Source organism: Hyperoodon ampullatus, assembly GCF_949752795.1.
Source record: "Hyperoodon ampullatus genome assembly, chromosome: 4".
In the NCBI taxonomy this organism is placed as follows: Eukaryota; Metazoa; Chordata; class Mammalia; order Artiodactyla; family Ziphiidae; genus Hyperoodon; species Hyperoodon ampullatus.
The window spans coordinates 3,849,385-3,921,473 of NC_136917.1; the positions used below are offsets into that span (position 1 = coordinate 3,849,385).

Consider the following 72,089-nt stretch of genomic DNA (forward strand, 5'->3'; position numbering starts at 1 on the left):
GTTGTTACCTGTGCTTCTGAGCAACTGGCTATAAATCAGAAGTTCCCATGACCCCCTCCTCAGGTTAGATTAATTTGTTAGAGTGACTCATAGAACACGGAAAAACATTTTACTTACTAGACCACCTGTATATTTTAAAAGGATATAACTCAGGAACAGCCAGGTGAAAGAGGTGCATAGGGCAAGCATGTTGGAAGGGCATTCTCCCTGTATCTCTATGTGTTCACTGACACGGAAGCTCTCCCAACCCTGTCCTTTTGGGGTTTTCTGGAGGCTTCTTTCACAGATATGATTGACTGATTACATCATTGTCTATTGGCTATTGATTCAACCTCTATCCCCTCTCCCCTCCCCAGAAGTCTAAAGGTTAGACTGAAAATTCCAACCCTCTAATCACGTGGTTGTCCGTTGGCAACAGTGCTTTAGGTGCTTTCCAAACTCACCTTGTTAATATAACAAAAGACATCTTTATCACTCTCAACACTTAGGAAATTCCAACGGTTTGGGAGCTGTGAGCCAGGGACTTTGGATGAAGACCAACATATGTGAGAAATATATGTTTGGTCATCTGAATGACCAAACATATATTTCTTACAAGTCACAATATCACAGCTCCTAAATCCAGAAATCTACTCACCATTTTTACTTGTATGCCACCAGGTATCATTAAAAATCAGAAGTCAAAATTTGTGGATCTAATGGGAGGATTTCCGCGGGATTGTGTGATCTCTTCTTCCCTCCTGTGTGCACACAGGTGGTCCAGCCAGGTGCAAATCCAGATGCGGAAGGAAATGAAGGCATTTCTCCTGGTCTTGGCCCATCCCTCTATAAATGAAAGGGACCATGATATTTGTGCAGAGGAGCATATGGCAATGACAGTAAAATGCAGCTCTCCTGAGGAAAGACTGAGAGGGACCATGATGGTGGTCTGGGTTTCTCAATGGCTGCAAGCTCTGGTGAAACTTCTAAACCCACAGGGGTCACTAGTACATACACTGAGGTGTGCTGTAGGTATATATCACAGCAAACTCTATAATCTCCCATAGGGTCCAGACAGAAAATGAGACCCATGAAAATTTGTCCCTTGATATGGAAAGAATTTATTACTTCATGGAAGTGAAATCAGGGACTCAATCCATTTTTGTTCTATAAACATAAATACTGATGGATCGTTTGCTTCCTTCCTCTGTTCCCAAGAATTATTATGTAACTAAAAAACAACTGAGGTATAATCAGTCCCATCCCACTTGGAAAGAAGCACTTTTTTCCCCTTAGACCTACTGAAAATGGTGCAGAAGTATTCAGACATTGTTTTATTAAGAATTTTATGTATGAAAAAGAAAGAACCCATTGTCCTAGATAGTTGAAAAATTGTTTAGGTGCATTGATCAATTGAAAGTTTATTACTAATTTAAGAAACTGACAGGGAGAACAATTTTGCTTTATTTAGTTAGTTAGGATTTATACTTTCGTTTCAAAACCTAACTAGGGGGAAATTGAGCAAGTATCATGAACTCCTAATTTATTAGACTGTGTATATATGACTGTGTTTTTAATGCTCTTACAGAGTCATGCCAAGGCTGAAACAAAACTAATAATAATAGATAAATGAATACAAATTGAGTCCCTGCAATCAGCCATGCAATATCAGAGAAAAACAGGCTAGCTTGAATCAATTGGCTAAGAGATTTATCAAAATAATTATTGGGTTCTTTGGAATACACACAGTTACAGAGTCAAGGAGTAAAGGAGTAAAAATTTACCATATAGGTAAATGTTTAGAACTTGTAGATTTGTGGAATATGTTTTTTATACAGACATATATACATATATGTGTTTATATGCCAACCACCTCCAACCTTCCCTGTTATAATAAAAGAGTAAATCCACAGAAGACCCCAGAAGCACACAGAAAACATGCATGGAGGGGTCGGTTCTCGGAAAGCAGACAGATTTAATAAATTCCAGTGTTCCCAATATCTCTGCCCTTTGGGACAATAAGTGTCAAATCACCACTGTAAATTAGCTCAGTTCCTTCTGCCTGCTGATGAAGCTATTTTACTTCCTGTTCCCAGCCAGCCCCACATATCACCCTCCTCCTAGTCCCCTTCCTTCAGGGCCTTTCCATCATGCTAGGATAGCTAGTTTAGTTAGTTAATTCACTTGACAAATCAGTCACATGATTGGGTGGTGGGGAAAATGATCAAATTAGTTATTTGAATCAATCAGCCAGTCTTTTGGTAAACTATAAACATAGCTCTGGAGAGTTACAGCTTCGGAAAAACTAATGTTTGAGAATGACTTTTTAATCATTCTTTATGATTTTGGTCCTTCTTTATAATTATTTGTGCCAGAAAAAAGTCCAGCTGTAACAGAGGGATGCCTGGAAGAAGGGGAGTGATGGTGGGGAGAGCAGACCAAAGACATCCTGTAGGTAGAAGAGGTAGCTCTACCTTGCAGTTAAGATGAAGAGGGGCTCATAAAGCATAAAAGAGTCAATTTCTATAAAACGTTTATTCCATAGAGTTTTATATAACGTTCCCCACGTTCTTAGTGAGTATGAGAATTTGCATATGGAGTGCATACAAGGCAATGCATGAGTCAAAGCTGTCGTATTGTCATAGGGAATCAAAGTTACAGGAGGCTTAGTGGAACCGTGCCTGGGCACAGCAATTCATCATGTCATGAGAATCATTACCTCTATTCAAATTTCCTCTATTCAAATGTAGCCTTCTATTCAAATGTAGCCTTCTATTCAAATTTCCTCTACACTTAAGCATTGATTTTACTCATTTAGAACTTGACATTAAGCTTTATGTCAGTGGTTGTCTAGTTATAAATGAATAATAATAATACCACTATATTACATTTCACAAAATATTTTCAGACCCAGAATTTAATTCAGTCCACCAAGAGTTAATCATTTATTTATTGAACAAATATGCATTGAGTGATAACCACATACAAACCAGTACTTGAGGTGTTTGAGATATGTCAGATATATCATTATCAATAGACAATGATCCCTCCCCTCAGGATGCTTACATTCTATCCAGAAAAGGCAAAAGCAAAAATAAATAAATAAAAATAAATAAACCCAATAAATATATTAAACAATTAAATATATTAGAAGCTGATAAGTATTATATTGAAGAAAAGAGCCTCCATTGGGCCCAGTGAAGGGGAGTGGGAAGGTAAGCTCTGGGTGGGTTTGGGGGTAGGTCAGGTTGTATGGTTCTCACTGAGAAGCTGGATTTGAGCAGGCTTAAAGAAAGAAAAGGAATGAATTAAAGAGGCATCTGGGAAAAGGAAATTGCAGGTAGAAGGCACAGCTGGGAGAAAGGCCCAATAGTAGGAAGTGCCTGGTGGTAAACCCAGCCAGGAGGCCAGAACAGATGGAGAAGAATAAAAGGGGAAGTAAGGGGAGGGAGTCAGAATCAGAGTAGGAACCTGTGCTCAGATCTTCTAGGGTCTGAGGGTTTGTTGTAAAGATTTTGGCTATAACTATAAGTTGGACGGAAGGTAACTGCAATGGTACTACAATCTTGGGTGCTAAAAGGATCAGCCTGGCTGCCGCATTGAGAAAGGACACAGAAGTGGCCGAGGTAAAGCCAGGATTATTGTTAGGAAACTAATGAAATAACCCAGAGGGAGAGAATGGATGTTAAGACGATGGTTATAGCAGCAGAGTGGTTAGGTTAGCTCTGGCTGAACTCTAGATATATGCTGAAGGTAGAGCCAACAGGGCTTACTGATGGACTAGATATAAGAAAGTAAAATCAAGAAAGGAGTTAGCCAGATTGTTGGCCTGAGCAACTGGAAAAATGGAGTCTTTATCCACTGGAAAAGATTCTGTGTATTGTGTATGAGTGAGTGTGTGTGTGTGTGTGTGTGTGTGTGAGTGAGTGTGTGTATATGTGTGTGTGTGTGTGTATGGAATTGGGAAGGGAAGGAGTAGGGATTATAATAGGAGATGCACAAAGCTTTGTGAAACTTGGAATACAAGGGATGAAGATTTAAGTTGGTTTAGTAACTAACATATATCATGATAAGATGCACATTGAGATAATAGGATTAAAGGGTGACAGTGGAGACTAGGATGTTAGCTTTCTTGGTAGGGAGGAGGCATTCTTGGGATTCCCTTTTCACCCCTTGAAGAGGGTAGCAGGCCTGAGGCCATGAGGCTTCCTTGTCCTGGTGGATGGGTGGAGCCCCCAGGGGTGACATGATCTTAGACCAGTGACCCTGTCCCTCTTGATCCCTATGGGGAAGGGGCTCTACTGCTCTGAGTGTATGTTCTCTGTCATGACTCCTGTCATAATTGCTGGCCCTATAGTGACATGAACACTCAGGTGTTACAATAAGTTGCCATGCCTCATTAAAGCCCTGATGATGGGGAAGCATGAACTGAGACCCACTGCATGAGCCAGTTTCTACTTAGTTCATGAATAGAAAAGGCCTAGAGAATTCATGGTATATAAAATATCAACAAGAGGGGTGTAAGGGTACATCATTATTACCTCTTTTTCCAAAAGAGACAAAGAGGGGAATTGTTTGTTCATGATCAAACATACATGTATCAAATATGAATATACAGAAATCTTTGTTTAATACAAGGTCCCCTCAATAAAATATGTAGAGCCATCTGGAAATACAGTTTGATAAAATTTTGCTATTTCTAAAATTATTATACTCCATAATGTTCCTCCAAATGTAAAAAGTCTGAAAAGTAATATATTAAAAAATATAGAAAGAAAACTATATTAGTAATGTTATTGCAAAGTATGTGAAAGATTTTAGTCAAAGAAATCTCTCTAGATGAGAAAAGCTCCTTAAAAGTCAAGGTAGAGTTAAAGTAGAGACTTAAAGTCTTGGTGGATTATTATCAGGATAAACTTATCTAAATTTTCTATTAATTAATAATTATTTAACATTTTAACATTTGGTTAGCAATTATTTATTAGACATAGATATAGAGAAAGATGGTAGCAGAGTTAGCTTTCAATAATTTTTAAGAATTTTGTTGGAAATGTACAGAATATATTTTTAAAATAAGTCAAATATTATTATCATTTCATCATTCTCGTCATTTTTACATTGTACTTAAGTAGTAAAGTTGAATTTAAACCAATCATGTAAATCACAACCTTACTTATTTCCCAAAACATTGGGAGGTCAATATCATTGTTCCATGTACGGGAATCATACTAAGTAACTGAGACTGAGAGAGAGATGTTACTTGTTTGAAGTCTTACAACTAGTAAATAACTAGGTCAAATAACTAGTTGAACCAGCATTCTGAGAAATTTCTACTCTAAAAAATGTATCGATGCTGTACACCTGAAACTAACACAGTATTGTAAATCAACTATGCTTCAATTTAAAAAAAATTATCCAAAGATAAAGGAAAAAGTTGTAAGGGATAAGGCATGGGGCTCAGTAATATGAGAATCAGAGGAATGAATTTCATCATTCTCAAAAATTGACCCCTGAGTGAAGAGGATTTAAAGAGTAATTGAATGACTATTCAATTAGGAATCATGAATATATAAAGGGATGGTTCTGAATATATTAATCTAGAAGGAAAACGAAGGTTAAAACAATAAGAGGTATAAAGCAAGAAAAGAAGAAAGAAGCTATAAAGAGCAAAAGTGAGAGAGACAGAGACAGAAAGATGCAGAGGCAGAGAGACAGAGAAAGAGGAGAGAATAAGAGAAGGAAAATAAGGAGGAGGAAAAAGATGCTAGAACAATATTGGACTGTTCTGAACCAATTTAAGAATTGCCATTTCTAATTCTTAATATACGGAAGATTGGAATGAAGAGATATTAAAAGGAATGAGACATTAAAATAAATGTATAGATATCTTTGCTTAATACGAGGTCCATTCATTTGAAGAAAACACAGCAAGAAAGTATGTGGAGGGGCTTCCCTGGTGGCGCAGTTGTTGAGAGTCCACCTGCCGATGCAGGGGACACGGGTTCGTGCCCCGGGCCAGGAGGATCCCACATGCCGCGGAGCGGCTGGGCCCGTGAGCCATGGCCACTGGGCCTGCGCCTCCGGAGCCTGTGCTCCGCAGTGGAAGAGGCCACAGCAGTGAGAGGTCCGCTTACCACAAAAAAAAAAAAAAAGAGAGAGAGAAAGTATGTGGAGCCATTTGGGAAAAGAGTGGTAAGACTGCTCCATTTCTAAAATTACTATTCTATACAATCCTTGTCCAAACACAAATATTTTATATTTTCTCTTTTGCCCCTATGGGAAAATGTCCATAGTGACAAGGAATGAAGTGCTGACCTAAATGGGGACATCTGTTGAGCCTTCACATATGTATACACTCCATTCTACTCCAGGAAACTTTGCTAGGTTTGGGGTGTATCTTAGCAACAGAATTTTAGGAAGGATCGTCTCTAATGTTAGAAGCAGGGTGAAAATGACCCCTGGATGCCCAATTTTCTAACTCCACTTCTGTCATAGGTGGTAAGATAAGAGGAGTCGTGTCACAAATGAAAAAATAAGGTCGAAGAAAACCAGAGAAAAGGTGATTGAACGTGTAAATATAAGACCCATTTGTGATGTTGTAAAAGGAGATTTCACCTGCTTCATAGTCCAAGAAAATCCCAATGCAGCGAGGCCATTCCAGGTGGAGGAGAGGAACTGATGGAGAGGCAAGGACCATGTACTCACTCCCTTTCAGTAGCCACATGGCCCAGACCCCATTCTCAGGAGATGGTGTGGTCTCCCCCTTTCTTGACACTGTGTCTTGACAGACACCTAACCCCCATTCTGCTCTTTCTCCCACCATGACTTCCCAGTAATGCCTCCCTGATGAGAAGTTCTGCAAACCCAGGATACAAGGCCATGTGTCAAATCGCTCAGGGTTGTTGGGGACATCCCTCCATAGTTCTCCATCCTGCACACTGCGCAGGTCAGCAGTCAAGAGGAGGCTAGGATGTGCTGTGGCGGGATCCAGTTTTATGTCAACTGCAGAAAGAATTTTGTGGAACATGTAAAAGAACAGAAAAGACTGGTGAAAATTTAGGAAGCCATGATATTGAGAACTGTCACTCCATTCCTCATTCTCCCTCTAATAACTCCTGGAGATAACAAAATATGTATTTCACCTTGCAGGTCGATGAGTGTATGCTTTATTGCTTTTGAGTGTATTCCACTGCTATGTCTGCATAATCCAGGACTCATTGCTGCCCCAATTCAAACATAACCATTGATGATAAGACAAACCATGTGCATAACCATTTAGATTCCTTTTATCTCTATCTAGAGCACTTTGGAAGATCTGCATTTAAAATAAAATTTACAGCTCCCTTGGGATTTTTTTTCTCCTCAAAGCCTATAGGAAAAATTCATTGGTATAAAATCCACCACTTTCAAAGCTATGTTACTATGGTAGGAAGAATTCTAAGATGACCTTCAGACCCTGGTGGTACTCTCATGATTCTGTTATATTATGTAACAAGAGGGAGATTATCTGAATGGGTCTAATAAAATCAGCTTTTAAAATCAGAGAGGTTTCTTTGGCTATCAGGCTGCCAGCAGAAGTGAAAATCAGAGAGATTGGATTTGATGTGTCATTGCTGCCTTTGAAGATGGAGTGGGCCACCTGAGGAGAAGGGTGAGTGATCTCCAACTGATAACCTGCAAGGAGATAGAAATCTCAGTCCCACAACTGCAAGGAACTGCTTTACGTCAACAAACTGAATAAGCTTCCAAGTGGACTCTTCCCTGGACCCTTTAGAGAAGCCCAGCCTGGTCAACACCTTGATTTTTGATCTTATGAAATCTTAAGCAGAGATGCCAGCTGATCCCATGTGGTTATCTGACCTGAAGAACTGTGAGCCAATAAATGGATGTGGTTTTGGGTAGTTAAGTTTGTGGTAATTTGCTATGCAGCAATAGAAAACTACTACTAATACTGTGAAGTCCCAGTGAGATTGACATGAAATTTTATTTGTACGTATAATTAATAAATACATCTACAAATGAAATGACCTCAGTGAAGAGGGGAGGATATAAAATATTCAGTGTCTTTTTTTTGGTAAACATTAAAAAATAGTAGATTTCATTAATCATATTTTAATTTTTTATATACGAATAACAAATACTAATATGCTGACTGTTTTTCTTATTTGCCTCTAAACCACTTCTAGCTATCTTTTATTGATACTCAAACCTGAATGGGTCACATAAATAGTACATCATCTATACTATCCCATGGAACCACTAATAACTCCTGGAGATAACAAAAGGGTGCCACTATCATCCTCATATTGTAGATGAGGAGACTCAGAGTCCAGGAGATTATGTGATTTTCCCAAATTATATGATTTTCCTGTCATAAATAATGGGAATTGAAAAGTGGGTCTCCGTGGAATTGTGTTAGGCCTATTTAACAGATGTCATGTCATCATGCATCATTCCCACTCCAGCACGCTTATTTGCTCCATTTATAAGAAAATAAATCTGTGAAATAGTTGTTAATACAACTATCTCCAGTTCCTCTCCCTACCTCTTCTTTCTTAAACTCAGTTGCTCACCAAGATAGAATAATATCTTAAGCAAACGACTCCTTCTTCCCAGTGCCCCAGGCATTGATAAATGATCAGTCCTTAAAGTTCACCTTAAATGACTTTTCTGTAGCACTCAACACTGTTGAGAATCCTTTTGTCCTGGGAAACTTCACTTCTCTTTCCCAAAGACACCAGTCATCATGCTTTCCCTCCCTCTCCACTGGCCTCCCCTTCTTGGTCTCCTTTGCTGTTTTCTCCTCTTCTCCTCCATCACTGCTATTTAAGAAGCCAATGGTCTCAGGATTGGGACCTCTTGCCTCTTTCTCAGATCACTTCTGATGTGTTCTGGGGCTGGCAGGCACATTGCATTAATTAAATTCCATTCATACACTTACTAATTCTAAATATATATATCTAGCCTAGACTTCTCCTGGAACTCCATATTTGTAAATTCATCTGTGTACCTGACATCAACATTTGGATATTTAACATTCATCACAGCATTGATGTGTCTGAAACCCATTTCCATTTTTCTGCCTCTCCTGCAGTTTACCTGTCAATGTAAACAGCAATTTCATTACCCAATTCTGGAGACTTAAACCTTGGAATCATTCACGACTTTTCTCCTTCCCTGACACCTCATATCTAGTCCAACAGCAGATCTTGCCAGCTTTGCCTTCAAAATACCAAGATTCTGTCCATTTCTCTGCACCTCCAGTACTACTACCTTGTCCAATGGACAATTGTCTCTGATTGAATTATTACAAAGGATCCTAACTGGCTTTCCCACATCAAGACTTTCCCCTCTGTAATTTATTCTCAATAAAGCACACAGAGTGATCGCCACAAAACATTAATCCAATCATCCTATTCCTCAATTTACAACTTTTAACTGATGTTCTATTTCACTTGGAGGTAAAGCATTGCTCACAGTGGCCTGCCTGATGGGTCCTGTGCTCCTTGGACTTTTCTTGGCCTCCCCAGCTCTCCCCTCACTCACTCCACCACAGCCGCACAGAACTCCTCATAGCTCCTGGAATGCATCTTCCATATTTCCATCTCAGGCCTTGTCACTCATTTCTGATGCCTGGAATGCTTTCCTCCAGATCAGATATTTGCTGAGTTATCCCCTACTGAGTGACGTCTTCCTTGATGATCAAATTCCAAATTAGATGCCCTAACCCCAGAACTTCTGGCCACTCTTAATTTATTCTTTTTTTCAATATTCTGTATCATCTCCTAACATTCTGTGTATTTTGCATAATTTAAGCAAATATATGCAACGTGAAGCTGTAGATTTGTAAGTTGATGTTATTGTTCAATTTTATATTCTAATGTTTAGAAGAGTAGCTGTCATAAAATACACGATATTCGTGGAATTGATTAGTTAATTCAGTAAAAATAAGTGGGAATATGGAGACACTGATTATGAGAGTGTAGTAACTTGCAACATTTCATGCAGTTAGTACATATTACTCTGCCCATCAGAACATTGATTAAATCATTGAACAGGACTGATAAGATAGGCTTTCTCATCATGGGACAAAGTGGTTTCCCTGTAAGTAATAAAGCCACTATTTAGCCACTGTCTGTTTTCATTACTTGGTATAAATTGAATATAAAAAAGAAATTAAAAGTATTGAACCGTTACTGTTTTAAAAAACAACATAATAGGACCAAACAAACTAATTGTAACACCACAGAGCCTACAGAGAGTACTTAAATATAACTGACTGAATATTTTTGGCTTTATTAACTATCTAATTTAAGAAATTCATCAAATTGCCAGATAATAAAATAATCCAAACCTTATATTATTTGATACACTGCAATGCTTTCATATATTGATGATTTTTTGTTTTCAAATATGTTTCATTTTGTCCTCCAAACAATACAATTTTTTAGCATTTTATAAACAAGGAAATGGAGATTGATTACAACTAATGTTACTTATATCACAGCTAATATCACTTTCAAGCCCACCATTCTAACCAAATGTAGCTTATATGGGTATCAGTGACTCTGATATTCTTTCAGACTATTCAGAAGTATCCCAACATTCTTTTTTTTTTTTTTTTTTTTTTGTGGAGCACGGTGTTCTCTCCCTTCCTCCCTTATAGTTTGGCATAAACGTGTGACTCACTTCTATCAATAAAATCTTCAGGAAAGCCATGTGTGCCACTTCGGAGTAGTGCATGATTCATCATGATCTTGCCCTTTTCCATGGCTACCAGCAACAGGAAGGAGGTGGGGCTCTGTCTGCACGGGTTCCCAGAGTGAGACTATGTGAAATTAAAGCCTCCACAATCTAGTAATCAACCTAAAACATGATCTTGAAATAAAACCTTTCTGATTTTAGCCACTAAACTTTGGGTTCTGTTTGTTACTATAGCCTGACTGGTACAGTAACAAATTGCAATAAGAGCCAAATTCCAGGTGTCATAGTTCCTCGAGCTCTAAAATGCAGCCTACCTTGGAACTTTCTCAACATTTCCCTCATCCCAGGGATGCGACACATTGTCTTCAGCTCCATGGGGATGGTCTCCAGATCCAGTCGTGTGACACTCTTACTTCTGAGAAGAGCGCAGAACCCACAGTTCTCAGTAGGGTTATCCACCAACCTCCCCAGCCTCTCCCAACCCATTTTTTGATTCAGAAAGTAAACATACCGGCTCAAGACTCCTCCTGCACCCTGAAAGTGAAAGAGAAACACAGGTAGGTGTGAGTTAGACCTCTGAACTGCTTTTGACAGACTGGGGACACACCATGAACATCTCTTTAGGAATTATTGGAAATCATTAACTATTAAGGTAAAACTATAAGAAACATGACTCTCTCTTAATAAAAGCTAAAAACAGGGCTTCCCTGGTGGCGCAGTGGTTGAGAGTCTGCCTGCCGATGCAGGGGACACGGGTTCGTGCCCCGGTCCGTGAAAATCCCACACGCTGCAGAGCGGCTGGGCCCGTGAGCCATGGCCGCTGAGCCTGTGCATCCGGAGCCTGTGCTCCGCAACAGCAGAGGCCGCGAGAGTGAGAGGCCCGCGTACAGCAAAAAAAAAAAAAAAAAAAAAAGCTAAAAACAGGCTGTTGTTGAGTTTTCTCATGAATTTAAAATAATATAATCAGTTTGCCTCTATTAAAATAAAATCAGACCACACAAAGTTTAGGTCAATTCCTATAATATCTATTGGTTTAACTATTTTCTGAATTGATAATTCTGACATTTGGATATTTTAGTAAAGAGTTACATTCTGTGAATGCAATTAGGGTAAAAACAGATTCTAAGTATCTGCAGAATTTATTTGAGTAACAGTGAAAGGTTAGACATAAAATGTTACTCTCAATGTCCTTTTAAGAAAACCCTAAATTCCTCATTCTTTGAACCAACATACCATGTCTAAATTACCTAAGTGGATAAAAATAGAAGTCATTAATATCTAGCAACATTTTATCTCAAAGTAGATTATTAAATAAATCACCTGCATTGCATTTCCCCTCTCCCTCTAAAAAATAGCCACCTGTCAGATTAATTTTGACAGGGCATAAAAACAGGGAAATGATTAGCTTTACTTTTCATCGGAATGACAGGCCTTGTTTTTGGCCATTGCAGGTGAAATATAGCTTACTGGTACTGAGAAAGAAAGGGAGAAGAGGGTATAAAAATGAAACTAAATTATTTGAGAAGATATTCTCCCTAAGATTTATATTATAAGACATTTTAACATTTCTTCAGTGCTAATAAATGATAACTTTATATACATTGTGTTTTGAGATATGGTAAGATGAGACAATGAATATTATTGAAAATGCCAGAGTTCTTGTGTTTATTTACTATCTGAAATTTAGAAAATTTATTCCTTTCTGACAGTTTGCTCACTAGGAAGTGGGCATAGCAATACTAATAAAAATAATAACAGTACTAATAACAACAAGTTTTACTGATATATAGATATATTGAAGACAAAATGGGACAAATTAAATAAAAATGTTTTGTAAATGCATTCATTTAATGACCCCCCCACTCTGTAACCAGTGCTATTTATCACAGTACTTGTATGAGGATAGGAATGACTTAGTTCAGAAATCCCTAAATGAGGCACTGGGGATGAGATACAATGAAGCATGCCTGGAAAATTTCTACTGCAACGAGTTCTATCATGATAGCATGCATCCAGCAACAACGATGACTTTCTCAATTCACTTGGGATTTAATGCCTTCAAGGAGGATTAAAAGAAAATATTTCCTTTTCCCTGTTATTTGTCTCTTTGCTCTATAATCTCAAATATAGCGTGGGCAAGCAGCATGCAGTCCAGGTAATCTCTCCCTACCACACCTGGAATAGTCATGCAATATGGGCTAGAAAATTAGCATTTGTCTTAAAAATTAACATGCAAATTTCAAGGTGGACAATTTAAAATATTACTCATACTTTTGGCTATTGACATTTAAATGGGTTAACAAGACTTTTTGGGTTGGCCTGAAATACAGCAATATCATCATTGACCAATTTTGAGGTTATAGATTGGCCTTTTTCTGTTTAGTCATATGTAAATCATTAAACTGATTTTAGTTTTTAAAATATTTAAGTTTTATCTTAAGTATGAACTATTTTATATGATTCTCTAGGATCCCTTCAGATTCTGATGCTAGGATTAAGAATTAAGATGCTTTCCAAGTAAATTCTAGGGTGCCCTTTTCCTAAAGATCATAAAGGCTTAAGCTGTTTGTCTCTGAAAGCTGCTATTTGTCCCCTTGTTCTCAGGTCTGCCCATCCCTCCCCTCCCAGGCACCCAGCCCCACCTCCAGCAGACCCAGGGCTGGGCGCTGGCACCTCTCCTCCAGCTCCTCTGCCAGATCCTTCAAGGCCCTGCTCTGCTGAACCAGCCGGTTCTTGCTCTCCCGCAGTCTCTGCAGGGTGGCTCGCTCCTCCTCCTCCAGTCTTCTAAGCTGCAGTTGCTCCTCCAGGGCTAGTAAGCCACGATACTTTTCAAACTCCAACCTGAAGCGTTGCCTCTGCGTTGCCACTTTCTCCTGGAGTGACACAGTGCATCAAATGATCAGCAGTAGGGGCAGAGCATTTGGCTTCCACCTTCACGGATGGGATGACGAAGCTGGAGAAGGCAATGTCTGGAGTGATCTCATCTTCATAACTCCATGAACGGACCCACTGCATTTTAACAACATGCAGAAGCCACAGACTACTCATGAGAAGTGGCCTGCTAGAGTTTTCAAACTTAGAGTTTGAGAAATACTGTTGGATTTGGGATCCCATTTCCATGGACTTGAGGACAAGGCACTTTCATATTCACGTTTCAGTACCATATATAAAATGGGGGAGGGCTTCCCTGGTGGCACAGTGGTTGGGAGTCCGCCTGCCGATGCAGGGGACATGGGTTCGTGCCCCGGTCCGGGAAGATCCCACATGCCGCGGAGCGGCTGGGCCCGTGAGCCATGGCCGCTGAGCCTGCGCATCCGGAGCCTGTGCTCCGCAACAGGAGAGGCCACAACAGTGAGAGGTCTGCGTACCGCAAAAAAAAAAAAAAAGGCGGGGGGGGAAAGAAGGGTCTGGGAATTAGAATTAAATATCAAACTGTTGAGCACAGTGACTAACACAGAGTAGTTGCTCAATAGAAGTTAAAATTTACTATTAGTCACTGGAATGAGTGGAAATAACTGAATTATGAAGAGAGATTAGAGAGACCTGGATTTGTAAATGTGAATAAGAAAATGTTTATAGAGATTAAAAAATATTCCTCAATAATGTGGTAATCATGAAACTATAAAGCTAACATTCTCTGCAGAGTCAAGAAAGAAATAAGTTATTCTCAGGTCACTTATTGCAAAGGTTCAGGGAATTCATCTTGATTTCTACCCAAATCTCACCTCTATAATTTTTTAATAGACCTAAGGAACACATTTTGATACAGCATTAATATATCTAAATGTTATTCTCTGGAGACTGGTGTGTGGAAATGTAGCTTTAAACTAAGAATAAGAGGCAAATTGCCCTCCCATAGTCTCTCCACATGTTGAATCCTCTGGTCCATTATTAAACATTATACCATTTTGGTTCAATTTAAGAACACAAGCTAGTGCCTTTAAAAGAATTCTAATAATGATTTTCCTCAAATTTCATAAGACAAAACTCTTTCCTCCAACTTCCCACTTCTACCACCTTCTGCCACTTTCTAAACAACGAGATTCATATAATTCTGACCTCTTTAAAGTCAACCAACTGTGAATTCCATATTCTGATCTGAAAGGTACAACTCATTGAATTTCTCCCCCATTCTCCATGTTGGAGGCTGTGCTATTGAGGAGTGGTGCTAATAACTCAGTCATTGAAAAAAAGTGGAATTATATTTGGGTCATGAGAGATAACATGGTCCTGAAGGGTTTTAGTTGCAATTCACTGTTCTCTCATATCATCCTTCTGAGTACTACAATTATATCTATAGATACAGAAAGGCTAAGGGTTTTCACAGAATTTAGCATTTATTTTATTAAGCCTATACTAGTTGCTTTTGGCTCACATAGATACATTCTCAAAGGTAAAAATCATGCTAGTTTATTTGGCCTAGGACAGGGATCTTAGAATTATCTCTACTTTAGAATAATCAGCGGAGGGTTCAAAAAATGAAGGAACCCATATCTCAGATATGGAATTTCTGATTTTGTAAATTTGTGGTCAGGTCAGGATTAAAAACAATTGACTTGGGCTCCCCTGGTGGTGCAGTGGTTGAGAGTCGGCCTGCCGATGCAGGGGACGTGGGTTCGTGCCCCAGTCTGGGAAGATCCCACATGCCACGGAGCGGCTGGGCCCGTGAGCCATGGTCGCTGAGCCTGCGCGTCCAGAGCCTGTGCTCCGCAAAGGTAGAGGGCACAACAGTGAGAGGCCGCGTACCACACACACACACAAAAAAAAAACAATTGACTTGGATTGTTAGCATGAAAAGAATAAAAATTATCAATAAACATCACTATCAATGAACTTTACATATAATATACATAACTATGGGAAAAGATAAGACTTATCACAGAAGAAAAATATAGCAAAAATAATCCTTATGAAAATATTGTCAGAAAACAGAGCACAAGACAAAATTTTTGAGAAAAGAAGAAAGAATTATAAAAATAAAAGGGTTCCTTGGAGAAGGAGAGAGAAGAGAAATATTTTATAAAATAGATTCTATATATATTATAAAACATATTATATAAATAAAAACACCTATGTAATTTCTATATACAGCTTCTCAATATTGACCCTATTGACATTAGACCAGGTGATTCTTTGCTGTGATTTTTTTGGGGGAAAGGTGACTGTCTTGTGCATTATAGGGTGTCTAGCAGCATTTCTGGCCTCTACACATGAGCACCCACCCTCTCCTAGTTGTGACAACCAAAAACATCTACAGATATTACAAAATATCTCTTGGACGGCAACACTGCACCAGGTTCAGAATCACTCTGTGTATGTTTGTGTGTGTGTATGTATAAATAGGTAAGAGAAAAAAAGAGCTCATGAGGGGCTTCCCTGGTGATGCAGTGGTTAAGAATCCACCTGCCAATGCAGGAGACATGGGTTTAAGCCCTGGTCCGGGAAGATCTCACATGCCGTGGAGCAATAAGCCCATGCGCCTCAACTACTGAGCCTGTGCTCTAGAGCCCGCGAGCCACAACTACTGAGCCCGTGTGCCACAGCTACTGAGGCCTGCATGCCTAGAGCCCATGCTCCACAACAAGAGAAGCCACCGCAATGAGAAGCCTGCACACTGCAACAAAGAGTAGTCCCCACTCGCCACAACTAGAGAAAGCCCGTGCACAGCAACGAAGACCCAACACAACCATAAATAAATAAATAAATAAATAAATAAATAAATAAATAAATAAATAAATAAATAAGAGAGCTGATGAGGTATGATAAAGAGAAAAAATATTTATGGATGACTGAAAAAGACTGAAAATTCAGACTGTCTTTCTATATGTAAGATGATGACTATTAACCTGTATTTCATATGTATAAGTGATGTGAAATATTTACTATTTCATTCATCTAACAAATACATATTTTTTAAACTAGTACTGACAGTACAAAACTCTGTTCTAGGTGATGCAGTGAGTTAAGATGAGTAAAATCAAGTGAGTGAGTAAGATCAAGATCAGTAAAGTTTATTTACAATTTGGATTGGGGTAATATTAACAGAGATAAAAAGAACACAACTGTACAATATAATTTGAGGGGATGAGGTGATCCAGGGTGAAACTGAGGTTTTTTTCTTGAGTAGCTATGTAGATGGAACAAAAGTGCTGGAGTGCTGGTGGAAGAATGATTTAGTGACCCAAATTTGGATCCTTCAAATAGGCTAGCCTCCTGAACCCCAATATTCTCTCACCTTCCAAATGACAGTTTTCTTTCCCACACTGGCCTCCTGAGTCAAGGCTTCCTCCATCTCTTTCCTCACATGTTCCTGGGCCATCTGGAGCTTTACCTGTTTGGAAAGATATGCTGCAGCCATTAGAGATACCCTCATTCAGTTCTTAATATTGACTGGGTATGGGGGAAATACAAAGATCAGCTAAAACAGGCCCTAGAAAACATATAAAAATGTTCGACCTCATTAATAACTGTTAAACATAAATATGTTTTTAAATGTTGATGCCAGATGAAATCAAAGATGTATCTAAAAGTGTGTTCATTATATTTTAAATAGTAAAACTGTAATTAACCAAAGTGTTAAAAATACGGGAGTGAGAAAATTTTATTTTCACAGGATGGAATTAAAATAAGGCGTTGCAGAATATTTAATGACAACAAATACAAGTATAAAGAAAATTAAAATAAGTATACTTCATGCAACTTTGCACCAAGTTTGAAAAATAAAAATGCTTACGATGAATATATAAAAACTAGGCAGAGACCAATGAAAATATATTCAATAAACAAAATCTCATATACTAATTCTTGGTTGAAAAGTGATGCTATTCCTTATATCTATTTATTTCAACAGCTTAAAGTTATTTATGACTTTCTAATCAGAAGTGTATTTATTATATTTGGCAGAAGAAAACTTGTAAGTTAATATTTACTAAATGAAAAAGAAATACAGAATGTCATAAATCTTACAAGGGGTAGAAAAATAATTTAATGAAAAGTAAATCTCTTTCAACCCTAGGACCCTGCTAGAGGTAAACACATGTATTTTATTTACAGAGAACACACACAAAGATAGACACATACACACATTTTAAAACTCTTCCCAAAGTCATTCAATAAGTCTCAGAAAAAACAAAACAAAAACAAAAACTAGCAAACAAAAAATGAAATTCTTCCCAATGTCACTGAACAAGTCCTACACATCAATGTTGTTCTTTTTTAAAGATAATATTCTAAGGTAGAGCACATAAAATAGCAGTAGAATCCATGGAGGCATTTAAAAAGATGAAGAAACTAACAATTTTTTTAGTGTTTGGAAGGAATAGAATACTTCAACACTTATGGACAAAAGAAATTGTAAGCAAAAGCAAGGAGGTAAAAACCTGTGGCATGTTTGGGGACAAGAGTGATTGGCTAGTTTTGCTGGATCGAATGATTGGTTTAGACAAGAGCTATAGTAAGAAAACTTAGGGCCTTAGAATGTCTTGATTGATAGGCTAAGGAGTTTAGAAGATATTTATTTGGTATTTAGTTGAAGAGCTACTGAAATAGAGAAAACTTCCTTAGAAATATGACATTAACCATGCAATATATAGTACCTTATGGATTAAAGGAAAAAAAAGGCAAAAATATATTTCAAAAGTCTAGCTAGAAAGTAGCTAGCAACTGAATTTTGCAGAAGACAGACAAAATCAAGAAGAAACACTTAGGAAGATATTTCTTGGTAGGTCCAGAGGGAAGTTGAGGGGGAAAAAAATCACAAACCTTGATTTAGAGCAATCAAAGTTAAAATAATAATAATTATTATTATTACTAATTATTTTATTATAAATTATAATACATAATATAAATATACAAAATATTATAAATTATATATTATTAATAATAATTTGTTAATTAAATGAATTATTATTTTAGAAAGTTGATATTTGCACTTTATTTCATTGTGATAGTACTTCAGGTAAAGGTCGGTAGATTAAAGATGACTTTAACCCCCTTTGTGCTAGCAGCCGTTTCAGATATTGAGAATTTAAATGTGTTCAGAATATGTCTAAAAACTTTTGATGAGCACCAGCAGGGAGAATCTTATTCATAGGGTTTCACAGATGCCACTTTTGTGGGCCAGGTACTCCAATATGAGTCACCTTTTCATTGAGGATGCTCACATCATAAGTCCACAAATATGTGTTGACTAGATAAGGGCCTGTGTGCTTAGCTACTGGATTTCTACTTCAGAGTAACATGCATTGGCAGGCTTTAAAGGTGATCAGAGCCCTGTGCCCATCCAGACACTATTCTTAGCAAATGTTCAAACATGAAGGTTGCTTTATGCACCCCAATGTTCACTGCAGCACTTTTACAATAGCCAAGACATGGAAACAACCTAAATGTCCATTGACAGATGAATGGATAAAGAAGATGTGGTACATATATACAATGGGATATTACTCAGCCATAAAAAAGAATGAAACAATGCCATTTACAGCAACATGGATGGACCTAGAGATTATCATACTAAGTGAAGTAAGTCAGACAGAGAAAGACAAATATCATATGATATCACTTATATGTGGAATCTAAAAAATGATACAAATGAACATATTTACAAAACAGAAATAGGCTCACAGACTTCAAAAACAAATTTATGGTTACCAAAGTGGAAAAGTTGGGGGGAGGGATAAATTAGGAGTTTGGGATTAACATATACACACTACTACATATAAAATAGATAATCAACAAGGATCTACTGCATAGCACAGGGAACTCTACTCAATATTCTGTAATAACCTATATTGGAAAAGAATCTGAAAAAGAATGGATATATGTATATATATATAACTGAATCACTTTGCTGTACACCTGAAACTAACACAACATTGTAAATCAACCATACTCCAGTAAAAAATAAAAAAACTTTTTAAATGAAGGTTGTTTTGATGACAATATTAACATAGAGATAAACACTATGCAAAAGCAAGACATTATACAAATGATAGTTATTCGGAAGTGTTTCCAATAACTACATGCACCTGTAACTAAGAGCCCATTGGACAACACAGCCCTCTACACCAGAGCTTTAGCTGTGGAACCCAGATTATCAACATCAGGAAAATTAAGACGAGCGTGAAATTAAATGTCCAGGGAGAATTTCATGGGAGAGGAGGGCAACCTAAAATAATGGTATGTCTGAGCTCCTGAACAGGGGTCCCAAAAGGCGGGGTGTGCACGGAGCAAAGGCATGGAGACCTCAAGGTGAATGTGAGCCAGGAGGGTGGTTGGTGCGGAGGGCACAGGTCATTCAGATCAGGTGGTAGCATTTGCCTCTGTCCCTAGCAAGGCACTCTTCACACCTCTGACTCAGTCGGCTCCTCTGTTACACATCAGCATTTCCAGACCCAGGAATCGTGGCCCTCCACGTGCCGTGGTAACACCTCTCACCTGGTAGCACCTGGCGGCCTCCTGCAGCGGTGTTGTGCGGTGGCTCCTGTGCTCTGGGGTGGTGTCACAGACCCAGCACAGAACCTCCTGGTCCTCCTCACAGAAGCGGCTCAGCTCCTCGCCGTGCTTCACACACAGGCGTGCCCCCGAGGGCCCCGTGCCGAGCCCCAGCTGCCGCACGCTGTCCACCAGGCTGGCCAGCTGCCTGTTGGGGCGGAAGCTCTCCAGCCTGAAGGGACCCCGGCACTGTGGACAGGCATAGAGGCCACTCTGTGCACTGTCGGACTTCTCGCAGAACTCGGAGATGCATCTGAGGCAGAAGCTGTGGCCGCAGTCCACACTGACCGGTTTCTGCAGGAAATCCAGGCACACTGGGCACCTGGCCTCCTCGCACAGCCGCTCCCCGGGCCCCCCCGAGGCCATGGCCGGCTGGGCCTCGCCTGGCCCTGATGATAGCAGAGCTGCCTTCCCCAGCTGCCTACGCTATCTCCCCTGGTGGTCTGGCACAGAAGGGAGGAACCCCACAGCCTCATGAGAAACAGACCCAAGATGGGTTTTATCCGCTGGCCAGAGTCCAGATGAGCTACTCCCAGGGAAAAGTTATAACTCAGGCACCCTCAACCACAGGATACAATTAACATTCTAGTTACCCTAGCCTCCTAGGAAACTGATCATTTCTAACGGAATCCCTCATAGTATACCTTACTGGAACCCGAATTCTCATGTTTTCACTGTCAGTAAATTTGGAGAATTGCTTAGCTCCTTCCATTATTTTCTGAACTACCCCATGACCTTCTTATCCTTATACAGCATAATGATTTCTTAAAGTTTTTTTTCCAAACTTTATTGTTTCTACTGCCTGTTAATTAGCCCATGATAAAAAATTTGGGTAGATGGGTTGATAGGGAGATCCAAAAAAAATGTGTGTATAATAATGATGGGTCTATAGCCCAACAACAATGCAAAGCATTTAAATAAATACCTGGCCCAGTTCAGTGAGTCCTATAATGACTGCACACATGTTATGATTGTTGCAAAGCATATCTTGGAGGTGGCAAAGCTGTAGGTTAAGGCATTGGTTATAAGAAATAATTCAAGCATATGTGGCACCTGTGAGGTGGTGAAGGCCGAGAAAGATATAGAAGAAGAGAGATAATTTCACAGAAAGGATGTGATCCCTACTTGGGATGAATATGGTGAGATCATTATGTCAGCCAGAAAGTAGACAAATGTGGAAAGTGTCTGTCATCTGCACAAAATGTAATTTTCATTTTGTTGAGTTTGAAGCAATGATGGGCATGGCATGCCTGTAGCAAATCCTTCAATCCTTCAATATATGATCCTCAGCACAAACTGCAAGTCTCGGACACAAGGGTAAGAAAGAGACAAATGACCCAGCTCTCAAGGGAACCTTAAGATGCATCAGGAGAACTCATACAAGTATAAACTAATACCTGGGAGAAAGGACACTCACCAGTGCTGCAAGAATATAACAGGGCTTTGAACTAGCCTGTGGGGTTGGAGTTGGGCCCTTGGGAGTCTCTGAGTTAATAACTGAAGGGTGACTACAGGCTGATCATAGGAAGGGGACTCTATCAAGCAGAACAGTCAGAGGTCACAGGGTACACAAGATGAACTGCTGCTGGAGGGAGCAGGTTTGCCCCAGGACATGAGGCAGCCAAGCAGGCTGGTATGTGTGCGAGGTGAGGATGAGCGGCAGAAGATAAGGTCCCAGTGGGAGGCAGGGACAGATGACTCAGGTCCTTGCAGCTCCTGTGTGGTTTGTGGGTCCTTATTCTAAGGCCCAGGGCTTGGCCTGGAGCTTTGGTGGAGGGCAGGGTCTAAAGAGTTTTGAAGTTGCCTACCTAAAGGTTAGGTGGATAATTAAAACAGAGAGATTCTTTGAGAACAAGAAGAGACAGTTATGAGCAGAACATCAAAGATGTGAATTTAGAAAAGAAAGGAAAAGGGCAAAAGTCTCAACAATAGAAAAGCAGACCCTGGTCCCAGGCTGAAGACTGTGCCACTTGCTAGATAAGGGGCTTTAGACAAGTTTCTGTACCAAACTTCCTTTAAAATATGAGGACATTGTTAATGCCACTCCTACAGGGCTGTTCAGAGGATTGAATAAGCTAATAGATGTCACACATTTGATACAGGTTCTGGCATGTAGTATTTATATGTAATTAAAGAAAAAGAGAAGAAATAGCAAAATAAATGGATAATTAGAATGTAAGCAGGAGACATTTTTTTTCTATTTTCTTCAATATTATATCCCTAGTAACTTGAAGAGTAACTGACACAAAAGACACCCAATGAATACTTGTTGAATAAGTGAGTGTGGGAATGAATGAACAGAATCAGTACAGTTTATCCTAGAGGCTAATGGGGGATAACATTTCAGTGACTATATTATGTCAAATGTGAGATCCATATTTTTCTACATTTTACATATATGACTTTGACTTATATTGCTGTGACTCTCGAAGATGCTAGAACACATTTCTATGTTATTTGGAGACATAATAAAGCATCCTATTGCTCAAATGTATGGAGGAATTAATAGCTCAGCTCACTTGAATGCAGATTTCCTAGTGCCTAGAAGGCTAAGGGAAGGTCACTGACCTTGGATGTGGGGGTCAAAGTGGTTTTCAGGAGGGTGAGATGGAGTGGATGAGCTGACATCAGATGGCACTTCTTCCCTGACTGGTTCTAGGGTCACTGAATTTAAGCTCGGCTTTGTCTCTAGCACTGGGGGGCTAGGAATGACCTCTGTACCATTGTTCTTAAAAAAACAAATTTTCCTTACAGTGCATTTGTGCAGGTAAGTGGTGGACTGGATTATAAGTAGATGTCACTGTATTTACAAATGCTATGTGAAATGCCTTCCTGAACACTTTCTTACTTAATAAGATTGGTCTAAATTAAATTTGTGTTTTCTCATGATCATTCTTCTGGGGTGAATAAAACACATCTTAACCACATTTTGGTGCACCCACTGCTGGATCCTTACCCTGACTCCTTTCTCTGATTCATTTGCAGATCGCATAGTTCTAAATCTTTTAGTTAATATCCTCAGCCCTTGCCATCATCCTTCTCTAGTACACCACTTCACGTGTGTTCTGCCTTCTCTGACACTACAGGATTCTCCTCCTCTGACCATTCCTCCCTGCTCACCTTTCCTAACTACTTTGACTTCGTGGCTTTGGGCTCCTGAACCATCTCTCCAGGACATCCTTATTTTCTTTCCTAGCCTGAATCTTTTTCAACAAGGTTCTCAGATCTCTTGACCACACCTTTGCCTCAGCTTCGGGAATGTATAATCTCCTAGCCCCAAGTTCAGCCCACTCTGTAATGAAAACAACAAAAAAACAGCCAGCACAAACCTCAAAAGCAACTGACACAGCACTTTCCTTCCTGCTTGTGGTTTTTAAAAAGATCTCTATTGGTTGTTGTTTTTTTTCCTCCATTTTTCCTCTTTTTTATTGTTTTTTAATTGAAGTATGGTTGATTTACAGTGCTGTGTTAGTTTCTGGTGTACAGCAAAGTGATTCAGTTATACATACATATGTGTGTCTATATATGTATATGTATATACATATGTATTCTTTTTTATATTATTTTCCATTATGGTTTATTACAGGATATTGAATATAGTTCCCTGTGCTGTACAGTAAGACATTGTTTATCTATTTTATATATAGTAGTTTGTATCTGCCAACCTCAAACTCCTAAGTTTTTCCATCTTACCCCTTAGATAACCATAAGTTTATCTATGTCTGTGAGTCTATCTCTGTTTTGTAAATAAGTTCATTTGTATATACTTTAGATTCTATGTATAAGTGATATCATATGGTATTTGTTTTTCTCTGTCTGACTTACTTAGCCTGATAATTTCCAGGTCCATCCATGTTGCTGTAAATGGCATTATTTCATTCTTTTTTATGGCTGAGTAGTATTCCATTATCTGTTGGTTTCCATTTCAGCAGTTGTATCCTGCATTTTTATTGTTCCTGTTCCCCTGAGTCTATATTGATAATTCACTGAGCTTAAGGTTGTCCTCTGTAGACACAGCTTCAGCTTTCACTGGCTATGTAAGGGGTGCTTCTATGGAGGGGATTCAGAGAAAGTTTGGGGCAGAGAAGGCTCCTTGTGACTGTGAGTGATAACTGAAAGTCTCTAAGACACTGATCAGTGCAGTGGGAAAAATGCTGGCCCTTGGCCTGTTTCCCATGCATATGAGCTCCAATCAGCACATGTACATGTTAATAAAAGTAGATTTATTCAGTAATGTTATATTCAAAATTAATTTATGTTAAGAATTTTTTTAAGTGATCTGATGGGTTCAAGGACAAGAATGTTATCTTATTCAAATTTTACTCCAAAGTACCTTCACTCTGGGCCTGCATAGAGTAAGGGGCCACTATAGCTTCTGGAATAAATTAATACATGCAAGGTCCTGTGTGAGATTTGTAACACTCTCTGAAGGAGGTGTTGTAAACCACATCCATATATTAAATGTGAGAAATTCGAGATGTGAGCAAATGCAGGTTTGTAGAAATGGGCCCTGTCTTACCTCTAGTTCTAAGTCTTGTGTTCGATGATGCTTCTGGTGTGCTCTGCAGGCCCTATCAGAACTCTCATATTCTTTCTGCAAACATGTAGGAATTACAAGATCTGGATTTAGGATCAGATATAAAAACCCTACCCCAAAGAGTGGACTATCATGCAGTCCATAAATGGTATTTAATTATTTTTCCAAAATTCAAGAGCACAAGAAAAGACCTATGATGCAAATTAGCTGTAAAATTATCTGAAACAAAAGGGCAAGATACAGGCTAAAAAAATTACCTGCACATATGCCAAGATATAGGCTATAAGTAGTAATGCAGTTATATTACCCCACATGTGGGACACACACAAAAAAGCTTGGAAGGTAAGATATGAGACGTTTAATGCTGGGAGACAGTACAATAGACATTTTAAAAGATATATTTTTGTCTGTATTTTCTTCTCCAAGTTTTCTAAAATATATATATATGAATCATATTATTTTGAAATCGTATTATTTTGAATATATTTTTAATTATGTTAATTAAATCAAACATCAGTAAATAAGGAATTATGCCAGCCTACCTCATCAGGCTATAGTGTTTGTGTGATTCACTGGTGAATCCCAATGCATGGATGATCCCCAAGCACATAGTAGGTGCTAAATGCATATTTGCTGACTAAATGGATCATCAAAAACTATCCAAAATAAATGCAATTTTAATTTGTTTAATTTGCTCAATCGTTTAATATTTTATTTTAAATTAAAAGACAAATTTCATTTAACTAGAAATATTAATAAATTTGGTCTTCTTAATTAGACAGACTTCCATACACTTGAATTTTTTTTTTAATCCTGCTATATTATGGATGGGTTAAGAACTTTTTCTTTTCCAATTCATCTCCTAATTCTCAAATTGCATTTTTGTGTTAGATCGACAGATTAACACTCAGAATGAGCTTGGGTACAGATTGCTTTAATTGAATGTATGAATGAATTTGCAGTCATGATTTTTTAAAATTTAGTCTCACCTGTAATTAAAGCTTGTTGGAGAAATACCATTCAACAAAAAACAGCTGTCATACATTCAGTCCTCAGGGTAGCCACTCACACTAATTACATGCTTGCTAGATTTTAAAAAGATACTTTTTAATTTGATTTAATTTTTAGTTAAATATCATTGGGAGTGACCTTAAGCTAAATTTTAAAATTATACTTCCAAAAGAATGTAAGAATTGCATCTATCCCGAGTGTTACCGACACCTAAGCCTCAGTGGGAAGAGTTGAATCTCAGAAGGTTGGTTCCATTGTTTACTAATTTGATTGGCAAATTACAGAAGAATGTCTGGGGGACAGGATTCTTGGAAGAGCCAAGTCCTCAAGAACACAAAGTTATTGAAAGGAGAAGTCTGCTTTACGCAGCGTCCAACGCCAGCAAAATATGGCAAATTCCTGCTCTCAAGAAAAAAGGACAGTCCGCATTTGGGTTACAAGAGAGCAAGGCAGATCCTGGATCCATGATTTAGGGCTCTTCATGCTGGGGAGACTGACAGGTAGGGGAGGTTCATGTGGAGAGGCTCGAAATTTCTCAGAAGGAAATCCAAATGGCGTGTGTTTTAGTGTTGATGACACAAATTTTGTTATTTTGGTTGTTGTGGCAAGGCAATTTTAGCCTTTGCTGATGCTCTATCTACTTGGAAACAAATTAAATTATCTTGCCTAAATTGTTTAGCATATACAACTGTAATAGCTAAAAAGTAACCAAAAAAGAAATCTTGAGATGCCAAAGGCCATTTAGTTGACTCCAGGAAAGACTGCATATAAGGACAATAACATTCTAGATTATATTTATTTTCACATAATTTCATATGTATATAATTTGCATAATAAAGCTACAGCATTAGATCTGAGGTTACACTGGTTTTTCTAGTACTGAAGTAAACTCAGCACAGCATTTTAGGAATCAGAATTCTTTTTTAGCTCAATATAATTAAGGTAATTCTACCATTTGGAAATAATTAGTAAATAATCAGTATTTCATTAGGTGAGTTTCTTATTTCTGAAAGTATTTAAGCAAAGAATGGTGATTCGTAGAGTTTGGTTTCCTTGTGCACTTGAATGTGCATTATAGGAGAGATTTTAGATGACTAGGAAACTGGGCCAAATGCCTTATAAACTTAGTCTCATGATACAATGCTGTTTTGCTTTCCCTGTGGGCTCCCAAACTAGGTCCTTATTGTTCTCCATGTTTAATTATTTTTTAATCTATTCATTGTTTATTTTAGATTGAGTCCCATGGTAATATACATACCCAAAAATGAGAGAAAGGCAGGCAAAAAAGGATCATTTTCCAAAATGGCTTTGTAACTTTACTAAGAGAATTTGTGAGCATTGCTGTGTCTCAGGAAATCTTCCATCATATCTCTCTTTCTGAACAAATCAATCAATCAACAAACAATCAATCAGAATCCCTCCCACAATGCAATTCAAGTGCACAAGGAAACAACTTTTCTTAAATACTTTCTGTAATGAGGAACTCACCACCTATTGAAATAATTAAATACTGATTATTTCCAAATGCTAGAATTACCTTAATTACTTTGAGCTTAAAGGATCAATCAATCTTTTTTTTTTTTGCGGTAGGCGGGCCTCTCACTGCTGTGGCCTCTCCCCTTGCGGAGCACAGGCTCCGGACGCGCAGGCTCAGCAGCCATGGCTCACGGGCCTAGCCGCTCTGCGGCATGTGGGATCCTCCCAGACCGGGGCGCGAACCCGTGTCCCCTGCATCGGCAGGCGGACTCTCAACCACTGCGCCACCAGGGAAGCCCAATCTTTATTATTAAATAATAATATTCTAGTATCCTTTAGTTGTTCATTCAATGGCTTCAAGTCAGAACTGTTGGAATATTCTGTCTTTGAACCAGGATACACACAACACATTTATCTTGAATTGATGTCATAGGCTCCCAGAATGATGGCAGAGTAGTCAGGGAAGGCATCATGGAGAAGGTGGTATCTGAGCAGAATGGAAGAACATGATATATGAACCATTTAGAAATGTGCAGGGACAATATCCCAGGAAACTAGGATGTGTTGAATAGATAAGGAGGCAAGACCTGTGTAGTTTGAACAATACTAAGGAAGACAGAGTGTCTGGAGCAGAATGAGCAAGGAGGAACATAGAGAAAGAGATTGGGGAGGCAGTGCATACAGAGAATAAATAGGGCCTGGTAAACTGTGAAGGCTTTGGCAATATTTCCCTTTCTAAAGCTTTAAGAAATTTCATACCATACAGTTCAGTATATGGTAACAAATGCATAGATTTTGTTAAAATACCATTTTTACTCTCTCTGAATTTTTCATTGTCAAATGAAGATAAGATTCCCAGTGATTTTACCCAAGTACAAGAGGAGAAAACAGAACATAGCAAAAATAGAGAACTAAAATAAAAACAATGAATTAGCAGAACAGTGGATTTGTGACATATGAAGAAGCTGATTGTTTGGCCACATTGTTTTATTTAGTTATCAGGAAGATTTCACAGTACATTTATAGTCCTTGTGTAAGCTGGGTGTTGCAGTGGGCTTTAAGCAGAGGAATGGCATGCTCTGTTCTAAAAGTTTCATTCCAGCTGCTTTACTGGGTATTTACTGAAGAAGGGCAGATGGATGTGGAGGGGCTACAAGGAGACTATTGAACAACCCAGGTGAGAAGAGTTGGAACTTTTTTTTTTTTTCCCAGGGAGGATGCAATGTTGTTGTTAAATGGTGATCAGCTTCTGGATATATTTTCAGGTGGAGCCAGGCAACTTGGGTAAGAAATCAGATACTGGGTGTGAGAGAAGCAAGAATCAAATTCCAGGTTTCTGGCCTGAGCAGGTGGGAGGATGGAGGGACCCAATGAGCTAGGAGGAGACTTGCTAAGGGGAGGCTGGTGGGTGAGGCAGGAATGCAGGATAGTTTGTGTTGTTTCAGATGCTGATTAAATGTGTCAGTACGCATTTCAAATAGGGAGGTTGTTTACATGAGTCATATTCAAGTTTGATTCACACTTTAGGGTGTTGAAAGCCAAGTGATGACATTTAAAGTCAAAAGACTGCATGAAACCATGAGGGAAGTGAGGTAGATTGAGAGGTATTCAGCCCCGAGGTCATACATATGCAGGTTGGAGGATGTAGAGCTGCTAGAAGAAGAAATGGATAAAATGTGAAAAGACAAGCCTGCAGTTGAACTCAAAGAGCATGTAGTCATGCACGTTGATTGACAAGAGTAGATCCAGGAAGAGGGAGGAATCAACTGTGCAATGCTGACAACAAATCAGGACGATTAGGAATGAGGATGGATGATTGAAAGGCAATGGTCCAGCAGAGTAATTTTGGTGTAGTGAAGAGGGAAAACATAATTCAGTGGATTCAAGTGGGAATACAGGCAGCTAGGAGACACAACACTTTCAAGAAGGGAAGGAGTAAAAATGAGCAGAAAAATGCGGGAGAACAGAATAACAACAAGACCTTTTTTTTCTCTGTTGTGTCATTTTAAAAGGGAGACAACCAGCCTGTTGACATGCTGAGGAAATGATGCAACAGAGAGGGGGCCATTATTTATTCAGGGGCATAGGAGGCTGTAGTACCTGCAATACCTTCAACTATGTGAGAGGGGTGTAACACCGTAAGCATATGTGGAGGGATTTCCCTTAACCTGGACAAAGAGATGCACAGGAACTAATGGTAAGTAGTTGGGGACATTAGTAGCCTGAGGGTCTGGATATTCCCATTGGAGGATTTCAGTTTTGTTTTTCTGGATTTGTTGTTGTTGTTTAATAGTACAATAGGTATTTTGCTGAGGGTATAGATACACAGCAAGGAAGTGTTGGAAGTTTGAAATGAGAAGAACATTATGAAACAATCATTGAGAAGAATGGAAAGTGATTAGATGAAGGAAATGTAGAATGGTTGCTCCAAGCAATAAGGAAACACTGGAATTTACTGGTTGTGAATTTTAAAATGGCTACATTGTTGTCTGTCACCTCCTTTACTGGATGGAAGTTCATGTAGGGCAGATGGATGTTGACTAACCAGAAATGGGTTTGACAATGAATTAAATGAAGGCAAAGGAAAGATTTATTGTTGAATGTATACAGGAAGGAGTGATCAGAATGGCTGAGCATGGTATCTAACTGGGCAAGAAAGTACAACGATGGAGGTACAGGTTATCTCAGCACAGGGCTTCACATACACGCACATGCAAACACATGCATGTGAAGAGCAGGTTATCCTTACATATTGTTTGAGGGGAGAATGAATAAGCTTTCCCAAGATATCTTAGGATTTATGCTGCATCTGACTTCTTTTTCAAAGAAGCCAATTATGAGGAAAGGAAGGTATTTGCTTCCTTATGTGCTTGACTTTTTTTAAAACTTTGTTGTTACTGTTGGTTTCTAAGTTTGCTTTCAATCAGAGTCCTTTTTGGCCTCTGTCTTTGGACCTAAGACCACTTGTAGAGGTCAGAGAATCCAACAAATGGAATTTGCTGAAGTTCTTTCCAAAACCTAATATCCATATTCAGCTTCTGATATCAAAATGTATTTTTTAAAAGCAAGTTGAAATTATACATTTGCTCCTCTAAAATGCAGTACATAATGATCTGAACTAATTTTATTTTATTTTTTTATTTTTTTTTCAGTACGCGGGCCTCTCACTGTTGTGGCCTCTTCCATTGTGGAGCACAGGCTCTGGACGCACAGGCTCAGCGGCCATGGCTCACTGGCCCAGCCGCTCCGCGGCACGTGGGATCCTCCCAGACCGGGGCACGAACCCGTGTCCCCTGCATCGGCAGGCGGACTCTCAACCACTGCGCCACCAGGGAAGCCCTGAACTAATTTTAAAAAATTAGTCTCTGAAGTTCCAAACATCATTAGTTATATTTTTATGCCTTATGTACAGTGCTTTTCCAGAATGTTTTTCTCCTCTACAGGCAATGGAGTCCCAAAATGTGTCCATTGTTACTGAGTTTCAGCTGCTAGGATTCCAGAATGTTCTTGAGTGGTGGACGTTGCTCTTTGCCATTTTCTTGTTCATCTACTTCCTCACAGTCACAGGGAATATTGTCATTATTACAGTGGTGAGCCAGGACCAGCAGCTGCACTCACCTATGTACACATTCCTCAAACACCTCTCCTTTCTGGAGATCTGGTATACATCCACAATTGTGCCCCTTCTCCTAGCCAACCTGCTCTCCCAGGGCCAAGCCATCTCCTTCCCTGACTGTATAGCACAGCTCTACTTCTTTGTGTTCTTCGGGGCTACCAAGTGCTTTCTTCTGGCCATGATGGCTTATGGCTGGTATCTGGCCATCTTTAGCCCACTGCACTACTCTTTCCTGATGAGTCCTGAGATCTGCACCAAGTTGGTGGCAATCTCCTGGTTGATAGGGATCAGCACAGGATTCCTGCCCTCCTTGATGATTTCCAAGTTGGATTTTTGTGGGCCCAACCAGATCAATCATTTCTTCTGTGACCTCCCTCCCCTCATGCAGCCCTCATGTTCCAATGTTTATATCACTGAGATGGTCATCTGTACCCTGTCAACTGCTGTGCTATGCATTTGCTTTTTTCTTACACTTGTGTCCTGTGTTTTTATTGTGCCCTCCATAGTGAGAATTCCTTCAGCCTCTGGCCGAGTGAAGACCTTTGCCACATGTGGCTCACATTTGGCTGTTGTCACTATCTACTGTGGAACCACAGTATCCATGTATGTTTGCCCCAATCTCCACCTGTCACCAGAAATCAACAAGATTATTTCTGTCTTCTATACTGTGGTCACCTCACTGCTGAACCCTGTTATCTACAGCTTGAGAAACAAAGACTTCAAAGACGCTGTTAGAAAAGCTGTGAGAAGGACTTGTGGCATCTATGGAGTAAGAGTGAAGTCAGGTTTCTTTACTGGATAAAGAAAATCAACACACAGAATACAGAGTGGATTAAGTTCAGGGATAAATGAGGGGCAGGTTCAGAGCCTTCAAACCTAAATGCCATCACTGACATTAAATTCCACAGGCCATAATAAAACAGCTTCTTTATGGACCCTTGCCAACAACTGCTCAGAAGATAAATTGCCTCTATCAAAACATTTTGGAGACAACTTTGACCTGGACACTTTCATCTTCTGATGGGAATCTGACTTTATAATTCCAGGGCATGATGTTTACATACACAGTATTTTCAGATTCTATGAAAGGATTACTCTTGAGTTCATAAAGCCTATGTACAGAAAATTATATATCTTTTACGTACTGTTAGGAGACTTGTCTTGTAGTCTCAATTCCTGGTGTTCTCAGTGCTTGTTAAATATCTGTGGAATGAATGAATGAAAAAAAGAAAAGATAGGGCTTCCCTGGTGGCGGAGTGGTTGAGAGTCCGCCTGCCGATGCAGGGGACACGGGTTCATGCCCCGGTCCGGGAAGATCCCACATGCCGCGGAGCGGCTGGGCCCCTGAGCCATGGCCACTGAGCCTGCGCGTCCGGAGCCTGTGCTCCGCAACGGGAGGGGCCACAACAGTGAGAGGCCCGTGTGTCGCAAAAAAAAAAAAAAAAAAGAAAGAAAAGAAAAGATAAGTGAAATATGTGTTGACCAGAATTATCTTTTACTGATAGGAAAAAACAAAAAAGGATTTTTGAAGTGCCAAAGATTTAGTATAGTCACTTGGAGGGTTTTTTTGTTTGTTTGTTTGTTTTGTCAATTCTAAGAAAGAAAAGAAAGAAGGAAGGGGGACAGGGAGAGAAGATAGGTAGAGGGGAAGTAACCGGTGTAAGGAGAAAGAGAAGGAAAAAGACAAAAGAAAGAAGGGAAGGGGGCTTCCCTGGTGGCGCAGTGGTTGGGAATCCGCCTGCCAATGCAGGGGACACGGGTTCGAGCCCTGGTCCGGGAAGATCCCACATGCCGCGAAGCAACTAAGCCCGTGCGCCACAGCTACTGAGCCTGCGCTCTAGAGCCTGCAAGCCACAACTACTGAAGCTCGCTCACCTAGAGCCCGTGCTCCACAACAAGAGAAGCCACCGCAGTGAGAAGCCCGTGCACCGCAACGAAGAGTAGCCCCCACTCGCCGCAACTAGAGAAAAGCCCGCGCGCAGCAACGAAGACCCAACACAGCCAAAAATAAATTAATTAATTAAATTTAATTTAAAAAAAAGAAAGAAGGGAAGGAAGGAAGGAAGGGAGGGAGGAAGAGAGAAGGGAAGGGAAGAAGAGGGAAGAGAAGGGAAAAAAGTGAAGGGAAAGAAGAGTCCAAAGTATTATATGTTCTCGTGAGCTCTAGGAGTCAAAGTCTCCATATTAAAAGGCTTAAAACACTTTTATATTTTAAGTCAATCAATATTTAGAAGACCTCTACTAATCCTGCCCACTATTCTATTCACTAATTCCACAAATATTTTCAGTCCCTGGATATATGCCAATCTCCTTGCTGCAGTCTGGGCTACTCAGGAAACGGCCAGGGAAGACTTTGCCTTAAGGGAGCCTATAGTCTTGAGGGAGAGAGAAATATGTAATGAGTCATCAAAGGAATGTTTGATTTCTTTATATTTGTGATGATTGCTATGAAATAAAGTGTAAGCTTATACATTAATATAGAACAATAAGGTCTAAAACATCATTTAGCATTCATTTAGCATCATTTAGCATTTAGCATCAATAGCAAAGCATTCTATGTTTATGTAGCACTTTAACCTACAGTTCCAGGATGAGAAGGATAAGAATGGAAATAGTGGTCCATGCAGAGAACATGGCATAAATGGCAGAAGCAACCAGGGGAAGCTGGTGATGGAGGAAATAGATGAGTCTGGAGAGAAAGGCAGGAGCTAGTCCATGTAGGTCATTCAAAGCCCTGTAGGGTTTTTGGATTTTACACTAAAAAAAAAATCATTGATTATCAAAGGGTATCCATTTGGAAAGACATGATATATATATATATATATTTTATATGTATATATATATATATATATATATATTTTTTTTTTTTTTTTTTTTTTTGGTACGCGGGCCTCTCACTGCTGTGGCCTCTCCCGTTGCAGAGCACGGGCTCCGGACGCGCAGGCTCAGCGGCCATGGCTCACGGGCCCAGCCGCTCCGCGGCATGTGGGATCCTCCCGGACCAGGGCACGAACCCGTGTCCCCTGCATCGGCAGGGGGACTCCCAACCACTACGTCACCAGGGAAGCCCAATTTAAGTAGTTTGAATGAGAGAGCTGGGAACTAGGGGCACACAGCATCAAGAGTTTTATAATGCATTCTGTAGAGTTCTTTTTAAGTGTGTACAAATATCATTGAAAATATATGCACGCATATACACCTCTGTTGCTTTATTTAGTGCTTTACAAGAGCCCCTCAGTGAAGGGGTAGTAGCAACTCTCAGTCTCCTTCCTTTATGATGAACTTAATTTATTCAAAGTTACATTATAATTTATTTGTAACTGTGAAACTAGACTTAGTTATTGAGTAGACCCTCCCTAGAAACCTATGACATTAATAAAACCAACAAAAATGTGTTCAATTTCCAATGATACACACACTACAGACTGAATTATGGGCCATCCATTTTAATGAAGGGAAGAAGTGATGTAACAAATACAGAGCAAACAGAATATGAAGTTTTGTTCTCCATTAATATTAGTGATGGATAAAGTGGGCTCCAACGCCTTCAAGGTAGCTGGAGACCATCATCTCTGTGTCATGGGCAGAGGGATGTTCAGCCAGGATATCTTTCTCTGTCACTGAGAAAAATTTCCATAATATATAATGATACTTACTGAAACAGATATGGGACATTTGGGTAATTAGGAATCCATTAGCATATTTTTCCGGAAGCCTTGACTACAAAATGAAGACAGTGGATTTGGACACTTTCAGCTATGAAGAAGTTGTTTGGATATTCATCTTTCTGCTGAATGAAATATGCTTATTTCATCTCTGCAGCTTCCCATATACCATTTTGCAACCTCTGTTTTGTGTTTGGAAAGACTTTTAGAAATTAAAAATCAAGTTAAAAAGTCAGTGGTAACTTAAATGAATATTTTGCTGAAATTAAATATGACACAGTTCAAATGTTAATTTTATTTTAATGTGTATATTGGAGTGGAGTCTTCAAGGTGCCAGAACAAGAATTCACCCATCCTCTTTGGAACTGCAGCACACACACACCTTCAGTTACCAGTTCTGTTCATGCCACAGAATCATCTTCAGAAAACATACTGTTTTCTATGTACCTGGTGTATATCTCAATTAGTTTGAAGAATTTCCCAGTTACCTCTTAATATGTAGTGCTCCAATTCCAATCTTGCCATGTCCTGTACCAGTGGCATAGCACAGAGGAGTTTTATTTCTCTTTATTTCTCTGGGTTGTTCGGAACCCAATGAAAGAATAATGGAATGGGATCAAAGAGATCAGGGTTCTTGTCCCAGATTTACCATAAAATAATTGTGTCCTCTTGGGAAAATTATAGTTATTGTAGGCCCCTTTCCTTTTCTTTACTTTGACAGAGCTGCACTAGATGACCCCAAGTAACATTGCACTCTTTCAGTAGTAGCTTAGATGTTATTGGTATTCTGAAACAAATGAAGACAATGACACATGAAACTGTGCAACATCTCTGTAACTATGTTTTCTTAAAGTTGCCTCCATTTGACAGATGATAAGATGACTGAGCACAGAAGTAGATGTTTGGAACCAGAGGTTCCAAAGTAAATGGAGCTAAACCACAAGTTTCCTTCTTTCCTGAAGCTCACTTAGCCAAAAGCTAGGCTGCTGAATATTAAGCTGTAAAGCATATTATCAGTCCATTTTCAAAGAAGCTATTCTTTAGGATTTCCAATTAATAGCAAGAGTTTTTGAAATTCTTCAAAGATCATCTAATTTTGTGAGATTTACAGCTCTATTTTCCTGTCAAGCAAGTTGTATTAGTGCCAGATAATCATGTGAGCTTCTGGATGCTTCTCTGAACCTCTTGAAGCTTTCTTCTTGCTATCTGAAATTCATGCCAGATAAGCCTTTTTCTAGAGCGTATGTACAGACTTGTGTATTTTTATATAAGAAAGTGATGCAGTGAGTCAGGTCGGGGGTTAAGCCCTCATTCTCAGAGTGGTATTAAGCTCCTGGTGAAATATAATCATCATTTCCTCAGAATCGAAAAGCAGTTATCTCTAGTTTTTAATCCCATTAACTATTTATACATTTACGTATGATACATGTATTTATTGTACCTACTAAGTGTGTTCTCTTTGGGAAGTACAAAGCTCTTTGAGACACAGGTTGTTCATTTTTTTGTTTTCCCACAAATACTGTGACCTTTTGAGCAGGAAGGTCTATATTTTACTAACATGTAGAACCAGCAGTTAACACGGTGTATAAGATGTAGTCAATAAATAGGAAATAGATAAATGAACACAGTTTTAAGGAAGGGCCAGGACATGAACAAATAGAAGATTTTCATTTTCAGTCACAAAGCAACCACAGACATAAAAATGATACAGACAACAAGTGCTACAGTCATTCAAAGAAGGCATAGAATAGACACAACAAGGATCTCCTCTATGGCACAGGGAACTCTACTCAGTATTTTGTAATAACTTACAAGGGAAAAGAATGTGAAAAAGGAATCACTGTGCTGTACACCTGAAAGTAACACAACATTGTAAATCAACTATACTTCCATTAAAAAACAAACAAACAGACAACAACAACAACAAAAAACCAAAGAGGTCATAGAAGTTCTTATGAGATCCCATAAGAGAAGCCAAATGAGGATGGGAGAGACGGCTTTTGAATCAATTCAGAGGAAAAGTCACAGAGAAACTTGTCTTTGACCTGAACTTGAGTTTCCATTAAGATTGCAATGCAGGGATATTACAGATGAAGGTAATCACATAAACTTACTACACTGAAACTTGCAGAGGTTATGAGTGTTGTTCAAGATCCCAAAGCAAGTGCACTGTGGAATCAGAATTTTAAGTGAGGCCTAACGAACTAAAAACAAACAAACAAAAAAACAAGCCCTTTCTGTGATACCATGTTGCCTTTGAAGTCATTTTTTTGGTGGGTTGGTAGAAACTGGTTCCAGTGTTTCTGGCAGGAATGACTAGTTCTGTCCCCCCGTGGCCCCCCACCACCGAGTTGATCCTCAAAGTTTCCTTTAGAATGGACTTGCTAAAATGCAGACACGCAAGTATTCATGACGCCTGTGTCCAATCATTTCTCCTGCCATTGCCTACTTCACTTCTGGATTATATGAAAAACTCACTGTCTTCTTTTATGCTTTTCCCTCCTCCAAGAATTCCTTTCTCCCTATGGGGCACCTGGGAAACCCAATTCATTTTTCAAACCTCAGTTTACATATTATGTCTTTTGTGCAGTCTTCTTTTTAGTGTTGTGATCACACGCTCCTTTTTGCTACCCTTGCACTTCTGCATGCCTGACTGCTGCACTCGCTACACTGTATTGTAATTGTATTGTTTACATACCTCTGTCTTCTCCTGGGCAACATTCCTTGGGGCCATGGACTACCTTTTTTCATCTATTGATGTTGCCTTAGCATGTTACTTGTTGTGAAGTAGTTAGTTATAAAAATGAGACCTGATTAAATTGAAAATTGTTATGTACATATTAATTATTATCATTTACAGATATAACAGGAAAAAATATTAATGTTGGTGCTGAAAGTTCACTTCTAGTAAACAGTGGTGGTACTTGACTTGACTTATATTATTTTCCCCACTATTTTATATCTTTCTACCTGATATCTCTTCTTTACTTCCATTTATGTTTCTTTATTACTACACCAAGAAAAACAGGGATGAGGGTAGGGCTAGGCCATACTTGGCTGGAATAGTAAAGAAATTGTGTGGGGTTTTGGTGAGAAAATCCTGAAGCATACAGGTCTGCATCTTCCCTTTGAGACATGTGGAGGGTTCTGCTTCTAAAGAGTTTTATTAGCAACTAATCAAGATTCTTTTTTTTTTTTTTTTTTTGCGGTACACGGGCCTCTCACTGCTGTGGCCTCTCCCGTTGCGGAGCACAGGCTCCAGACACACAGGCTCAGTGGCCATGGTTCACGGGCCTAGCCGCTTCGCAGCATGTGGTATCTTCCCGGACTGGGGCACGAACCCGTGTCCCCTGAATCGGCAGGCGGACTCTCAACCACTGCGCCACCAGGGAAGCCCAATCAAGATGCTTTTGCACAAGGCTCCTGATTAGCTGTTGGTATGCTAAGAGTAAATCAGAGTTAGCATAGTTTCTGATTTCTTTTACATTGTCAATGTGGATGATCGTTTTTTACTGCTGGGGGTGGTGGTGGTGGGGGAATGTTCCTTTCCTGCTCCTGATGTTTCAGTCCTGTCAAGAGAGCTCTTAGGGTCATTTCAGTGCTGCTTCTTTACTGACTCTTCCCCAGGGTGATCAAGTGACTTATATAGAAAGCTTGAAAAGAATTAAGTGAGCATGCTTGCCTTGACTAATTCTGTTCTCTCCCTTGAGAGTGTGAGTGAGTGTCTTCTGTTTCTCTCATTCTGTGTATTACTAGTTAGTAAATCTGCTCATTTCTGGGGTTCAGTTATGTGATCATTTCATTCAAACTGGATTCTCAAGCCAGGGTTATCAACAGTAACAGGAATATTCGGCCCTCCGTCTTTTCTCTTAGTTCCTAATTTATGCCAAACCAAATGGAATTAAGGCATTGTAGTTGCTGAAAGGTAATTAAAAGACCCTAACATTTGGTGCATTACCTGGGAACACTGAGAAATAAAAAGAAAGGAGCAGACATTTTGGAGAGGAAAATGTCCATGTGGAAAATATTTTGGTACTGCCAAGGAAGGTAGTCCAGTGCCTTGGTCTTTAATGTATGGTGGAATGTTGGGACCTTTGACTGTTTGAAAATATTTAAGTTTGTGCAGTAAACTGCTGAAGGCTAGAAAAGGTTGAAGACATGCTGTATTATTCTCCTGTGCTTGTTGTAACAGACTACCACAAACTTGGAGGCTTAACACAATAGAAATTTACTATCTCACAGTTGTAGAGGCCAGAAGTCTGATATCTAGGTGTCAGCAAGGCTGCTCTCCCTACAGATGCTTTAGGGGAGATTCTATCCCTTGCGTCTTTCAGCTTCTGGTGGTTGCCAGCTTCCTTGGCTTGAGGCCACATCACTCAGTTTTTGTCTCTGTCTTCACATCACCCCCTTTCTGTGTCTGTATCTTCTCTTTTGTCTGCCTCAAATGTCCCTCTGCCCTTCTTGTATAATAAGGACAATTGTCATTGTATTTCGGACCCATCCAGATAATATAGGATGGAAATCCCATCTCAAGATCCTTAATGACATTTGCAAAAACCTTTTTTTTTCAAATGAGGTAACCGTCAAGGATGAGGACATGGATATATCCTTTTGGGGGTCACCATCCAACCCACTATACCAGCCGTAAGATACTTTGATTTTGGCTGATGACTGCAGCTTCTGGTGTGGGAAAGTGGCTGTTTCTTTAGAGCCACTTAAGTAAAGGTCTGACCTAAAGAAAAGGGGTGTTAGGGAGTTGCAGGTGACTGAGCAATACCTGGAGCGGAATGAATAAGGCACCTGGAGGGTCTTTAGTATACAGAGACCTTTACCTGGCACTTGACTTGAGAGTGTGCAGGAGTTTACAGGGCAGAAAAGTCTCAGGCAGCTGTCCACCTTGCCTTACCCTTCAGGTACAGTTTTTCCCAAGCAGCCTTGACTGAGACAAAGACTCAAATGTAAGGAAAACATGTTTTATAGAACTTGTTGGCATTGACACATATGGTCTACCATAGGCTCAAGTGACTCCCTTACATGTGGACCCAAGCTGACACTGGATTTGTCAATTATGTTGGAGAAAAAAATGTTCTCTTAAAGGCAGCTGCCTTTGGTCTAGGCAGTTCCATAGCAGGAGGCAGTGAAGATGGCCATGGTGGCATAGGACTGTCAAATCTACGCATCAGAACTGGAGGTGAAATGTCACTAGACACAACCCATAATCAGTTCAGTACTGCAGTGTGAAGCACAAGGTCATCAAAGAGGAAGGATAACTCAAGAGTCCACGTGTGATAGATGCTCAGGGCTGTGCACTGCACATGGCAAATTCATAGTGACAAGTCAACATCAGGCTAAAAGATTCCTCCTGGTTTGAAGTTCGCAGGTCAGAAATTTCACATAAATGGCATAGACTAATGGACATCATAGTGAGGCGAAAACCAAAGAGACTTCCTCTTTCTCTCAAATGCATTGAGTTTCTGCTATGTTCTTTGGTCCAATTCTGTACTGGATTCTGGAAACAAAATTGTGCCTAGTTTCACTCTTCTAGGAGTGGGGGATTGGCTTGCTTTTGAGATTGTTTTTAAATTTTGGGGATAGTGTTGTAAAATCAAATTGTATCGTAGCAACTCTTCAGACTCTTTAAAAGCATGGTTCATGAGAGGCTTGATAAACTGATAAAACAGCCAAGGCCCTGAGAGACCCAAACCCGTGTCAGTCTGTTCTCTATGTCCGTGAGTCTGTTTTTGTTTCGTAGACAAGTTCATTTGTGTCATATTTTAGATTTCACATACAAGTGAACTCATATGTTTGTCTTTCTCTTCTGACTTACTTCACTTAGTATGATAATCTCTAGGTCCATCCACGACATTGCTGCAAATAGCATTATTTCATTCTTTTTATGGCTGAATAATATTCCATTGTATATATGTACCACATCTTCATTTTTTTTTATTATTAGTTTCTGCTTTATAACAAAGTGAATCAGTCATACATATACATGTTTCCACATCCCTTCCCTCTTGCGTCTCCCTCCCTCCCACCCTCCCTATCCCACCCCTCCAGGCGGTCACAAAGCACCGAGCTGATCTCCCTGTGCTATGCGGCTGCTTCCCACTATCTATCTACCTTACGTTTGGTACTGTATATATGTCCATGCCTCTCTCTTGCTTTGTCACAGCTTACCCTTCCCCCTCCCCATATCCTCAAGTCCATTCTCAAGTAGGTCTGTGTCTTTATTCCTGTTTTACCCCTAGGTTCTTCATGACATTTTTTTTCTTAAATTCCATATATATGTGTTAGCATACGGTATTTGTCTTTCTCTTTCCGACTTACTTCACTCTGTATGACAGACTCTAGGTCTATCCACCTCATTACAAATAGCTCAGTTTCATTTCTTTTTATGGCTGAGTAATATTCCATTGTATATATGTGCCACATCTTCTTTATCCACTCATCCGTTGATGGACACTTAGGTTGTTTCCATCTCCGGGCTATTGTGAAGAGAGCTGCAATGAACATTTTGGTACATGTCTCTTTTTGAATTATGGTTTTCTCAGGGTATATGCCTAGTAGTAGGATTGCTGGGTCATATGGTAGTTCTATTTTTAGTTTTTTAAGGAGCCTCCATACTGTTCTCCATAGTGGCTGTACCAATTCACATTCCCACCAGCAGTGCAAGAGTGTTCCCTTTTCTCCACACCCTCTCCAGCATTTATTGTTTCTAGATTTTTTGATGATGGCCATTCTGACTGGTGTGAGATGATATCTCATTGTAGTTTTGATTTGCATTTCTCTAATGATTAATGATGTTGAGCATTCTTTCATGTGTTTGTTGGCAATCTGTATACCTCCTTTGGAGAAATGCCTATTTAAGTCTTCTGCCCATTTTTGGATTGGGTTGTTTGTTTTCTTGCTATTGAGCTGCATGAGCTGCTTATAAATTTTGGAGATTAATCCTTTGTCAGTTGCTTCACTTGCAAATATTTTCTCCCATTCTGAGGGTTGTCTTTTGGTCTTGTTTATGGTTTCCTTTGCTGTGCAAAAGCTTTGAAGTTTCATTAGGTCCCATTTGTTTATCTTTGTCTTTATTTCCATTTCTCTAGGAGGTGGGTCCAAAAGGATCTTGCTGTGATTTATGTCATAGAGTGTTCTGCCTATGTTTTCCTCTAAGAGTTTGATAGTTTCTGGCCTTACATTTAGGTCTTTAATCCATTTTGAGCTTATTTTTGTGTATGGTGTTAGGGAATGATCTAATCTCATACTTTTACATGTCCCTGTCCAGTTTTCCCAGCACCACTTATTGAAGAGGCTGTCCTTTCTCCACTGTACATTCCTGCCTCCTTTATCAAAGATAAGTTGGCCATATGTGCATGGGTTTATCTCTGGGCTTTCTATCCTGTTCCATTGATCTATCTTTCTGTTTTTGTGCCAGTACCACACTGTCTTGATTACTGTAGCTTTGTAGTATAGTCTGAAGACAGGGAGCCTGATTCCTCCAGCTCTGTTTTTCGTTCTCCAGATTGCTTTGGCTATTCGGGGTCTTTCGTTTTTCCAAACAAATTTTGAAATTTTTTGTTCTAGTTCTGTGAAAAATGCCAGTGGTAGTTTGATAGGGATTGCACTGAATCTGTAGATTGCTTTGGGTAGTACAGTCATTTTCACAATATTGATTCTTCCAGTCCAGGAACATGGTATATCTCTCCATCTGTTTGTATCATCTTTAATTTCTTTCATCAGTGTCTTATAATTTTCTGCATACAGGTCTTTTGTCTCCTTAGGTAGGTTTATTCCTAGATATTTTATTCTTTTTGTTGCAATGGTAAATGGGAGTGTTTTCTTGATTTCACTTTCAGATTTTTCATCATTAGTGTACAGGAATGCCAGAGATTTCTATGCATTAATTTTGTATCCTGCTACTTTACCAAATTCATTGATTACCTCTAGTAGTTTTCTGGTAGCATCTTTAGGATTCTCTATGTATAGTATCATGTCATCTGCAAACAGTGACAGCTTTACTTCTTCTTTTCCGATTTGGATTCCTTTTATTTCCTTTTCTTCTCTGATTGCTGTGGCTAAAACTTCCAAAACTGTGTTGAATAAGAGTGGTGAGAGTGGACAACCTTGTCTTTTTCCTGATCTTAGTGGAAATGGTTTCGGTTTTTCACCATTGAGGACGATGTTGGCTGTGGTTTTGTCATATATGGCCTTTATTATGTTGAGGAAAGTTCCCTCTATGCCTACTTTCTGGGGGTTTTTTATCATAACTGGGTGTTGAATTTTGTCAAAAGTTTTCTCTGCATCTATTGAGATGATCATATGGTTTTTCTCCTTCAATTTGTTAATATGGTGTATCACATTGATTGATTTACGTATATCGAAGAATCCTTGCATTCCTGGAATAAACCCCACTTGATCATGGTGTATGATCCTTTTAATGTGCTGTTGGATTCTGTTTGCAAGTATTTTGTGGAGGATTTTTGCATCTATGTTCGTCAGTGATATCGGTCTGTAGTATTCTTTCTTTGTGACATCCTTGTCTGGTTTTGGTATCAAGGTGATGGTGGCCAATGAGTTTGGGAGTGTTCCTCCCTCTGCTATATTTTGGAAGAGTTTGAGAAGGATAGGTGTTAGCTCTTCTCTAAATGTTTGATATAATTTGCCTGTGAAGCCATCTGGTCCTGGGCTTTTGTTTGTTGGAAGATTTTTAATCACAGTTTCAATTTCAGTGCTTGTGATTGGTCTGTTCATATGTTCTATTTCTTCCTGATTCAGTCTTGGCAGGTTGTGCATTTCTAAGAATTTGTCCATTTCTTCCAGGTTGTCCATTTTATTGGCATAGAGTTGCTTGTAGTAATCTCTCATGATCTTTTGTATTTCTGCAGTGTCAGTTGTTACTTCTCCTTTTTCATTTCTAATTCTATTGATTTGAGTCTTCTCCCTTTTTTTCTTGATGAGTCTGGCTAATGGTTTATCAATTTTGTTTATCTTCTCAGTGAACCAGCTTTTAGTTTTATTGATCTTTGCTATCGTTTCCTTCATTTCTTTTTCATTTTTTTCTGATCTGATCTTTATGATTTCTTTCCTTCTGCTAACTTTGGGGAGTTTTTGTTCTTCTTTCTCTAATTGCTTTAGGTGCAGGGTCAGGTTGTTTATTCGAGATGTTTCCTGTTTCTTAAGGTGGGATTGTATTGCTATAAACTTCCCCCTTAGAACTGCTTTTGCTGCATCCCATAGGTTTTGGGTCGTCGTGTCTCCATTGTCATTTGTTTCTAGGAATTTTTTTATTTCCTCTTTGATTTCTTCAGTGATCACTTCGTTATTAAGTAGTGTATTGTTTAGCCTCCATGTGTTTGTATTTTTTACAGATCTTTTCCTGTAATTGATGTCTAGTCTCATAGCATTGTGGTCGGAAAAGATACTTGATACAATTTCAATTTTCTTAAATTTACCAAGGCTTGATTTGTGACCCAAGATATGATCTATCCTGTAGAATGTTCCATATCTGTGGTTTGTCCACATCTGCAGATTCAATCAACTATGCATCATGAAGTACTGTAGTATTTACTATTGAAAAAAAATCTTTGTGGAAGTGCATCAAGGCAGTTCAAACCCATGTTTTTCAACGGTCAACTGTACTTCTCAGAGCTTCAATCTGCTCACCTGTAAAATAGGGATAATAATTGCTATCTACCTCACAGTGTTCTCTCAAGAATTAAATTAAATATATACCCAGCCAGGGCCTGGCACATAGTAGGGCTCAGAAATGGGTTTGACCATAATTCAAAAAGACACATGCACCACAATGTTCATTGCAGCACTATTTACAATAGCCAGGTCATGGAAGCAACTTGAATGCCCATCGACAGATGAGTGGATAAAGAAGATGTGGCACATATATACAATGGAATACACTCAGCCATAAAAAGAAATGAAATTGAGTTATTTGTAGTGAGGTGGATGGACCTAGAGTCTGTCATACAGAATGAAGTAAGTCAGAAAGAGAAAAACACATACCGTATGCTAATACATATATATGGAATCTAAAAAAAGAAGAAAAAATGTTTCTGATGAACCTAGGGTCAGGACAAGAATAAAGATGCAGACGTAGAGAATGGACCTGAGGACAGGGGGAGAGGGAAGGTTAAGCTGGGTCGAATTGAGAGAGTAGCACTGACATATGTACACTACCAAATGTAAAATAGATAGCTAGCGAGAAGCAGCTGCATCGCACAGGGAGATCAGCTCAGTGCTTTGTGACCACCTAGAGGGGTGGGATAGGGAGGGTGGGAGGGAGACGCAAGAGGCAGGGGATATGGGGATATATGTATACTTATAGCTGATTCATACTGCTATACAGCAGAAACTAACACAACATTGTAAAGCAACTATACTCTAATAAAGATGTTTAAAAAAATAAAAATAAGAAAAAGGACATGAAAAGATTGTCAACATCATGAATAATTTCAGATATGCAAATCCAAACAACAAAGCGGTATCACCTCACACCAGGCAGAATGGCCATCAGCAAAAAGTCTACAAACAGTAAGTGCTGAAGAGGTTGTGGAGAAATGCGTACCCTCCTATGCTGTTGGAGATATGTAAACTTTTAACAGCCACTAATGTGAACAGAATGGAAGTGTCTTTAAAAGGTAAAAATTGAGTTATGATATGATCTGCCAGACCCACTACTGGGCCTATAACTCAAGGAAACCAGAATTGAAAAGGCAGAGGCACCCAAACGTGCACTGCAGCATATTTACAACAGCCAAGACTTGTAAGCCACGAAAATGTCCATCGACACGTGAATGGACAAAGAATAAGTGATACATGTACACAGTGGTATATAAGCCCAGAAAAAGAATGAAACATGGATTGCCTTTTGCAGTGCCATAGACGAGCCTAGAAATAATCATACTATATGAAATAAGTCATAAGGAGAAAGACAAATATCCTATGATATCATTTATGGGATTATCTAAAAATTGATACCAAGGAACATATTTTCACACTGAAAGACACAGACTTAGAAGACAAACTTATGGTTAAACAAAAGGAAAGGTGGGAGGAATGGATAAGTTAGGATACGGGAGTTAACATACATATACTAACACATGTAACATATGTAATCACCAAAGGCCACCTTGTACCAAGGAACGTCTACTCAACACTGTGTAATAACCTACATGGGAACAGGATCTGAAGATGAATAGATATATGTATATGTATAAAGGAACCAGATTCTTTACACCTATCACAAACACAACATTGTAATCAATTTTACTCTGAAAGAAAATAAAAATTAAATTAAAAAAACAAACAAGAAGTAATGAGACCTAAGATTTTGGCGGTTTGTCCTGGCACATTCCACTCCAATTTACAACCTACGAACACAATTTCCAGGAAGGCTCTCCTGCCCTAGACAGCAGAGTTGGGAATGTAGAAATCCTGCCACCTTGTGGCCGTTTCCCACAACAGCAGCTTTAAATCCAGTGCTAAAGGTCACAATATTCAGAAGTACTGCAGGGCTGTAAATGACACCTGCAATCAAAAAATGTCCTGCAGCCGGCAATTGACAAAAAATTTCAAAACAGGGCACACTTTCATGAAGATAATTTCAAGAGGTAAATTTTTCTCACTGTATTTTTAAAGAAATAAAAAATAACATGGAAAAATTCTCAACATCACGAGACATGCAAATCCAAAGTACCGAAAAATATCACCTCACATCTATCAGAATAGCCATGAGCAAAAAGTCTACAAACAATAAATACCGAAGTGGTTTTGGAGAAATGCTTACCCTCTGTGCTGTTGGTGGGATGTACACTGGTAACAGCCACTAATGAGAACAGAATGGAGGTGCCTGTAAATGGTAAAAACTGAGCTATCATATGATCCAGGAGGCCCACTACTGGGCCTATCAACCGAGAAGTCTGGAATCAAAAAGTCACAGGCACCCAAACGTCCACCGCAGCAAGATTTACAATAACCAAGACATGGAAGCAACCAAAATGTCCAACAACACATGAATGGACAAAAAAGAAGTGATACATGTACACAGTGGAATATTAGCCCCAGAAAAGGATGAAACAATGCTGTTTTCAGCACCATAGATGAGCCTAGATATAATCATACTATATGAAGAAAGTCAGAAAGAGAAAGACAAATATCCTATGACATCATTTATAGGTGTTATCTAAAAATTGATACCAATGATCAAATTTCCACAGAGATTTACTCTGATAAATAAAAATTAAATTAAAAAACAAACAAGAATTAATGAGACATAAGCTTTTTGGGGTTTTTCCTGGCACATTCCTCTCCAATTTACAACCTATGAACATGACTTCCAGGAAAGATCTGATGCCCTAATAACTAGAGTTGGGAATGTAGAAATCCTGCTGCCTTGTGGCCATTTCCTGCAACAGCAGCTTTAAAGCTAGTGCTAATAGTCACTTAATATTCACAAGGACTGCAGGGCTGTAAATGACACCTACCCTCAAAAATTGTCCTGAGGTTGGTAATAGTAAAAAAAATTCAATACAGGGCAAATTTTCAAGAAGACAGTTTCAAGATGTAAATTTTACTCACACTTAAAAAAAAAAAGGACATGGCAAAATGCTCAATATCACGAATTATTAGGGTCATACAAATCCTAACTACAAAAAGGAGCTGGGAAGGAATGAGACACAAGCCCTTGGGTGTTTGTCCAGGTACATTCCACTCTAATTTCCAATCAGCAAAAGGACTTTCCCTAAGGCTCAGGTTGCCCCAATTACCAGAGCGAGACCTGAAGATATCCGGCTGGTTTGTGGACAATTCCCAAAACAACAACTTGAAAACTGGTGCTTGGGGGAACTTCATAGTCATAAGGCCCTCGAGGCTGTAAATGACACATGTGTCTTGGGGTTATTTATGGAAAACAACTTCAAAACAAGGCAGCATTTCAGGAACCAGATATCAAGATGTAAATTTCCCTCAGAGTGATTTTATTATTATTTTTAAAAATGCCCACCAGAAGCTGCTCAACATCGGAAATTGTAGGTAATGCAAAAAAGACTGCAACGAGGTATCACCTCTCACCAGTCAGAATGACCATCACCACAAAGTCTCAAAAGAATAAATGCTGGAGAGAGTGTGAAGAAAAGGGAACTATGTTATACTGTTGCTGGGAATAAAATTTACTAACAGGCACTCTGGAGAACAGTATAGAGGTTCCTTAAAAATAGAAAAATAGAGCTACCTTAGGATCCAACAATTCCACTTCTGGGTGTAAATCCGGGGAAAACCAGGAATTGACAAGACACATGCACCCCAACGTTCACTGTAGCACTGTTTCCAAGAGCTTAGACTAGGAAGCAATGACAGTGTCCACAGAAGGATGAATGGATAAAGAAGATGTTAGACATATATACACTGGAATATTACTCAACCATGAAATGAATGAAATAAGGCCAGTTGCAGCACCTCGGATGTACCTATACGACCACACTAAGTGACATAAGTCAGACAGGGGAAGATAAATTTCATATGATATCACTTAGAGGTGGAACCTAAACATTGATACAAATGAACTAACTTACAAAACAGAGAGCCACAGATTTAGAAAACAAACTTATGGCTACCAAAGGGGAAAGGCGGTGGGGGGCGGTGAGGCATAAACCAGGAGGTTGAAATTGGCATACATATTCTCATATAGAGAAAATAGATAATCAATGAGGACCTACCGTATAGCACAGGGAATTCGACCCCACAGATTCTAATAACCAAAAAAGAATACGTAAGAATATGTAAGAATCCAGAAAAGAATATATAGACATCTTTGTATAACTGATTCCAGTTGTTGTACTCAAAAGAGGAACACAACTTTGTAAGTCAGCTATACTCCATTATACAATGAAAATTAAATTCCAAAAAAAAACAATAAAAAAACAGAGAGAGAGAGAGAAATGGTTTCTAAATTGCTTCAGGTGCAATGACCCAAATTGGCGTCACATCCCTGGAGCCAGAGCTGGCTTGGGTGCCAAGGTTGCGCTGTCATGGGGCTGAGAGAGTTGGGGACGAAGTGCCAGCAAATGAGGCGCCCCTGGAATTGCACTGCCTGATCCCACTACAAGGATCCGAAATCCCCAGGTCCAGGCAAGCCCCCCTACTGCTAAAACATGGCTCAGACACTGAAAGGATGGGGGACGCCCTGGGCTGCGAGAGATTTAAAAAGTCACCTAGTCTCCACTTCTGCTGGTGTTTGGGTTCCCACCTCTAGCCTTTTTTTAGAGCCACCCCACCGATGAAGACAGCACCCACAACAGCCGGTTGTACAGCGTGGAATTTGTCCCGGGGATGAACGGGAAGCGGGGGAAGGAATGAGACACAAGCCCTAGGGTGTTTGGACAGGAACAAGCCATTCTAATTTCCAATCAGGAAGAGGAATTTCCCGAAGGCCCAGGTTGCCCCAGTAACAAGAGTGGGACTTGAAACATCCTGCTCCTTTGTGGCAGGTTCCCGAAACAACAAGTGGAACACCAGTGCTCGAGGGCACTACAATTCACAAGGCCTGTAAATGACATCTGTCCTAGAAAAATGTATTGGAATAAGTAATTGAAAAGGACTTGAAAACAAGGCAGACTTGCAGGAACCGGATTTCAGGAGGTACATTTGACTTACCATTAAAGCCCATGAAAAGCTGCTCAACATTGCCAATGATTCGGTTGGCCACAAAGGGCGTTTGGGTTTGTGGCCAACCAAATATGCAGGAAATGCAAATCAACAATACAAAGAGGTATCACCTCGCACCAGTCAGAATGGCCATCCTCGCAAAGTCTAAAAAGAAGAAATGCTGGAGAGGGCCAGGAGAAAAGGGAACCCTGCTATGCTGATGGTGGGAATGTAAATTGCTACAGCCACTCTGGAGAACAGTATGGAGTTTCCTTAAAAATCGAAAAAATAGAGCTACAGATACAGCACTTCCACTGCTCGGGGTGTATCTTGGGGAAACCATAAATCGACAGGACACAGGTACCCAATGTTTGGTGCTGCCCTGCTTTCAAGAGCCTCTACTTGAAAGCAACTTAAATGTCCTTGGAAGGAAAAAATTGGTAAAGAAGATGTGGTACTTATATACAATGGAATATTACTCAGCCATGAAATGAAGGAAATGTGGCCATTTGTAGGAACTCAGATGGACCTAGATACAATCATACTAAGTGACATAAGTCAGACAGAGAAAGAGAAATATCACATGATATCACTTACAGGTGGAATCTAAAAATTGATACAAATGAACTAACTTACAAAACAGAAACAGAGTCACAGATTTAGAAAACAAACTTATATTTACCAAAGGGTGGTGTGAGGGGTGAGTTATAAACCAGGAGGTTTGAATTAGCATACATACCCTTACATAGAGAAAATAGTTAATCCATAGGGACCCACTGTACAGCACATAGAACTCGAATCAATGCGCTGTAATAGCCAAAAAAGAATAGATGAGAATGACAAAAATCTGAAGAAGAATATATAGATGTCTCTTTGTAAGTGAATCAGGATGCTGTACAATAGAAAGAAACACAACATTGTAAATCTGCTATACTCCATTAGAAAAATAAACTTAAAAAAAAAAGAGAGAGAGAGAGAAAGTGTTCCTAAATTCATTCAGGGGCAGTGACCCAACCTGGTGTCACATCATCCGGAGCCAGAGCTGGATGGGGACCCATGGCTAGACTGCCATGGGGCTGAGAGAGCTGATAAGGTTCTGCCAGCAAATAATCCCCATTGGATTTGTACTGCCTAATCCCCACTTCATGGGTCCAAAAACACCAGGTGCAGGGGATCCAACCTAAAGTTAAACATGCCCGGGAAACCCAAAGGATGGTGGACCCTCTGGGGGGGGCGCGGGGAGGGAGAGATTTAAAAAGTCACCTAATATCCACATCTCCTGATGGTGGGGTTCCCACCTCCAACCTCTTTCCTTAGAGTCTCCCCACTAGGGCAACACAACAGACTCAACAGCCAGCTTTGCACGTGTTTAAATTTTTCCGGTGGATGGAGGGTTGTTGGGGAAGGGAGGAGACCTAAGCCCTGGAGTGTTTGGACAGGCACAGGCCACTCTAATTTGCAATCAGAGAGAGGACTTTCCCAAAGGCTCAGGTTGCCCCAGTAACCAGAATGGGGCTTCAAGAAATCCTGACACCTTGTGGCCATTTCCCAAAACAACAAGTTGAAAACCGGTGCTCAGGGGCACTGCAAATCACAAAGCCCGCAGGGTTGTAAATGACACCTATCCTCGAAACAAGACTTAGGGTAAGTAATTGAAAAGGACTTGAAAACAAGGCAGAACTGCAAGAACCAGATTTCAAGAGGTACATTTGACCCGCCATTAAGAAACATGAAAATCTGCTCAACATCGCGGATGACTGGCTTGGCCAAAAAGGGCATTCAGCTTTATCCATAAGGTATTAAAGAAAAAACCAAATGCTCTTTTTAGCCGACCCAATATTCAGGAAATGCAAGTCAACACTACAAAGAGGTATCAGCTCACACCAGTCAGAATGCCCATCATCACAAAGTCTAAAAACAAGAAATGCTGGAGAGGACGTGGAGAAAAGGGAACCCGGCTATGCTGATGGTGGGAATGTAAACTGCTATCAGCCACTCTGGGGAACATTACGGAGTTTCCTTAAAAATCTAAAAAACTGAGCTACAGAAAATACGGCAGTTCCACTCGTGGGCACATATCCTGGGAAAAGTATAATCGACAAGGCACATGCACCCCAACATGTAGTGCAGCCCTGTTTAAAAGATGCTAGACTCGGGACTTCCCTGGTGGCACAGTGGTTAAGAATCCTCCTGCCAATGCAGGGAACACGGGTTCGAGCCCTCTTCTGGGAAGATCCCATGTGCCGTGGAGCAACAAAGCCAGTGCACCACAACTACTGAGCCTGCACTCTAGGGCCCGTGCTCCACAACAAGAGAAGCCACCGCGATGAGAAGCTCGCGCACCGCAACGAAGAGTAGCCCCGGCTCGCCGCAACTAGAGAAAGCCCGCACAGCAACGAAGACCCAATGCAGCCAAAAAAAAAAAAAAAAAACATATGCTAGGCTTGGAAGCAACTTAACTGTCCTTGGAAGAAAGAATGGATAAAGAAGATGTGGTACTTATGTACAATGGAATATTACTCAGCCATAAAATGAAGGAAATAAGGCCAGTTGCCACAACTCCGATGGATCTAGATACAATCATACTAAGTGACATAAGTCAGACAAAGAGAAATATCATATGATATCACCTAGGTGGAATCCCAAAATTGATACAAATGAACAAACTTACAAAACAGAAACAGAGTCACAGATTTAGAAGACAAACTTATGGCTACCAAAGGGGAAAGGAATGGGCCGGGGGGGGTGGGGGGAGTATAAACCAGGAAGTTTAAATTAGCATACATGCCCTTACATAGAGAAAATAGGTAATCAATAAGGATCTACTGTACAGCACATAGAATTCGACTCAACACACTGTAATAACCAAAAAAGAATATATAAGACTGGTAAGAATCTGAAAGAGAATATATATTTGTCTCTCTGTACGTGATTCAAGTGGATGTACATCAGAAAGAAACACAGCATTGTAAATCATCTACATTCCATTATAAAAATAAAGTTAAAGTACATAAACAAAGAGAGTGAGAGAGAAATTGTTACTATTTGTTCAGGGGTGGTGAGGCAACCTGGTGTCACATCATCTGGAGCCAGCGCTGGCTTGGGTCCCGAGGCTGGACTGTCATGGGGCTGCGGGAGCTGGTGAGCATGGGCCAGCAAACGCAGCCCCATTGGAGTTAGACTGCCTGACCCTCACTCCATGGGTACAAACTCTGCAGTTGCAGAGGAGCCAACCTACAGCTAAAACAGGCCTGGGACACACAAAGGATGGTGGACCCTGTGGGCAGGAAGGGATTTGAAAAGCCACCTCATCTCCTCACCTCCTGCTGCTCGGGTTCCCCCCGCCAGCCTCTCTCCTTAGAGTCTCCCCACTTGGGGAAGGTTCATCCTCAACAGCCAATTTTGCATGGCTTGGAATTTGTCCGGGGGATGAAGGGGAAGGGGGGAAAGGAATGAGACACCACCCCTAGGTGTTTGGACAGGCACATGCCACTCTAATTTCCAATCAGGAAGAGGAATTTCCCGAAGGCTCGTGGTGCCCCAGTAACCACAATGGGGCTTGAAGCAATCCTTCCGCTTTGTGCCTTTTCCCGAAATAACAACTTGAAAACTGATGCTCAGGGGCACTGCATATTCACAAGGCCTGCAGGGTTGTAGATGACACCTGTGCTCGAAAAATGTCATGGGATAAGTAATCAAAAAGGACTTGAAAACTAGGCAGAATGCAGGAACCATATTTCCAGTGGTAAATTTTACTCCCACTGTTTGGAAAAACAAAGTACATGAAAAGCTGCTGAACAATGCCAAGTAGGAAGGAAATGCAAATCAGCACTACAACGAGGTATCACCTTGCACGAGTCAGAATGGCTCTCATCAGAAAGTCTAAAAGGAAGAAATCCTGAGAGGGCGTGGTTCCTCCAAAATCTAAAAATTGAGCTAGCAGAGGATACTGCAATTCCACTCCTGGTGTCAATCCGGGGAAAACTATAAATCGACAAGACACATGCACCCAAAGGTTCACTGTATCATGGTTTACAAAAGCCTCAACTTGGAAGCAATGAAAAGTGTCCACTCAAGTATGAATGGATAAAGAAGAGATGGTACCTATAAATAATGGAATATCACTCAACCCTAAAATGAATGATATAAGCCCATTTGCAGGAACTCAGACAGACCTAGATAGGATCATACTAAGTGACATAAGTCAGATAGAGAAAGATAAATTTCATATGATGTCACTTAGTGGTGGAATCTAAATATTGATACAAAAAACTCACTTACAAGACAGAGACTGAATCCCAGAATTAGAAAACAAAATTATGGCTACCAACGGGAAAGGTGGGGGAGGGAGGAGGCATAAATTAAGAGGGTTAAATTAGTATACATACCCTTATATAGAAAAAAGAGATAATAAGTTTCTACAGTGTAGCACGGGGAACTCAACAAAATACACTGTAACGACCTCAAAGAAAAAAGAATCTAAAAAGAATATATAGACGTCTTTGCATAAGTGATTCAACTTGCTGTTCACCAAAAAGAAACACAACATGTAAATCAGCTATACTCCTCTATACAAATAAAATTAAATTACAAATAAAAAAAGGGGGAGAGGGGCTTCCCTGGTGGCGCAGTGGTTGAGAGTCCGCCTGCCGATGCAGGGGACACGGGTTCGTGACCCGGTCCGGGAAGATCCCACATGCCGCAGAGCGGCTGGGCCCGTGAGCCATGGCCACTGAGCCTGCGCGTCCGGAGCCTGTGCTCCGCAATGGGAGAGGCCACAACAGTGAGAGGCCCACGTACCACAAAAAAAAAGAAAAAAAGAAAAAAAAGAAAAGAAAAAGGGGGAGAGAGAAATGGTTTTTCAGTTTCCTGAGGCGCAGTGAACCACCCAGGACTCACGTCAAAGGAGCCAGAGCTGGCTTGGGTCCCCAGGCGGCACTGTCATGGGGCTGAGGGAGCTGGGGAAGTAGTGCCAGCAACTTCAGCCCCCTTGGACTTGTACTGCCTGGTCCCCACTACATGGATCCATATTCACCAGGTCCAGGCAAGCCCCCTTACAGCTAAATCATGCCTCAACACCCTAAGGATGGTGGACCCTCTGGGCTGCAAGAAATTTGAAAAGAAATTTGAAAAGTCACCTGCTCTGACAGCTGTGACAAAGTGAGAGAGTGGCATGGACATATATACACTACCAAACGTAAAATAGATAGCTAGTGGGAAGCAGCCGCATACCACAGGGAGATCAGCTCGGTGCTTTGTGACCACCTAGAGGGGTGGGGTAGGGAGGGTGGGAGGGAGAGAGACACAAGAGGGAAGAGATAAGGGAACATATGTATATGTATAACTGATTCACTTTGTTATAAAGCAGAAACTAACACACCATTGTAAAGCAATTATACTCCAATAAAGATGTTAAAAAAATAAAAATAAAAACAGAGCTAGCAGAGGATACTGCAACTCCACTCCTAGGTGTCAATCCAGGGAAAACCATAAATCGACAAGACACATGCACCCCAACGTTCACTGTAGCGCTGTCTACGAGAGCCTCGACTTGGAAGAAACAAAAGTGTCCGTCGAAGGATGAATGGATAAAGAAGATATGGTACGTATAAACAATGGAATATTAACCATGAAATGAATGAAATAAGGCCAGTTGTAACAACTCAGACAGACCTAGATATGATCGTACTAAATGACATAAGTCAGACAGAGAAAGATAAATTTCATATGATATCATTTAGTGGTGGAATCTAAAAATCGATACAAATGAACTAACTTCCAAAATGGACACAGAATCACACACTTAGAAAACAAATTCATGGCTACCAACGGGAAAGGTGGGGGAGGGGAGAGGCATAAATTAGGAGGTTTCAATTAGCATACATACCCTTATATAGAGGAAATAGATAATCAATAAGGACCTGCTATATAGCACAGGGAACTCGACTCAACACACTGCAATGACCTCAAAGGAAAAAGAATCTGAAAAAGAAAATATAGATGTCTCTGTATAAATAATTCAAGTTGCTGTATACCAAAAAAAATGCAACATTGTAAAACAGCTATACTCCTCTATACAATTAAGTTACGAAAAAAAAAGAGAAAGAGATGGTTACTAAATTTCTTGAGTCCCAGTGACCCAAACTGGCCTCACATCCCTGGAGCCAGACCTGGCTTAGGTACCCAGGAGGCACTATCATGGGGCTGAGAGAGCTGGGGAAGTAGTGTCAGCAAGTTCAGCCTCCTTAGACTTGTACTGCCTGGTGCCAGCTATATGGGACCAAATTCTCCAGGTCCAGGCAAGCCCGGCTACAGCTAAATCATTCCTAGCACACCCAAAGGATGGTGGACCCTCTGAGCTGGAAGAAATTTGAAAAGTCACCTGCTCTCCACATCTCCTGGTGTTGGGGTTCCCACAGCTAGCCTTTTGTTTTCTACAGTCGACCCACCTGCAGGAGACAGCATCCTCAACAGGCAGTTGGGCGGGGCTTGGAATTAGTCCAGGGCATGATGGGTAGCAGGGGAGAAGGAATGAGATACAAGTCCTTGAATGTTTGGGCTGGCACATTCCCCTCTAATTTCCAATCAGGAACAGGATTCTCCCTAAGGCTCAGGTTGCCCCAATAAACAAAATGAGGCATGAAGAAATCCTGCTGCCTTGCGGCCATTTCCCAAAACAACAACTTGAAAACTCGTGCTTAAGAACACTGCAGGGGCTTCCCTGGTGGCGCAGTGGTTCAGAGTCCGCCTGCCGACGCAGGGGACACGGGTTCGTGCCCCAGTCCGGGAAGATCCCACATGCCGCGGAGCGGCTGGACCCATGAGCCATGGCCGCTGAGCCCGCGCGTCCGGAACCTGTGCTCCGCAACGGGAGAGGCCACAACAGTGAGAGGCCCGCGTACCGCAAAAAAAAAAAAAAAAACATTGCATATTCACAAGGCCCTCGAGACTACATGACACCTGTGTCTTGGGGCTAGTCATCTAAAATGACTTCGGAACAAGGCAGAATTTCAGGAACCGGATTTCAAGTGGTAAATTTTACTCCCACTGTTTGGAAAAACATAAAGCACATGAAAAGCTGCTCAACATGGCAAACTAGGAGGGTAATGCAAATCAACACTACAAGGAGGTATCACCTTTCAGTAGTCAGAATGGCTGTCATCAGAAAAATCTAAAAGGAAGAAATGCTGTAGAGGGCATGGACAAAATGGATCCCTGCTACTCAGCTGCTGGGAATGTAAATTGCTAACAGCCACTCTGGAGAACAGTATGGCGGGAAAACCATAATTCGACAAGACACATTCACCCCAACGTTCACTGTAGCACTGTTTACAAGAGCCTTGAATTGGAAGCAACGAAAGTATCCACTGAAGGATGAATGGATAAAGAAGATGCGGTACATATATACAATGGAATATTACTCAACCATGAAATGAATGAAATAAGGCCATTGCAGCAACTCAGACAAAACTAGATACAATCATACTAAGTGACATAAGTCAGACAGAGAAAGAGAAATATCGTATGATACCACTTATAGGTGGAATCTAAAACTTGATACAAATGAACGAACTACAGAACAGAAACAGAGTCACAGATTTAGAAAACAAACTTATGGCTACCAACGGGGAAGGTGGGGGATGAGGGGAGGCATAAATTAGGAGGTTTAAATTAGCATACATACCCTTATAGAGAGAAAATAGATAATCAATAAGGACCTACTGTGTAGCACAGGGAACTTGACACAACACACTGCAATGACCTCAAAGGAAAAAGAATCTGAAAAAGAATCTATAGACGTCTCTGTATAAGTAATTCAAGTTGCTGTACACCAAAAAGAAACACAACATTGTAAAACAGCTATAGTCCTCTATACAATTAAAATTAAGTTCCAAAAAAAAAGAGAGAAATGGTTACTAAATTTCTTGAGGTGCCCGTGACCCAGCCTGGCCTCACATCCCTGGAGCCAGAGCTGGCTTGGGTCCCCAGGCGGCACTGTCATGGGGCTGAGGGAGCTGGGGAAGTAGTGCCAGCAAATGAGGCACCCCCGGAATTGCACTGCCTGATCCCACTACAAGGATCCAAATTCTCCAGGTCCAGGCAACACCCCCTACAGCTAAATCATGCATCAGTGCCCAAAGGATGGTGGACCCTCTGGGCTGGAAGAGATTGGAAAAGTCACCTGGTCTCCACATCTGTCAGTGTTGGGGTTCCCACTTCTAAAAACATAACCTTGAGTGAAATAAGGTGCAGAAGAGTACATACAGTATAATTCCATAATTCCTAAACTACACGGCTTAGGGATGTGTGTCTAAGTGGTAAAATACTATGAAGAAAAACAAGTAAATAATTATCATATAAGTGAGGACAGTAGTTACCTTTTGGAGGAGGAACACTTTGTAGTTACAAATGGATACATGAAGCACAGGGATAGTTTCTGAGTTGCCAATACCATTCTATTCCTTGACTTGGATGGTGGTTAACAAATGTTCACTCCATAGCTGTTTCTTAAACAATGTATATAATTGTATGCATGTTTCTGTATGTATATTACAGGTGACCCCTGCACAATGAGGGCATTAGGGGTGACAACCCCATGCAGTCAAAAATAGGGGTACTTTAATCTTCACCTCAAAAACAAAGGAATTGATAAATGACTCACCCAAGGGCATGAAGCTGAAACAGTTTGGATAGCATCAGGACTCAAACCCTAGTTCTTTTTTTTTTTTTTTTTTTTTTTGCGGTTAGGCGGGCCTCTCACTGTTGTGGCCTCTCCCCCTGCGGAGCACAGGCTCCGGAGCACAGGCTCAGTGGCCATGGCTCACGGGCCCAGCCGCTCCGCGGCACGTGGGATCCTCCCAGACCGGGGCACGAACCCGCGTCCCCTGCACCGGCAGGCGGACTCCCAACCACTGCGCCACCAGGGAAGCCCAAACCCTAGTTCTTTTGATTCCACATATTGTGATTTCTAATTGAACACAAACTTTTTCCCACACTTAAAGATCTATAAAATGAAAATACAAGTACTATATTTATTGAAAAAAAATCTGCATATTGTGGATCCATTCAGTTCAAACCCATGTTGTTCAAGGTTTAGCTATCTATATCATAATAAAAAATTGTAAAAGTCATACTATTAATTTGTTAATTTATTCAATAAGTACTTATGGAGCAACTTTAGGATGAAAGGCACAGTTCCAACGAGCATACAGTAATAGAAAGAGAAGGTCTCTATTCTCATGGAGCTTACAGCTTTGTGGGGAGATAGACAGTAAAAAGTAAGCCAATAAAAAGTAATTTCAGATTACAATAAAGAGTACAAAAAACAGGGCTACATACAATAGAAGGAGGCGTTGGGGATGAGAGCCTTGAGCCAGATTTGTCAGAGCAGGACTCTCTGAGGAGATGACATTTGAGAACTGGAGACTGAGGCACCTCATAATAATTTGGAGTAAGTGAAAGGCACATACTTAGGGGAAGTGCCTTTCAGGGAGAGAAAATAACAAGTTCAGAGCTCAGAAAAATCTGGAGAAGGTGAAAGTGACACGGGAAGGACTTGCAAGCTAACATCAAACATCTGAAGGATTTGCTTTGGATGAACTCAAGGAAGTGGAGTGAGGATCAGCAGGTAAGCCGCAACTAAGGCGCCCGCATGCCGCATCTAAGACCCAGCACAACCAAATAAATAAACAAACAAATATTTTTAAAAAAGAAAATATCGACTTAAAATCATAAACTGTCAGAGCTAGAAGCTAGAGGAGACTAGGAGCAGACAATCTGAATCCACTCATTTTACATGAGGCCCAGAGACAGGGCAGGGACTGCCAAAGAATTGACAGTACAGCCTGTAATGGCAGAGACAAGCTTTAATCTAAGCTTGCTACCTTCTCCTCCAGTGCTGTACCGTTATTTAACTTGTAGGCCTCTCAAAAGCCATATGTGTTAGAACTGGCTAAATGTGGCCAGTCCACAAAGGTGTCAGGAGGCAGGTCACAGAGGAATTTCTTTACTGACACTGTTAAAACTTGTGCAACTTGCAAAACCACAGTGACATCTAGTGGTGCTATTTGATAATGCAACTTTTGATGCAACCCTCGGTTTAAGCAAGCTTGTCGTAAAAAAGCAAATATTGCTCTGTCATCTGGGGTTGGTCTGCTTTCTCATAAATAGGATTAATTTTTAACAGAAATATAACATACATGAAGTTGTGCCTTCCTTAATGCATCATACCTTAAGACACATGGTGATACATGCCCTCATTGTGCAGGGGTCACCTGTAATATACATACAGAAACATTCATACAATTATATACATTGTTTAAGAAGCAGCTATAGAGTGAACATTTATTAACCACCATCCAAGTCAAGGAATAGAATGGTATTGGCAACTCAGAAACTATCCCTGTGCTCCATGTATCCATTTGTAACCACAAAGTGTTCCTTTGGGGACACATGGTCCCCATCATTGGTGATACTAACTTTGATGACTTGGTTTACCCGCCTTAAAGTTACTGTCTTTTCCTTTCTAACTAATAATGATTTATGGAGCAATATTTTGAGGCTATATAAATATCTTTTTCCTTTTCAAACTTTCATCTGCTAGTTTTAATATTCATTGATGATTCTTGCCTGAATCTGTTATTACTTATAATGGTTGCAAAATGGTAATTCCATAATTCTGTCATTCCTTCCTACATTTGTATGTTATTATTTTACTGAAAGAAGAGATTTCCCTATTCTCTTATTTATTTATGTTTATATTTATTTCTTAGTCTGGATTCTTGAATTCTTACATCATCTATCACCTATACAATAGATTATATATATAGATATTCAATATGGCTACCATACTGGACAGGGCAGAAACAAAAAATTTCTTTAAGTTTTCAACCAACTGTGTCTTCTCTTGCCTCTGGAACATTGCCCTTGCTGTTGTTCCCTCTCACTCGAAGACCTAATCAAAATAGATTATAGATTATGAAAGAATTAATGAGTATGTTCGTGTATGCATTACATGGTACATATTATATATGTTAGATATGTTGCAGATTATATATTCATGTATATATTATAAATTATAATGTTTACTATACATAATCTATACTCTATCACTATTTTTATTTCTCTTCAAAAATACAAATGTCATGAAAGTCAAAAAAGTATGAGAAACTGTTCCAGATTAAGGAGATTGAAGAGCTATGACAGCTCAATGCAGTGTTTAATCCTGGATTCAGTTTAGTTATCAAGGACATTTTGGGATAATTAATGAAATTTGAGTAATCCTGTGAATCATCTAGCATGGATTAAATAATGATACTGTACTGGTGTTAAATTCTCTGTCTTGATCATTTTACTGTGATTATGTGAGAAAACGTCCTTGTCTTAGGAAATATACTGTAAAATATTGAGGGGTAAAGCAGCATTATATCTTCAGCTTATTTTCAAGTGGTTCAAAAAATAATAATATTATGTGTGTGTTGAGAAAGAAAATGATACGCAAATGTGGCAAAATGTGAACAATTGGTGAATCTGGGTGAAGGGTACACAGATTTTTTTGTACTATTCTAGCAACTTTTCTGTAAGTTTAAAATTTACCTCAAAAGAGTAATGACAAAAAAAGGTAAAATAGGGTTTTAAGGAATTTTTTTGTCTTATTTATTAAAAAACAAATTCTAAAAAGATCAAAGTAAATACATAAACTTGCACCTAGAGGCTTGAGAATTTCAAAGTTTTAGCTACTCAGCTTCTTTCCACTGCTGCTCTTTTCATTAGGGAATTATCTTGCTAGTCAAGGAAATCTATTATAAATTACTAGTTCAAATTCCTCAGATGCCTGAAGAATCCCTCAAAGGTACACATATTTTATAAAAGCTCACACATTTAATGTCATCATGTACAAAAGACTTTTATCAAGGCTGGGTTCTGGCACTGAACCCAACCAACCAACCAACTGTGATTACCCTTAATTTGGAATAGAAGTTGGCTATGAAAAAAAATTGCTGTGAAATATAATTCTCCCCATCTAAGGAGGAACAGAAAATGAATACTGGTGAGGATACAGTCGTAGAGAGTGGCTCACTTGGTTTGGGGGAAAGTTGGTGTGAACACTGTATATAGAGAAAAATAAAAATAAAAAATAATCTCAGGCTTTGCAACTAAATGGACATGGGTTAGAATCACAGTTCTGGAACTTACTCGCTATGTGGTCTGTGAGGTCTATTTATTTAACCATTATGAACCTCAGTTTCCTCACCTGCAGAATTGGGGCTATTGTGAGTGGGTGTTCTTTACCTGGCACTATAAGCAATCCCTGTCCTCTAGGTCCTGAGCCAAGCATTATGGATAGTGGATAATGGATAATGTCTGACTGCTGGGGCATCCTGATCTCTTACCTAAACTACCGCAGCTTCTTATCAGGTCTCTAGCAACCATTCCTTTCCTCCTTCCAATCCATTTTCCACACAACAGCAGCATGAACTTCCTAAAAGGTGAATCTTCTGCTCAAAGTCCAAACTTCCTAATGCGGAGCACCAGCCCCTTCGTGACCTCCTGACCTCGTCCCTGAGTGTCTCTCCAGCCTTTCTCATGATGCCCCTTCCCAACCCTCTTCCTTTCATCTCCACTCTCTAAGCTCTAGTGCTGTCCAGTAGACTTATGTAATGATGGACATGTTCTATATCTGCAAGATCCAATATGGTAGCCACTAGCCACACATGGCTACTGAGCACTTGAAATGTGGCTACTGTGACCAAGGAACTGAATTTTTAATTTTTCAATTTTTATTTAAATACCCACTAGTGGCTACCGTAGTAGACAGAGCAGACACACAAAACTTCTTTAGGTTTCCAACCAGCTGTGTCCTCTCTTGCCTCTGGGTCCTTGCCCTGCTGTTCCCTCTTATTAGAAGACCTTCTCTTCAACCTTTGTCTCAGCCTCCATGTCACTTATTATATGTTTCATAGGATAGGATGTATATAAATTATGCCACTAACAACTTTCAACCAACAAACTTTCACTGGTGCAAAAAAGGTTATATTTCAGAGCAAGAACACATTAATTATGCCCTTTACTTGCCATGGATGATTTGCAAGGTGTTTTTCTCTTTGCCCTTGGCTTTTCATTGATCCAATGGGAGGAGGACATAAATGGTTGATCACAGGCCATGATTCATCCCATCAGTATATTTTATTTGATCTTCACAACATTTTTTAAATGGCGCCAACATTTTAAGTGGAAGAGACTTCACTAAAAATCTGGATTCCTGGATGGATGCTCTGGAACGATTGGAACATCTGGGCCCACATTCACTTCTGCTCAGCAACAATCAGCTGGACTCTCTCCAATGTGGTAGTTACTAGGCACATGTGGCTATTTATATTTAAACTAATAAAAATTAAATAAGATTGAAAATTGGATTCCTCAGTCTCACTAGCCACGTTTCAAGTGCTCAAGCCACATCTGGCTAAAGGGTACCCTACTGACCATTTCCTTCATCGTAAAATGTGCTCATGAGCTGCATTACCTGGAGGGTAGTGGGAGGGCTGCTTCTCGCAGTTGAAGAAACAGCTCTTCAGGTCTCTGTGGTCCCCAGCCAGCCCACTTCATCCCTTTATGTTACCCCCCTGACCCCTGTAGGTATTTGAACTTGAGAACCTGGTCTACCATGTGCGTTGCGGTTTCTGCTTAGTTTTGCAATGTTTTGGAAAATACCACCAACCTTATCTGGTCATGAAAGTATAAAAGGAGTAAGAGCTAGAAGTGATCTGAAAAAGTGGTTACGAAAGTAGAGATAATAAACCTGGATAGTGTGTGTGTGTGTGTCTGATCAGTGCTTCCTTGGTAGAAACTATTCAAGCAGGAAGCAAACTGTGGTTAGAAAGTGCTGTGCATATGTAATCAATGCTCAACAAAAGGTGAGCAACAGCACCTGTCAAATTCCTGAGTATGTGACCTGCAGGGGGCAAAGGTAACATAAATCATGGCATCTTGGTAGGACCTGGTGAAGTAGGGGGTCAGGGGAGTCAATGCCAGCTTAAAGGGCAGGAGCCCCTAAGCTCCTGTTGAATATTACACGTGGGAGTGGGCTTCTACTCTCTGATTTTTCCAGAGAACTCAGGAACCCAGATTCTTTATGTGAAATCCCCTGATTTTTAAATATTAACTCAAATTTTTTAGTAACACTGTCCAAGCAAAATAAAACAAGTTTACCAGTCAGATTTGGTCCCCAGGTACCAGTTTGCCAAGTCTGAGTCCATAGTTTGGTGGTGGCAGCAGAGATCCACTTGCCAGGCTGAGTCAAGAGACGACTGGACATTGAGAATACAAAGGTTCAGGGTGGGGGGAATTGTGCACAACCCAGGGACCCTGGTTGCAAAGGCCCCCAGCACATCAAGATCCAACTGCAGGGCATTCAAGTGACAGGGCAGCAGAGAACGCTGATCTTTTGAACACTGATTCCCAGACTTTGATGCACATAGGGATCCCTGAGGAAGCTTTTCAAAATCCTGATGTCCAGGTCTCACCTCAGCCTAACAGAATGTCTGTGGGAAAATGTCTGTGGGAGGATTCCAATGTGCAGCAAAGTTTGAGAACCACTATGCTAAGGGATGCTCTATGATTCCAAGGACCTGTCCCCACAACATTGATAAAGCTGGTCTTTGGAAGTAAAACATGCTTCAATATGCCTTACAGGAGGCAAGAAGACTCTTTCAATTTTAAATATTGAAGGTTTCTCACATTTGGTGGAAAATGAATCCAGGAGTAACAAGCTTAAACCCCCTCCTTAGTCACTTTGGACTATGAACAATGGACTTCACAAACAGCCACAGGTAAGCTGAGAAATTGGGCCCCCGATAAAGGAACTCATCACACTATTTATTGTTCTTATTTAACTGTATATCTTCCGAATGGACTATGAAAGCTCTAAGAGGGCAGTGACTACACCTGGCATTGAGCTCATGGCTGGTGCCCAGGAGTTACTTACAAACATGTGTTGATTAGATGCCCTGGGGACATAGGGAAGGTAAACTAGTTGGGGAACGGGGAGGATGTGAGATGGGATACTGGTTGGAGCTATGTTTCTACAACACCTTACACAGAACTGAGTAAATATCAGTTGTCCATATCAAAGAACACACACAGGTGGAGTTTGGAGATCATCTGTCAGCTACTGAACAAATGAAACCTACAAAGTACCCAGCACAGAGAAGTGTCCAGGAGGTAGTCCCTGAGATGTCTTCCTTATCACCTCCACCGATTTTAAGGATAAGAATGAAAAATTCTAAAAGCATGCATCTGTGAACAGGCATGCACCATAATGTAATTATTAAGTAGACTCTGAAGCCAGACTGCCTGGGTTCAAATACTTAGCACTTTGGACTTTGAGCAGGTCATTGAACTCCTCTGTGCCTCAGTTTCCTCATCTGGAAAATGGGGATGATAATACCTACCCTCAACAGATGGGTATACGGGACAAAGGAGGGGTTTTTTTTGTGTGTAAAGAGATTAAAAGAGAACCTGGCACAGGGCAAGGGTTACCCATTATTTTGTTGGAGAATACAAGAAAAAAAGAGGATGTAATGCTACTTTGGGATAAACATGTCAGATATTTGGAAAACATGGACCACGAGCTCAGTTAACTAGAAAGCAGGTATTCATAATGCTTTGGGGTCAACCCTAAGGGGAAAGGGAGGGGATTCAGTTCCCTAGTTCTCAGGCCCTATCTAACTCTCTTTAAATACAAGGCAATAGTCACTAGAAAGATTGGGTGGCTCAGTGAAATAACTGTGCTCACACTGATCCCTCACCCCCATGCTGGGGGTGGTCAGCGGGGGACCTTCAAAGTCCATATCCTACAATGTCCATGGTGTGTTATTAATTGTGCCTCCACATTGGATTCTAAAGGCATAACACTGGACCTGAGTCCACTGAACTCCCTCCACCTCTGTCTTCAGAGGTAATGTAAAATGTATGCACATCCATCTGACAAAGCAAAATGTTAGTTTGTGTTTGCATTTGTGACCTAGGAAATGTCTGCTCCATATTTCAGTAAAAGGACTCTTTTTCTAAGTAGTTAATACTGCTTTTTTTTTTTTTTATAAAAGTTGGGTTTTTTTCTTCCTCCCAAATGACCAAGTGTAATTTGGTTGCTCCTTTCACTTTCCACTCTAGACGCAAATGCATTTCTTAGGTATCATTTCTTCAAGCTATTATTTCCTTTTTTTTCTTAAATGTGGAAGAAATGACAAAAACCTAACCCCCTACCATAAGATAAATGGCAGTGGCATGAAGGCAGGCTGTGGGCCTGTGAGATACAGATTGAAAGTTTTAAATGTTCTCATGATACAAAGTCGCTCAGTTAATTGGTTTCCTTCCCTTGGTAACATACTTCCTCACACACATGGGCTTTTAGGAATCACTCCTCTACTGTCAGCAACACGAAAACACAGAGGCTCCCATCTTTCAAGCTGACTTCTGTTTGAGTAGCACAAAACATTTGGTTTTTACAAATGTAAAAAACTGCGCTCCTTTTTTTTAAGGGAGAGGGAGGAGTTTCAGGGTAATTGAGGGAAGGCTTTGGAAAAGATGAAACAACTAGAGAGAAAACAGGGATTTATGTATATATTTACATCTCTCTATCCCTCACGTGTTGTCCCTCAGAGCGATGTTAATACTTATCTAGGGAAGGAAGCAGTTTTATTTTAAAATTCTCCAAACCAAGACTTGACTCCCAGTCTCAAATACTTCCCATCTGTCCTCACAGTGTGATCACAGAGTCTGCACGATTTGTGGTTCTAACAACATGGACAGCATTTTCCAAATAAATGGTACAAGGACACCTTACAGCCAGCAGCTTACAACTTCCATGTCTTGATGGGCTGTGGCTTGCCATATATTGATTTATTCTGCACCCCAACTTTTATTTACTTGCCCTTTTCCCTTTTTAAGCAATGCACCAAAATTTTGATGTCAAATTGATAGATTTAAATTTTATAATATCCCAGAAATTCTGCTTCATCTTTTCACCAAAGCTTACATATAATACCTTTAAATGTAACGAAACGGCTCTCGTGAATGCAAGGTAACAGACACAGGTATTTGGATATTGTTTTGAGGTGAGCAGATTATAACAGAAAGAGCACCAGACTGGAATTCAGGATATCCAAGCACTGTTCCCAGCTCTGCCATCAACTGTGTGGCCGTGGACAAGTTGGTAGTTTGCTCTCTTATAAAACAGGATAAATGATCGAAATCTCTGAAGGCTGGTTTACCTCCAAAAATTCTATGGTTCTTTAGTTCTGTATGCTTGTGGGAAAGAAACTGACAATGTTTTACTTTCAAATATAAATAGTTTCAGGCGTTTCTGGGTGGTTAATCAACCAAAGTGGTCAGTAACCTAGGTCAGATCTCATGCGTGCACCTGCACTGATGTGCCAGCCAGGCTTTGCTGCTTCACTGCAGAAGCCCTGTAGGCTGCTACATGGCCTGGGAACCTTAACCACAAGTGTTCCTCAGAGGCAAACATCTTCATGTCTATTTCTTCTCTAAGAATCTTCTTCTGTAAAAGCAGTAGTTCCAAAAACAAGGGCCCCCGCCCCCTCACCAAAAGAGCAGGAGTATTTGTTCCAGATCAAACACTCTCACCTTCCAATGGAATCAGAATCTGCAAAATCTGTAAAAAGGTAAGTACTCAGGCTCCATCCCAAACCTACCCAATGAGAAGCTACAGGGTGGGTCCAGGCACCTGTATTTTTCACAAGCTTCCCACCTGCTTCTAATGCCTAACAAAGATGGAGAAACACTGTAACAAGTTGGTGATATCAACAATGCAAAATTCAGATGTAGACCCAAACTGAAAATACATTCAAGTGAAACACTTGGTCATTGATTTTTTTTTTAATGACTAATGTAATTAAAGGAAAATGAGGTTTATCCACATTGCTTCTGGTTCTCATATTTTTCACTTTGATCAATACAGAATATTTGCACTATATGATTTTATTAAATGAGAAGCCAAACTTGCCCAGTAATCACAGCCTCTCTCATGTGAACAGAGGGGTTTGATGATTACAATCTAATTTTCTAGAGCAGGTAGTGGTGGGGAGGGTATCTGGGGTGAATTAGAAAGCCCCCTAGACCCACCTCAACTCCTGGCAACTGCCACCAGGCAGGAATGAGTAACCTCAAGTGGTCAGCTCTTCCCATTTTCCAAAAGAAGCTAGAGAATTTGTATGTATAGTCTTGCAATTTTTAAATAGTTGGCAACTAAATCAAATGGTTTCTTCAAACATCCTCTAAAAATGCACCATTGAGGCCCAACAACAAAACAAAGTTCATCAACCCAGATTTCACCTGAATATCTGAAGTTTTTAAGTTCTGTTCTACGAGTTCTGAGTTCTGTATTTGAATTCGGTTAGATAATCAAAAATTATCACACAGAAATTACTTCCAGCTGACACGTAACATTATGCTCTCTGCCTCTAGAACTAACAAGTCTCTGCCATTTTTGAACTAAGGGGTTTACACAAGGAGCTATGTACTAAGTCCCTCCGTTCACTCAGTAGGTACGCAGAGGGCTCCTGCCCTACGCCAGGCACTGAGAACACGGCAGTAAACCGAAACTTAGTTAAGTTTAATATCTGGCATAGCACATAAAAAGTACATAAAGCTCATCACTCCATCGGTGGTAAAGATTAAAAATACAGATGGGCAAAGCCTTAAGAGCAAAATGGTACCTCAAAGATTATTTTTTCAGATGAGGTTGAAGCCCAGAAAAACAAAGGCTGGCCAAGGATCATACAACTTGAAAGGGAGTTAAAATGATAACTCTGAGCTTCTGCCTTTACTCAAAGCTCCTCTCACCCCTTTTGCTGCCTATTTCCCTAAATACAAGGGGACTGATAAAGGATCGTCAAAGGAAATTAGCAGGCTTGATGCCCATCAGAGAGATGAGTTCAGTTTGGCAAGTTGTCATTTGGAAAATAATAGAATATTCCATCTAGAACTGACTCAGAATTTCATCTACATTCATGGAGATTATTATTTCCAGCTGGTCAGAGGCCATTCTCTCTTACCTTAGAACATATAAAACAATAGAAAAGCAAGGAATTGCTTATATCTATTAAGAATAGAAATAAAAATTAAGAGTCAAACAGCCAACATTCATTAAAAAAATAGGTTAGGAAAAGAACACCAAGATCAGTGTCAGCGAGATTAAGTAAGATGAAGAGGACACCAGGAGTGTGGTTAATAGCAGGGTTTACTGTCTTACTGGCCATGTTCTACCTTTTACTCTCAACCATACTGCAACTGAATGTCCAGTCCACTGGAGGAAGGAAAGAAAGTATTTTTCTGAGTGGCCACAATCACTCATTCTATAAGCTGCTCCTAGTATTTTTGATTATTTTCTAAGTAAGTACAACCTACAAATACAACCCTGTTTTTAAGAGTATTCTCTATCTTCAAAGGTGGGAGAAACAGGTATGCCTTAACTGATAAACTACAAAATTGTTTGGAATGTATTTGAATTTCAGAAGCTAATGACAGGCAATGGACTTCAAAAAGAGATGTGAAAGAGATCCCTGGGTGGGCAGGGTGCTTGTCAATGGGGGTAGTTCTGCTATCACTGAATATAAAAGCAACTTGAAGAAACTAATTCCAAAAGTGAGATTATGGGTGATTTTTGTTTTTTTAAATTCTTTACTTTCCAAATAATGTGTTGAAAAAATGAGGGAAAAGTATTTTTTTAAATCATATAGCATTTAAAAAAAATCAAAATCTAATAATTCCTGTTTTCAACTTGCCATAATTCTAAAACTGGAGAAATTCTATTTTTAATATGAAAGCCAGAGTAGAAGCAACTGGAATGTAAAACTTGTTCTTTACAGCTTTTTTCCCCCCCAAGATCAACATATGATTTAGTAATACTTAAATCTCTGTAAGGTTCTTGTCCCATTTCCACAGACACAGAAAAAAGCCTTCCCACTTAAACCTGGAGACTACAAAAATTTTTCCTTCTCCATTAACCAATTAAATTTACAATGTGACATACGTCAAAACCTTCTGGGAAAGCAGAGTGTTTCCGATGTAAAAGGCTTATGAAAACAGGGCATGTTCTTAAGAGAAAACATGGAAGCCCTAATGAGGGATTTCAGGGAGCCACATGTTCAGTGTTGGAAAATCAGACCTCTAGAGACATGCTGTGCAAATAGCATGATTTAGATCATTAGGACAACAGTTTTACATGAAAAAAATGAAAAGCAACACAAAGTGGAAATATAAGTTGAACAAGTATGACAGTTTCAACTGTTTAGTAATAACTTTGATGTCAAATTTCATAAGGTGATAAAGTTTTTAAGAGGGAACTGATCATGACAGAAAACACATATACACTGTCTGAAAAACGGTGGAAATCATTAAGCAGACAGGGTTTACAGGGATGTGATATTTTCTCACTTAATTTGATCAAGTATCATAGAAGGGAAATTGAATCTAATTTTCTGGTTTTCTCTTCAGTAGTACAAACTAGGTGGTTAAACTTTATGTCTTCTTCTTAAATCAGAAGTCTGACAGTGAGCTGAATGCTATTAAAAAAAAATGACCAGAAAACAGAAATTTGAAATACAGATGGCATTATACAGTGCTACTGTCCCAGCATATTAGAACAAGGAACAAATTAAGTCAGAGGTGCTCAACTGGTATATTTTCATTCATTCACAGGTGTGCTCCCAGATTTTGAATAATGTGTAAATAAAAAATTAAGAGGTGCTTCCACTGAGGTGTGGCAGTCATCAGCACAGCTGATGCATTCTCTTTCCAGGCCCAGGAGGAAGACTGAACTTCCGCAGCCTCTTGTGCGGGTGGGACCACAGTTCTGGCCAGGGGGTGGTGCATCCACTGCTGGGAGGAGCAAGTAACTACTAGAGGACAGCCTTCCAGAGCCTCTTCCCTTGCCACAACCATCAGGAAGGTTCAAGTCAGTGACCGTTCCAACAGCCTAGATCCCTGAGTATCTGCACCAAATACAGCACCCCACCCACTCTCCAACAGACACATATGCAGTGTGTGGGATGTAAACCTTTGTTTTGAAGCCACTGAGATCTTGAGGGGTTTTGTTACTACAACATAATCTTGCTCTCCTGACTGAAACAAAAGGATATGCGCTGATAAAGAGTGTTATTTGCCCACCAGGCTGCTGGGCTGAGAGGCTCATGTGACTTGGTTAAATACAGCTGGGGTCTCTGTGCTATTAGGAGGTTAAAAAGTGGTTTGTAGGGGCTTCCTTGGTGGCGCAGTGGTTAAGAATCTGCCTGCCAATGCAGGGGACACGGGTTCCATTCCTGGTCCGGGAAGATCCCACATGCCGCAGAGCAACTAAGCCTGTGCACCACAACTACTGAGCCTTCACTCTAGAGCCCATGAGCCACAACTACTGAGCTCGTGTGCCACAACTACCGAAGCCCACGCGCCTAGAGCCCGTGCTCCACAACAAGCCACCACAATGAGAAGCCCGTGCACTGCAACCAAGAGTAGCCCCCGCTCACTGCAACTAGAGAAAGCCCATGCACAGCAACCAAGACCCAACGCAGCCAAAAATAAATAAAATAAAATAAATTTATTGAAAAAAAAAGTGTTTTGTAATATGAAACTATGACAAAGAAATAGTTTTATGAAAACATCTGAAAACTCTTCCTGAAGTCTATATGAGAGAGTCAGTCCTTTGGTGTTAAGGATGGCCGAGTTCACTGTGCCATAAATAATTTCAACTTCATATGCAATTTTATTCCTTTAAACATGGCACCAAACATTTAATATTTGAATATGTACCTTTTACACAAGGGCTGAAATTCAGCTTTAAATCCAAGATTGCTGCTAGGTTTTTGGACAACAGCCTGACTACCACCAGAGGGTGCCATCTGCTGTTTTCTGCCTGACCAGGATCACCAAAAGGACGGTGAGAAACTTCCGGCTATACCTGGGGAGAAATTCATTCTGGTCTAGCCACTTCCTTTCTAAATGTAAAATCATGCTGGTGTCAGGCTAGTTGGATAGAATCACCCAGGAAGCTATGAAATGCACATTCTCAGGCACCCCAAAGGCTAACTCAGTAGGTCTGAAGTGGGGTTCAGAAATGTGTAATTTTTTTAAAAAGTCCCCTAGATACTTCTGATGCAGAGCTAGGTTTGCTACCACTGGTGTAGAAGATTTCAAAGAACTGATCCTTTTCAATCAAAATGTTTTGCCATCTGCAGGGCATTTTTTGACCGGGATCAAGATATCAGAAGCCCAGCTGGATAAGCAAAACCTCCTGAGAACAGAATTTCGGCAAGACACCTTACAATAATAATCATCACAGAAATAAAACACTGTTATCTTCAAATTTAAATTTATTAAGACATTCAGCTATGTCTGTCAGTCTACATCCAAATTTGCTACTAAAAATAAAATAAAGTCACATCCCACATTAGGAATACCGAGTCTGAAAAACACTTTTTGAGCCAAGCCTATTGTATAAATAAATGACTAGTTTCTTTTCATATCAAAATTCCCATAAAAAATTACATCCCCCCGCCCCAGTTCTACCTAGCCATGATGAATGTAAAAATTTAAATATGACAAATCCTTGTCAAAGAAAAGGTGCAAAGTCTATTAACAGCTTTAAAAGTGGCATTTGCAGAGTGTGATCATACCGTTATGTACTCATTCCCAAAGTGCAAATATTGCCATAATTTAACACTGTTTTGATTCAGTTGCAAGAATTAAACATTACACAGGATTGAAAAGTACACTTAGGGCCTTTATCAGTGCCCTAAAGCCCTTCCCACTTTGGTCTCCTACACTAACGTGGACTCCAAAGTGTTCATTAGAGTTTTAGTTTACTTCACACAGCCAACACAGTATACGACGTATTAACAAAAGTTTCATATACATCAAAATATTGAAGACTCCATCATAAAGTTCA

At 40.0% G+C, this 72,089-nt stretch overlaps 2 protein-coding genes across 2 annotated transcripts; one reads left to right on the forward strand and one right to left on the reverse strand.

Moving 5' to 3' along the window:
- Nucleotides 1-6,391: 6,391 nt before the first annotated feature.
- On the reverse strand, nt 6,392-20,541 carry TRIM58 (tripartite motif containing 58; the record flags this gene model as incomplete). Its single annotated transcript, XM_079703653.1, has 6 exons — nt 6,392-6,981; nt 10,998-11,098; nt 11,195-11,217; nt 13,326-13,556; nt 16,919-17,014; nt 20,119-20,541. The coding sequence occupies 6 exons, from the start codon at nt 20,539-20,541 to the stop codon at nt 6,392-6,394; spliced, it is 1,464 nt and encodes a 487-aa protein (XP_079559779.1).
- A 10,104-nt stretch (nt 20,542-30,645) lies between these two features.
- OR11L1 (olfactory receptor family 11 subfamily L member 1) lies at nt 30,646-31,617 on the forward strand (the record flags this gene model as incomplete). Its single annotated transcript, XM_079703066.1, has 1 exon — nt 30,646-31,617. The coding sequence occupies one exon, from the start codon at nt 30,646-30,648 to the stop codon at nt 31,615-31,617; it is 972 nt and encodes a 323-aa protein (XP_079559192.1).
- Between the last annotated feature and the right edge of the window lie 40,472 nt (nt 31,618-72,089).